General features: G+C 31.7%; 2 protein-coding genes across 2 annotated transcripts; both read right to left on the bottom strand.

Annotated features, from left to right (window-relative positions):
* Nucleotides 1-38: 38 nt before the first annotated feature.
* LOC125812311 (uncharacterized) lies at nucleotides 39-1,511 on the bottom strand. Its single transcript, XM_049491823.1, has one exon. The coding sequence runs from the start codon at nucleotides 1,385-1,387 to the stop codon at nucleotides 188-190; it is 1,200 nt and encodes a 399-aa protein (XP_049347780.1). The 5' UTR covers nucleotides 1,388-1,511; the 3' UTR covers nucleotides 39-187.
* A 38,368-nt stretch (nucleotides 1,512-39,879) lies between these two features.
* LOC125812323 (peroxisomal fatty acid beta-oxidation multifunctional protein MFP2-like) lies at nucleotides 39,880-53,603 on the bottom strand. Its single transcript, XM_049491837.1, has 17 exons — nucleotides 53,501-53,603; nucleotides 43,966-44,037; nucleotides 43,833-43,898; nucleotides 43,686-43,742; nucleotides 43,363-43,430; nucleotides 43,194-43,275; nucleotides 42,680-42,735; nucleotides 42,276-42,581; nucleotides 42,099-42,185; nucleotides 41,834-42,008; nucleotides 41,634-41,755; nucleotides 41,384-41,550; nucleotides 41,061-41,315; nucleotides 40,729-40,850; nucleotides 40,524-40,645; nucleotides 40,282-40,430; nucleotides 39,880-40,126 (listed from the first exon to the last, which is right to left on the bottom strand). Exons 1-17 carry the CDS (start codon nucleotides 53,595-53,597, stop codon nucleotides 39,880-39,882), a joined length of 2,250 nt encoding a protein of 749 aa, XP_049347794.1. The 5' UTR covers nucleotides 53,598-53,603.
* Nucleotides 53,604-72,089: the final 18,486 nt, after the last annotated feature.

Below are 72,089 nucleotides of genomic sequence, written 5' to 3'. Positions count from 1 at the left end.
TCAACATCAACCTCAATAGCAGGAGAAAAAAGGGGTAGTTTACCAAAAGAGATAAGCATGGATCACACTTGACAAATAAACAGAGTTTTCAAACAAGAACAATGTAAAATTTCTATAGTAGTATCAGTAGCTAATTGAACTTAGTAAATAAAAGTAGTAGAATAGAGGAAAAGAGAGCCCTTTTGTTTTAGCCTCTGGCAGTCAGCAAAGAAGGAATAGCTGCCAAATTAGGAGTAGTAGCATTCTTATTTGATGCACCTCTTTTCCCATTTGATGATGATGATGTCTTACTGAAAGCTCTCATTGGACTTGCAAATGCCCATCCCCAAGAACTTCTGTTCCTTCCATGTACAAGCTGCTGTTGTTGTTGTTGTCCCACAGGAGCTATGCTGGATTTCCCATTCATATTTTCCTCAGATGAAACCCAATGAGATGAAGATGATGAAGATGATGATGAAGAAGTTATCATAAAACCACTGAATAGTCCACCACATCTAACTCTTTCTTTGATACAATCTTGCCCTGCCCCTGCTGCTCCTGCTGCACCACTGTTTCTGTGATGAATTTTAGACTTGTTGTTGCCTTCTCTTTGAGACTCAACTCTTCTCAAAGTACAATCTCCAAAACCAGTTGAGATTCTTTCAAAGAAATCACCTGAAAAGCTTCTGCTTCCACAGCCAACAGATCTAGATCTAGATACTTTTCTATCAACTGCAGGACTACTCTCATTTTCATTCTCTTCCACCACAACAAACTCTTCTTCTTTCTTCTTTGACCTCATAGAACCATTCCCAACTGAAGGAAAAGTCATGTTTCTTTCAGTTTTCTTGGAATGCTGCTGCTTAGAAGAAGATGAGTAGTAGAGAAATGACCAGAACCTTCTCCTGTGAGGAGTATTATTGTCTTCTTCTTCTTCATTCAAGAAATGCATACCATTTCTAGGAATTGTTGTAGACTTGCTTCTCTTCATAGTAGCAATAACACTACCATTACTATTACCACCATCTTTTTTCTTCTTGTTATAATGGCTACTCAAGAGAAAAGGCATTCTTGATTTCCTCATTTTCCCATAGTGATTATTACAAACATTTGCTTGGTTGTTGTTGTTGGTTTGGTTGGTTTGGAGTGATGGTAGTGTTGAGGTAGTAGTAGCAGTAGTAGTAGTGGAAGTGGTAGGTACAGCAAAATGATCAGATCTAAAAGAAGGAGTAGAAGAAGAGGAAGAAGAAGGGAAAATGGCAGAAGGAAAAGAGGAAGAAACAAGTTTTCCAAGCTTTTCTTGAAGGCAAAAAGCACAGATCCCACCTGGGGTATTGTTCTTGTAAGGATGATTTGTACATATCATATTACCATCACCCATGTCTTCTTCAATCCCTTCCATCACCATTGCAGCTTAACTAACTCTGTTTCTGCTCTGTTATTTACTATACATTACTTGTCTTGTTCTTGCTGAAAACAACTGCTACTAGAGCCTCCTTAATAACTTGAAGAAAGGATTAAAAAAGAGAAGAAGTAGGCAAAAATGGTCAAATGGTGGTGTAAATGAAAGCAATACAGAAAATAGAAGAGAAGTTATGGCATTGAATGAAGGAAGAAATGGTAGTCCCCAGGAGCACGTGCCAACCTGACTAACTGATATAATTAAAACTGATCAAACAAGACAAGAGAAACCCCTACGACCTATTACATGTACGTATAAAAATAATAATTTTATATATGTTTCAACGTATTATACCATTTGGATTCATATCCTAGCCATCAACTACTGAGCTATCGTTTCGCCTTAAATTTTCAAATATTCGTGGCAAATCATATTGGAGTGAAGTTTTTGGTCAAGTTTCATCATGTGTTCTCCAAATTTTCTCATCTTTTATGGAGACTAATGGAGAAATATAGAAAAAGAAAAAAGAACTTATGTATGGTGTTCATTAACTTTGAGAAGGTTTACGATAAAGTCCAGTCCTCTAGAGATGCTTTGAATCCAAAGATATATTGATGGCTTACATTAGGGTGATTAAGAATATGTATGATGGAGTTAATATTAGGTTGAGAACAATACGGGAGATTCGAAGCACTTTCCAATCGAGATGGGGTCGCATTAGAGATTAGCACTTAGTCAATTTCTATTCACCTAGGCGATGGATGAATTCATGCCACATATTCATGGTAGGTGTGTTGGTGTATGTTATTTGCAGACAATATTATTTGATTGAGAAAACTTGCATTAGAATTAACAATAGGTTGGGAGCGTGAAGATAGACTCGGAAGCCTAAAGAATTCAAGTTAAGTAAGACTAAGGGCCCGTTTGGCCATGCGATACGGTATCATGATATGGAATAATGAGATGAAATTGAAGGTTTGTTTGGACATGCAATATGAAAATTTTGTGTTGTAAATTTCTCATAAACATAAAAATCTCATAAGTTGTAAAACTATTAAAATAGCCCCAATTGTTTATTCAATCTTATCAAATAAACAAAAAATTATAAAATCTCATAATAAATTATTACAAAGTTATTTGTTTTCCACTTAAGTAATTGTTTCATCTAACTTTAATTTAATAAAAAAAATTGAACATAAATTGTAGTATACTAGTCTTTAGTATAATCCTCCCATATAGTACGGACAATTTTCTCACGTTAAACTTGCATTTCTCGATCATGTGACCGAGAAGACGTACCAACATTGTTACTTTGAGCCATTTGTTGGTCAATATCCTCTGCAACTATATCTTCATATTCATAGACCATAAATATTTCATCACTACTTTGGTATTCTCGCAAATAATTATGTAACACTGCACAAACTATGACAATTTTCACTTGTGTATCAATATCATAATGGTTCATGCCTTGTTTCAGTATTCTAAATCTATTTTTCCAAGCTCCAAAAGTCCGTTCAATCACATTGCGCAAAGATGAATGCCTATAATTAAATAGTTCTTTGGCATTTTGAGGCTCTCTTTCACTTCCTCGGTAATCTTGCAAATGATAGCGTAGTCCTTTGTATGGAGCTAAAAATCCTTTTGTGTTTCGGAAACCAGCATCAACAACATAATATTTATCTACCAAAAAACATTTTATAAAGAATTACTAAAAGTATATGTGACGTAAATGAGACAGCTTTGTGTAAATAAATAATATTTATTCTAAGGATGTAATTTAAAGTTACCATGTGGTGGAAATGGAAATTGTGACGTTGGTTCAACAAGTGCATTCTCAAGTACTTTACTATCATGTGCAGTATCCAGAGGCGTATCCAGGAATTCGTCAAGATGGGTGCATGAATACAAAAAAAATGCATCTTAAGTATAAATTTGATAAGTTTGACTTTTAGGTTCTTAATATGAACCATTAAATTTTTAAAAATTATAGGTCCAAAATATATAATACTATTAATGTTAAATTTTAATATACACATTTGATTTAATTATATAAAAATCTTATAGTGCAAAGTTTTTTAGGAACTTCCAATGTAAGGCACTTGAAAATTTTGAAAGATTAAAGGAAAAAAAACAAAAGAAAAATTAGTTGAAACGTCAAAAGTATAACGATAACAACTTGGGGAGGTGTTACTCAAAATGACAAAATGGATATAAGACTTGAATTTTTATCCTTACTTAGAGAGATGCACTCAATCATTATTGTATTATTATATAATACTTTAAATGTGGGTTCACACATCTATATTTAAATATTTTAAAAAAATATAGCACTATTATATATGATCTAGAGAGGGGAGCATGGGTTCACGTGAACCCACGGCATCCCATCTAAATACGCCCCTGGCAGTACCTTCCCAACCAGCAGCAACAAAGGTAAATCGCATATCAAAATCACAAGCACATAAGACATTTTGTGATGTTCTTCCTTTGCGATTACGATATGCTTGTTGCATTGCTTTAGGAACCTCCCCTTCTATATATGCTCCATCAATCGCACCAACACAATCCTACCAAATAAAAAATACATCAATATTAGTTTAGTGAACATAAAATAAATTGGAAGCATTATAAAATGCACTTCATAAAAATAATGTTTGTAAGAGTAATAAAAATAGTGCTTCCAAGACAATGCAAAGTCATAAAATAAATATTATCTCTTTAAACAAAGTTGATAGGAAATATGTAACTAAATACTAATAACTTACACATAAAATATAAATGTGCACTTATTAAGGCCATAAAATAAATTTATTAATGTGATTGAAATTTTACCTTAAATTTTACAATCGTGAGGTGTGAGTTAAAGTGACTATATGTTGGTGAGAATAATAAATTTTATGTCGGTTAGAATAATAAATTTTAAAAAGTAATGATGTGATTATAAATTTTATTTACATATGAAACAAATGGTTAGTAGATATAAATGTGGGGTTGTTTTAACAAAATATAAACTCATGGATCAATTATTGTATTAAAATATCTCAAATCATGATATGGAATTACCATATAATTCCATATCATGGTTTTTGGAGAATATGGTATCACCTCTCATGATATGGAATCATGAGATGGAATCAACGTAAAATCGCATGTCCAAACGTTGATTCTATCTCACGATACCATATCGTGATATGGTAACGCATGGCCAGACGCCTACTAAAACAAAGTATTTGAAATGTAAATTCAGTTATATGACACATGAGGCAGGTGTGAAAGTGAGGCTTAATATGAAAATTATTTTCAAGAGAGAAAGATTTGAATATCTTGGGTCTTTGATCCAAAGAAAATGATAAGTTTAATGATAATATTGTACATCGTATTTATGCAATATAAATGAAGTGGAGGCTTGTATGTGGAGTCTTGTGTGATAATAATGTATCACCAAAATTTAAAGGCAAATTCTACAAAGTGGTGCTTAGACTAGTGTTATATGTGGAATAGTGTTAGTCAGTTAAGAATTTCTATGTTTTAAATATGCAAGTGGCGGAAATAAGGATGTCGAAATGAATGTGTGGACATACTAACTAGCAACAATAGAATTGGGAATGAGAATATTCGAGACAAAATGTGAGTGGCCTCTATTGTAGACAAGATGAGAAAAAGGAAACTAAGGTGGTTTGGACATGTGAAAAGAAGAACTGCAAATCTTGAGTAAGGAGGTGTGAGATACTGATTATAGTGGAGATAAGGAGTAACAGATGTAGGCCGAAGAAGTACTGAGGAGACACGATTAAATAAGATATGACGTATCTTCAACTCATTATGAACATGACATTGGATAAGAATGTGTGAAGGTTACGAATAAAGGCAAATGTTAGTAGGTAGTCGAGTGTTGTCTTAGTACTACCCTATCCATGTAGTCTATGGCTTGGTGATAGCCTAGAGAATAGTGTATATTGTAGTATTAACCTATTCATGTACTTTTTAAAATTTTAAGTATATGTTATTTACTATGTTTAGGTGATCGAACATTGTTGATGCTACAATATCATGCATATATGCTCCACATTGATTTTCTATTTAGTCGTAATGTTTTTCTTCACTCTCATTTTTTTCTTTCCACTACTATTTTGATTTGCTTTCCTTAAATTAACGGTCTTTGGAGAATAGTCGTTTTATCAATACAAAATAGAAATAAAATAAGTATTCATTCTACCCTTTATAAACTCTACCACTTTGTGAGATTCCACAAAATATGTTCTTATTATTGTAAATATCGACATATACAAACAGACTAATAATAGAAATTATTACTTCTATGTGATAGTATAAAAATTATTTTAATAAAAAAAATGTTTGTAGTTATTTATAAGTTATTTCAATGCTTTAATAGTTAATACTATTTCATTGATGTATATTACTTAGACGCATATACGGAGTATATAAGAAGAGTGTGTATTCTACTAAGAGATTAATTACTATCCGTGGACAAGAAATTTACATTGACAATTTACTTTTAGAAATACTTATTTCTATTAATTTAATTATTATTATTTTCTCATTGAATGATTAATGATACTTCTTCTTTCTTTTCTTTTTATTTGTTAAAACATATTTTACAGATCTAAAATTTATTTTTTGAAATAACGGTCAAATATTTTGATACTGTCAATTTTGAGTATTATTTAAATTGGAATACATATGGTGGTATATGGATCAAAAATTATCTTTAGCTAATTTTTTTTGCTAATTGAATAAACTAAGAATAGAAAACTTAGTCTAAAGTAATGAAAGCACCTATTCAAATACTTTTTCATATTGTCAAGAAGACTTAATAAGTTTTGAATAATCTTTTATAAGATTAAGCAGTCTAGATTCTAAAAAATGAGTAACAAGTTATCAGTGATGATTGTCTCAAATTGCTTCAATGGTGTTAATGGAGAATAAGGGTGAAAATGATGAGGACGAAGAAAACGGTGAAAGAATCCTTCTTATTTTTGACAAGTCAAATAAGAATTATGAACAAACTCCTATGATTAATTTAGAGTCCAAGTTACCATATAATACTTATTTTGCTATTTTTATTTAAATATTGATAACATGTGAATATATTAGAAGAAAATAAGTATTTCTAAAAATGAGTTGATAGTGTAATTTTCTTGTCTGTTGTGAGTGGATAGTAGTTAATTTCTTTTACTAATCCCTTTGTTTTTATTTGTTTGTTTTACTTTTTTTCTTTATTTTTTTTAAATTGCTTTTCTTTTTCAACAATTTCTTAATTCTAAATATTCACATGATATGTCTAAAGTCATAATATTGAAAAGTTTTTTTTATATATTCTAACGCTTTTTAGTTTCAAATCATAAAACTCAAAAGTTTTTATTTTCTTGTGTTTCATTTCAAATCATAATCAGATAAATAATTTGAAACAAATGAAATATTAGTAATCATTAAACTATAATTTTAAGTCACAGATGGATTTTGTGATGGTTAATTCTGTCAACTTCAACAGTGTCTTTAAAGGTATTTTTTGGGGCTAGTTTTAGAACGGGGCACATTATATATGTTATGTGGCGAAAAAGAAAGACGTTAATTCATAGGACGTAAAAGTGTACACTTCAAGTGTTAAATTTTATTTTTTATTATTTTAAAAGTATTTTTATTTATATATCACCTTTTTATCATTCCCTTAATATAATGATTTTATACTTTATGGTGTCATACTTTCATGTTGTACTGTTTTTTTTATCTGAAATATACAAAATAAAAAAAGTAATTCTTATCGAAGATGACACTAAGGACCTGTTTGGAAAGTCACCCCTAGTAGCTAGATTTGATGTAATTTAGTGTAATTACATTTATGGCCTAATTGGTTGACCATGTAATTATTTGGTTAGCAGGTAATTGGGTATAATAATTACATTTTCCGATTCTCATGGAGGGTTCTGAATTGTTGGTAATTACATGGTGTAACTACAAGTTTATTACCTTTTAGTTTTTTATTTTTTTTATTTTTTTGTTCTAATTTATTTTTATTTCTATATTTTATATTCTTTTTTATTTTTATTATTTTAAAATTTTCTAAAAATATATTTTATTATTTATATTTTATTTCTTTCTCATTCTCAACATTTCTTTCATGTGATTTCATGCAATTTTCGTATTTTTTTATTTTTTATATCATGTTTATTTTTTTTATTAGCATAATTTTGTTAGTATTCTAATTTTTAAATTAAAGTAAACTTCATTGTTGAGTAAGGTTATAAACTCACGTTTTCCTTTTCTTTTAAATCATACTTATGTATGTTATTTTGAAATTTGACATAAGACTATTATGTTAATTTTTTTTGAATTTAGAACTTATGTTATATTTTCAGTTTCATTTGTTTTAGTAGTACTGACTTGAGACTTCACATTGCAAGCCATTTATTTTTTAGTTAGACTTGATAGATTATCTTTTTGTCAAATATTTTAAAATTTTATGAGATTTTTATTTATAATATTAATCTTTTTGTCAAACATGCATTTCATGATGGTCATAGAAATCTTGTACTTTTACACTCTGTTTGGATCATTGTTACCCATTATTTCATAATGTATTGTACTCTATTGTACTGTATGGTAGATACAATGTTTGGCTAGACTGTGTTGTTTGTTGTTGTTTAATAACATTTTAATTGTTTGGTTTGATTGTATCATACTGTATTGTAATTTATAAATTTACTGAAATATCCTTAATTATTCTAGGGTAGGAGGTTTGACTAAAATTAAATAATATAAGGTAAATGGTAAAATAGTATTTTGAAATATTATGTAAAGATATAATTGGAAAAAGAAATTAAGTAACAATGGGAACACACCAAATCGGTTGTTCCATAAAATAGGGTTTTTTATTGTTACGTAACAACTAAATTTAACAATACAATACATTTTAAGTAACAATCAAAACAAACATTGTATTTATAGTAACGATACAATACAATACAATGGGTAACAATGATCCAAACAAAGTGTTATTTTATGATTAATTCAATTGAAATATGCTAATTTGAAAAATATAAATCAAATATTTTTTTTGTAATATTAGTGAAGAACATATGTTTATTAATTAATATATTTTCAAAAACAATACATATCTTAAATATTTAATTTAATATCATTTATAAAGTTTTTTATTTGTCTAATGTAAATTTTAAATAATTAACTTTTATTTTTAAAATTTAATATAATCTTGTGATTGCAATTGTGCATCCAAACAGAATATGTATAAATACACTGTAACACTGTGGTAAACAGACAAGTCAGTGTAATTACTAAGTTGCTAGTAATTACACCAATTTCAATTATCATGTGGCTGTTCAAACAAATCATAAATATTTTTTAAATAATCATGCCTAAAATTGACAGAATAAAAATGTCACGACCAAAAAAATGGGTGTGATGACACTCGTTTTATCCCACCAAGACAAGTCAACCTAAAACCCAAAATAATAGGAAGGAAATATGAAAGATAAACTATCAATAATATAAATACAGATAACTTAGTCAATCTTATAATCACCCTAAAACTTGTTATCACATGTACAAGTCTCTAATGTATTACAACTGAATTTGAAAAGAAAATACAAGTCTCGAATGTCATTGTTTCTAAAGTAGAACAAGAACCTAGTAAAGGAGCAAGAGGACATGCTGAGATGACAAACAACTACCTCTCAAGTCTCTATAGTAAAGCCTCAGATGAAATAAAGGAGAAGTGTAATCACGAAGATCCGAACTCATAACTTATACAAGTGTAAAAGCAAAGCGTGAGTACCAAACAACATGGTACTCAGCAAGCAAACTACTAAACACAAGTTAAAACATATAGAATACAAGTACTCGTTTCATCCCAATCGAACCTCCACAAACTACAACTTGCATAGAGATCAACCTAACCTAACAGTTCATAACTCACATAGCAAATAGCACAATCATAACATTTCAACGAATATAGGTCATCAACAAGGTACTAAATCCATCAATCACAAGTTTCACAACAACATTCACAAGTTCACAACTAGAAATGATATGAAATGCAATGAAATGTCACGTAAAGTGATGTATGTCCGTCCTATGATACACATCCACTGAGACTCAGTTCGAAATTCATGGGGAACTTATCAGTCCATGTATTTGTCATGGAGCGGTTAGCCCGACCCCTTAGTATAGAAAATTCCACGGAGTGTGTGGCCCGACCCCTCAATATAGAACACGTCGGAATTATTTTATGTCGACATTCTCATCTCAATAAATCTTGTCACACTGTTTCAGAACCAATGCAAAAGGCATGGTAAGACAACTTATGAGAATATGATGTAATCCATATCAACACACAATCCATATCAATATATTCATGTTACACATCAATAACAAATCAATACAACTATTCAAGTCACTCACACATATCACACGTTAATATATCATCAAGTTGTCTTTGTTTTATTGCCCCTTCATCATAAAATAAGTTATCAAATACGAGCAAGATAAATCCCATCTCTGAATGTCATTATTCCCCAGCACACATAATAAGGAAAGACAAGATTCCATAAACTTCACAAAGGTTAAGAAATTCACTTGCCTCAATCAATCAAACAATCACTCAGGGACTTGAGATTTCCTATTTCTTTGAGTCTCCAATTCAACACGATCTAATCAAACAAGTAATCACAATAAGATTTTGAAACTACCAACACTCATATCAAGCAATTTGAAAAATAGGATCAAATCAACCCAAAATTTTGACTCCAAAAATGAAGGGCATATCTAGAAATCAATATGAAAATGTGTTAACCAAAAAAATTAAAATCCAACGGTGAAAACCATTTCAAAAACTGAGTTGAAATCATCATTTAAGAAAAACTTAGGGTTCTTGAAAAAACCCCAAACTTTGAAACTTAAATCCTTATTCTTGATGTTAAAAATCATAATTGGTGAATGAAAATTGAAGACATGGGTTCATAAACACTTATTCAAGTGTTTCACCTTGAAAAACTTTCTTAAAATTACCACACAAGAGTTCTCAAAGCTAAAAAATGAAAAATGGGGAAAAAACTCTGAATTTTGAAAATTAAAACATAGTCAGGTGCCATGCTTTTGCGAATGCGACGATCAACGCTTGACCTCAGCGCGATTGCAATTTCTAGCCCCATGAATGAAGAGGTTCGCTAGAATGACCATTCGTGAATGCGAAGGTCTCTGGACATGCCTCCCGCGATTGAGGTCAGGGTTACGCGAACGTGAATGCTCAACTTCATTACCCTTCGCGAATGCGAGAAAGGTATCGCGAATGCAATAAAGAGTGAATAAGAGGGAATAGAGGCATCAGTCTTAACTCTTAATGTTCGAGAATCAATTGTACATGAATAGACTTTTCATTGGGCCTTTATAGGATGAAGCGAGAGTAGGACAAGTAAACTCAACGTTCTAGATTCAATGGAACCATTGAAACACGAATCCGGGTTCTCCTTGATTCGAAACTTGTGAAAATCGCAATAAACTAACTTAAAGCTCATAAAGACCAAACTGACTTCGGGACCTTTGAAAATCAAACCAATACCTCTCCCACGCCTAAAATCATCCCCCAAATTCAATGTCGGAAATTCGATCCGAGCATCCAAACTCCGAATGTTGACCAACGTCAACTCAAAGACCAAAATCACCCAAACTTCCACCTTAAGATCTCAAATCCACAAAACAACTCTGAATCTGAAACTGACGAGCTCCTAGACCAAATTCCATATTTCGGTGCTGATAAACTGATAGAATTTCATTTCGAGACTCAAAACTTTGATTGACACCAAGAACCACTTTTAACCAACTTAAGTCTTCCAAAACTAAAAACTTCCAAGAATCTCAAACTTTTACTAAACTTTCAAAACCAACTTCATAAACCAATCAAAAATAACTTGGGGCAACTATCAAAAGGGATAAAATAATAATTTTATAAAAGTTTCCAAAAATAAACTTCCGATCTTTACAAAAGATTTCACAACACCATGTTTCTAAGATAACTTTATCATTTGTCATTGCTCTTACACTTATCATATTATATCCTTCTGCTTCTTTGAAATATATAAACAATAATCACTTCAAATATTAATCAAGAGTGAGAAACAGTAGTAGATGCGGAGATAGAGATAATGATTTCATTTTAACGATCTCATCTTTGCTATTATTATTTTTTATGTTGTTACCTTTTTCAAATAGTAATTATAATATTTTTCTTATATTATTGATGATTTATTTATAAAATTATTGATATTTTACTTTTGCTTATTATTTAGTAATAAAATTATAAATTAAATATACATAAAATGAATATTATATAGATCTATGAGTCTAACCTCGTATTTAGGGACTTACTTCTCCTTCATGCTACATAAAATGTTTCATCTCCCATTTTAAATCACTGACTTCAACCTTACTCTAATACTAAAAACTAATACGAGGACTTACGTGTCCTTCATTCTGCATAAAATGTTTCGTCTCCCGTTTTAAAACAGTGACTTCAACCTTACTCCAATACTAAAAATTAGCCGTTCTTCTTAGAAGTATGTGCTTGTCTTGTTTTCATTTATATCTTGAGCACCTACTGTATCACAGGAGTATGCTTGAAAAATCTTTTTGGTCAGAATTTGATCAGAATGGTAAAATAACATATTTCATACTATTTTATTTTACATGTTTGAATATTTTTATCTTTTTAATTTTAATACATTTTAATTAAAAAAATCAGTTTATTTTAAAATAAAAAAGATATTAGACTTTTTAATTTTCTGGTCATTTAGCATTACCCGAAGTATGCAAGTAGATACTAGTTTTAATCACACTTAATTAGCATATGTTCTATGATAATCAAGTGTGTTAACTTCAACATTACTCCAATCCTAAAAAGATTGCCGTTACTCTTTGTACTGTAATGGTATGTAAGGAAAGAGAATAAGTTTTTAGAAACTGCATTTTTATAAAAATAAGTGAATTTCTTACTTATTTTTTAGAATTTAATATGTAAATAAACAAACATATATTATCTCAAAATATTTATAATTTTATGTGATCTAGTAAACCTCCTTAAAAATACTTAATAAAGGAATAAGTTTATTGTAACTATCCTTTGAATATATTATTAAATTTATTTGAGATATAATTATAATTATTAATAAGAATAAATTTGAGAAATAAGTGATAAATTATATCTTGATTTTATAAAATAGACAATACAAGTGGATGTCTATTTTAATATTGGACAAATAAAAGTGAATATCTATTTTAATATAATGGACAAATAAAAATAAACGAAAAGGTAATAGTTAAATTTTCCGATTACACTTCAATTTTTTGCTAATTATGTTCAAACTTCAAAGTGATTATCTTCTCCAAATATGAAATAGTATTGTATCAAAAACTATAATTTTGTGAATTAAAGAAGAATGTATATCAATTTGATCAGAAAAATAAAGCAAGTCATAACTCATTAATCTAAGGGAAAAAAGACAAATATATTTCCGAATTATCACAAATGGTATGGTAATACCCTCTGTTATATTTTAGGATTGTATATACTCTTACCGTTATTCTTTTGAGTTGTGTATACCTTTAAAACTAACGGTCGGACATGTTGCTTCATCTCAATAATTTACCCGATTTTATTATTTTTTTTACCCAAAATTACAAAAACCCACCCATTTTTCATAATTTACCCACCCATGACCCAAATTAAAACACCATGACATTTAAAATTAAAATAAAAAACAAAGAGCCCTCATCCATTAAAACATAGCCCAAAACCTTTTAAATCAAATAAAAGACAAAATTATTCTTCAATATATTTCATTTGAAGCTCTTTCTCAAATCTCATTAAAACAAAGACACAGATTGAAAAACAAGAGACCCATTTTAATTTGTTGTTGAATGGGTAGGAAACACTACCACTATTGATAGACAAAACTTCAAGTTTAAAAGTGAGTCTTCAATAGAAATCAAAAATTTCGAATTTAATTTGATTTATTGTTGTTAAAAGGGGTTGGAAATACTATCACCATTGAAGGAGAAAGCTTCAAGAAAAGTAAGTTTGCAATCAAATAAGAAAATTTGAACTTAAATTGATTAGTTGTTGTTGAAACGGGTTAAAAATACTACCACCATTGACGAATAAAGCTTCAAGCTTTAAATTGGGTTTGCAATTGAATCAAAAAATTTGAGCTTAAATTTATTTGTTGTGGGTCGGGTGAATTGAACCAAGTGCACCATATTTTTGTGGTTGTTGTTGGAAAGTTTTTTATTTTAATTTTGCACAGAATTGAAAATATTCTTACAATCTATTTGTGTTGTTGAAATAGGTTGATTAATTGTTGTCTGAAAATTTAAGGAGGATGCATTGAGTTTATTCTAGATAAAGTTTCTTTTATTTCTCTTTTTTTTTTTTTTTGGATAAGCAATGAATCAATGATATTTTCTTAAAAAAATATGAAGGGTTATTTGGCTGTGGGTCGGGTGGATCTTTTAATTTTAGGTAAATAAACAAATAAAATCGAGTAAATGGTTGAAATGAAGTCGCGTGTCCGTCCGTTAATTTCAAGGGTATACACAACTCAAAAGAGTAACGGTAAAAATATATACAATCCTAAAGTATAACAAAGGATATTAACATACCATTTATAATAATTTGAGGATATATTTATCTTTTTCCACTTAATTTAATATCGTATAGAGAAATAGAGAAAGAAAAGAAAGTACAATACTAGAGTAGTTAATTGAACAAATAAGAGAAAAAAATAATAATAATATTTTATTGATATAAAGTAAATAAAGAATTCCAACATTTTACTGAATCACTGACACAACAGGTCAAGGCAATAGTAAAATGGAACTACATAGTACATACTGTGAAGGACGTCTATCGTCAGAGGTGAAAGCATAATTAAGGCATTAATTAATTATTCTTCGTTCCTTTTTATATGTCATTTGTATTATAAATAATTGGTACATAATATTTATCATTTTATAAAATTAATACATAAATTACAATATACTTCCTATTTTACCTTTATAAGTTATTAGTCCTGAAGATATATATTTGACTAACACATAAAAACTAAATGAATAATTCAGGTTCATTGGTCAATTAATTAAACAAAATAAATAATTTTATATTCATCGATTGAAAAGTTGACTTAAAGAAAAAATAAATAAGGATAAAATGATAAACTTACCTAATTTCTTTATGCACATGAAATCAAAAGGAAAAATCTTTTTAGCCAAAAAATTTGATCAGAATTTGATCAAAATGATATTTTATCTATGTTATTTTATCTTTTTAAATATTTTTATTCTTTTAACTAAAAATGAAAAAAAATCAGTTTATTTTAAAATTAGAAAAATATTATAGCTTTTATAATTTTCTGACCATTTAAGATTCCAAATAAAAATGATGACATATAAATAAAACCAAAAAGAGTAATTAATTAATTTGTGTGTGCGCACACATTTATTATGAGTATACTTATTAGGTTACAAATTTATATGTGCAGACCTCCATATATACAGCTTTTAACTGAAAAAGAAAGAGAGAAGAATCTCAGACCTGTCAAATTGTTTCTCCAAAGTCCCAAGAAATACTGAATAATGCAGCTCTAGCTGTATGCCAAAAGGACACAAGTTTGAACTATATACCCATATAAAATCATCATTCCAAATCAATTTTAAAATATAATTTAAAATTATAAATTATATTTTACTTTTTATGTAAAAAATTTCACGTAAAAATTTGTATTTTGTAAAAAAATAATACTATTATTTTAAATGTTACGAAATATATATATTATTCAGCATGAAGAGAGTGTTTGTATCATATGAAAAAATTATATTAAAAAATAATTAATTACTATTATTGTTGTCTAGTAGTAGATTTTTATTAACTTAAGTGTGTTAAAAAATTTGTAATCGCAAGTATTTATTCATAAAATAAATATAAAGATATGCAGTTGCGGATATTTTAACATCTTGTTTATGAATTGTGATGTGTTCATTTGGTAGGATGATTCTTAGGAGAAAGAGAAAAGACATAAAGACACCATTGAAATTGTTGTAGATTTTCAGAAAGATACCTTAATTTTGCAATCGTCCTATTACTTCACTAAACAATTTGAACATGTATTATTATATCATTTTTCGTCCAGCTGACATAGAGAGTGGTGTGCACACTATCAAAGAGAGTAAGCAACCTAAATGAACCAATATAATTTTATTTTCACAAGTACTTTATTATAAAATATACTTTCTTATTTTTCTTATTATTTTAGCTTTTTTTCCTTTTTATTTTTTCTCTTTCTTTCTTCTTTCTTCTTCAAAAAATCATTGTCATCTCCATTGAAACTTCTCATTTTCAATGTCACCATTTTTATCACAACTTCACCTTCCTTTTTTTACTACTATTAGTTTTACTCTCTTTAATTTTAAAACTTTAACTAAATATTTTCTTACATTTTGAACAATTTGATAATCCCATTAGATTTCAAGATGATTAGGAAGTATCACATAGTTTTTTTTTATCCGATTTCAATTAAGTTCTTTCAATTTTCAGAGAATTCATTGATTCTTTTAAAATTATCATTTACCATTAGATTTCAAGATGATTAGGAAGTATCACATAGTTTTTTTTTATCCGATTTCAATTAAGTTCTTTCAATTTTCGGGGAATTCATTGATTCTTTTAAAATTATCATTTCTAATTTTGAAGTTATATGAAAAGGAGTAGTTGATGATATCTTTAAAAAATTAAATTTTCCTAGAAAAATAATTAATTTTGTTATCAATAATTCAATAAAGTTTAAAAATAGTATGAATTCTATAAAGGAGTAGTATGCATTCTATAAAGAATTTGACCTGAGAAGAAGAAGAAAAAGAAAAGAAAAAAAATGGGAGTGTGGTTCAACTTGACGTGATGGGTGGGGTGAGGGTGGGAGGTGAAGAAAAAGAAAGAAAATGGAGGGATTGATCACTTGAAAGTGGGAGGTGGAAGATGAAGTGAAATTTAATATAAATCAAAATTAAAATAAGTCAAAAAGTAAGAGAGTGTAACATCTCACAATTTGAAATATTAGAAAGAAGCTAAGAATCGGAAATAGTCATTTTGGAAATAATGAAAATTTAGAAATTTGTTTAAGTTAGGAAAAGTTGAGTTTTGACCAACTTCAAACGGCCACAACTTTAGCTCAGGATGATTTAGAGGTATTTTCAGATATGGTAGAAAAGATCTTGGAATGATCTTTCCAACGCCGCTGAGTTTGCGCAATTCCGAGTTCGTATGAGTGAGTTATGTCCTTTGGAAATTGGGCTGTTGGAATTAAGAAAGTCTAAATCCGGATTTTTGAAGGGTAGTTAGGTCTTTTCCTTACCCAACTTAATTAATTCATTTTTAGGAGTTTAATTGGGGTAAATTCAGATTTCAGTCAGTTTTAGAAAAATGAATTTCACGCTAGGGCTTGGAGAAAGGAGAAAAGAGGGGAAAGGAGAAGAACGTTAAAAATTCGCTTAAGATTCGTCAAGATTAGCTTGTGGATTTCGTCAGGGGTGATCCCTACAAGGTATGTGAGATCACATAGGGTTGAGTTAGTTCACCCACGCGCAAATCATGATTTATTTCAGCGAATTTAAGTTCTTGCAAGCTTAGAAATTGAGTTCTAGATGGGTTTGTTAAAGTTCTATCAAATTATTGATTTGTTGAAATCATTGAGGAGTTATTTGATTCGAATCCGTAAATTTAGGTTTGATTTTGATTAGAATCTGATGTACTTTGAACATATAATCGATTCCAAGTGTTTGGGGGAAAGAACTCATGAAGTTTAGAGGGTTTAGAGCTGGAAAACTAAGAAGAAATTTCATCAGACAAATCTGGGCAGTGATGGCGCGTCACGAAGCTGGTCTCCAGTTTAGGGAAAAGTCGTTTTGCGTCGTGGAGCGGTCACAGACCGTTCTTGTAACACCCCAAAAATGCTAACAAGAGTCACATGCCAATAAACCATTGCTTAATTATTACAATATATTTAATTCTCATTTTGGAAACTTGAAACAATGTTATATTTGCAACCTTGCTTAAAATAATTGTCATCGTAATTTAATGTATTGTATAGGGGTATTTGCGTAATGTTTTAATTAGAAATATGTATAACTTTAAAAGGAGGTATATATATATATATGTGTGTGTGTATAAGTATGCATTTGGGCAGCACACAAGTATTTGAGCAGCCAACTTTTATGGACAGTTGTGTATATGATAAACACCTCTTGTGTTACTATATTTTGACACCTCCTCTTAGGAAATTCGTCTCACCTGAAGTATAAGTCCCTTAGAAAATTATCTAACATGTTGTTCTTCAAGATCACAAGAGAAAATCTTGGTCCTTTTGGCTGGAAATTGAGTTACACTCTTCTCTTTGGTAAGTGGTAAAACCTGTTTTTGAGCTGGGTAGCATTTAGTAGATTAAGCATATCTCGTTCTATATAACTTTGTTTACTGTGAATAAATATGTCTTGGAAAGATAATTCGTATATGTACAACTCTTATGTTTATGTTAAACTCTAATTTAGTTGTTATGGATTCGAAATATGGGATGCATCATAGGACAAGTTGTGAAGTTTGAAATCCTGTATGGACAACTGTTAGTGTTTTGAATATATCTTTTTATCCAAAATACATTTTGTAGTGATTCTTGGTTGTTTGCAACCTTAAGAGAGGTACCTACATCTTTCATGAAGAGTATACAGTCCAATTTTGCCGTTTACCATTTCAAATCTTAGTTGCGACATGATGCACTAGGATGGCCACAATTTACTGTTTGGGAGCATAGTGGTATTTGTACAGGCTAGGCTTACTTGTGATGATAACCCTATTTTACGTCATCATTATTGAGCTGCTAGAAAGTAAATAAGTTATTGAATTCATTTTTTTAAGGTTGTATATCCTCATGTACAAGTTGAAGACTTTGATACGCTGCTAGGTCTACGGTTTGACTCGTGGAGTTTTGTTGGACTGTTTTTGTGCTAAAGAACTGAGGTTTGTGTATAAACTTATACTTGTACTCTTTTTACATGCTGGTATATCTAAAAGTTATCTTGGTACCTTGGTTACCTTTTGTCACTTTGCATTGTCGTATTGGTATTCATTAATACATTAAAGACGCTTATGTAACTCGCTCACTTGTACGGATTGTTTGATCACTTAGCATTCTTGTTGGGACCTTGTCCTTCTTGTGGCTGTGACTTTGTCACTCTTGGCATGCCTCTTGGTTCGAATCATTTGCCATCTTGACTCTGGATTTTTAGTTCGTCTTAAGAATGGAAGTTGTCCATTTTAAGTACGAACTAGGAAGCCATTTTTTAATATGGTTCTTGGTTCTCTTGATTATTGGGTTTTGACGCTTCTTGATACCTGCTCGTACTTGGTGTGACGACATGATGTATATATTGGGTGAGCCTTGTTATTAAATCTCTTGAAAATTATGCTATGAGCATTCTTGACATTTGGACCTTTATATATTGAACTTGATACTCCTTGTATATTGTTTACTTGATTTACTGATTTTGTTTCGATCGTGCTGTCCTTGACTTGAGAATGATAACTTGATGAATTTAAGGGCTCTAAACCTATAATTTGTACACCACGAAGCTATTTTGTTCGCGATGATGCTTGAAGCTGCCTCAAAAGTTGTTTTCAAAACCAAAAAGTAAATATCCCTCTGTGTCGCGGACCCACCCTTAAATATTGATTTTTGATCTTTCCTCATGTTTAGCTATTTAAAATCATTCCTAAACATCATGAGATCTTTCCAATCACAAATCACAATCCTTGAATCCATAATTCAATTCAAGCACCAGTTAAGAGTCAAGTCAAGAGCGGTTAAGATCAAAGTCAAGAGAAGTTCTTAGAGTTTTCAAAAGTCTTTTACAAATATCTTTAACTTTGTTTTAAGACTTAAAGTTCAAGTTGAGTAAAGTTTAAAGAGTAAAGTTGAAGTTCATTTCTTCAAAGGTATATGGGGACTATGTATTTCCAAAGGGTTTAAAATGTTTTCACATTTAAACAAGAAAGGAAACCTCGATTTCCAAAGGGCCTTCGGGCTAGTTTTCAGAAAAGTGTAATCGTTTTCTAAATGAAGAAAGAGGGGAAACTTTGATTTCCAAGATGACCTTTGAGCTAAGTTTTTGAGCACTAATCTCAAATCACAGAAGAAGTATGTTTTAAACATAAGTGCTAATATTATATTATTTTTGGGAGTAGTATTGAGTACCGATATGGGGGATAGTTCAGACAACTCACAGCCCCCCATAAACTATGTAGCCACCATGGGTAGAAAAAGGTCATAATTTTTAGATGCTTCATTTAGTGTCTTTTTAGCATAGACTAATGGATCCATTTAGTAGTTCAGGTTCTATACCCTCGGCAAGCTATAGGACGGCCTTAGCAGCGTGAGGCAAAACGTTGTATCATCACAATAGCTCTTAAGTAATGGTTGCTGGTTAGAGAAACTCCCACAGAAATAATTGTATTCTTATATACACAGTTTATTTGTATTTTTACATACATTTCAGAGTTATATGTATCTTTGCATACACACAGAGTTGACATCATGTTTTAAACAACTTTTCTTTATATTGCACTTGTTTTAAACTGCTTTATATTGAAATGAGTTCAGTTATGTTGAGTTGAGTTAGGCCAGGTAAGCTCTTCAGATTTCTTTCAAGCCTATATTGTGTTTAGCATTCCAACTCGCATACTCGTACATTTGATCTATTGATGTCAGTTGGCCTGCATCTTATTATGATGCAGTCACAGGTAACTAGGATTGGCATCCAGAGCATCGTTGATCTAGTGAGCACTCCAGAGTCAGTTGGTGAGCCTCCTTGCATTTCGGAGGACTCCTTTTATGGTTTTTAGTTTTATTATTAGTTCATTAGGATATCGTGCACCTATCTCGACATCCATATCAGTTGTTTAGAGGCTTCAGAGACAGACAATCAATTAGTTAAATTCATTTGTCACCACTTTATTATGGGCTTATGTTTTTGAGACTTCAGGTTGTCATTTTGGTAAAAGTTGAATGTTAACTTTCAAACATTCTAAGTTTTGATCATTATATGTAACGACTCGGAAAATGATAGGTTAAGCAAGAGCCTATGACTTTGTGTTGACTTTATAATGAGGTTCTATGAGGGGTTTTTATGTAATTTCGTTTTAATTGTTTATTATGTGGGGTTGATTTTAAATGGTTTTGGGTCTTAAAACATTCCTTTAACTCATTATTTTCCCAAATCAAATCCCAAGTTCTTTCTCTCTCTATATCTGTCTCTAACTCAAGGAAGAAGAAGAAGAAGAAGTGGGAGCTAGGGTTGTGGATGCAAAACGTTTTCTTCATCAAATTTCTTGGGGAATCTTAGTAAAGGTATGAGAGTTCTTTATCTAGGGCAAGCTATCATCCTAGAGCCAATTTCAAATGGTTTTCAACTTTTCCAAAGTTTGTGAAAAAGCCTAATTTCTACTCAAACTCAAGGGTTCTTGCATGAAACGATTTCAAATGATAAGTTATAATATTATTGATGTTTATTTGATGTTTTAAGATGAAAAACTCCACGAATCCTTGTATTCTACAAAACCCTAAAATGTGTTTATGAAGTGGGTCTATTTCTATAAATTCAAAGTTGATGGAATTATGTGTAAAATGAATTGTATTGATATCTCTTGTGTTGTTTAATGTTTATTCATGATTAATTGTTGATAATGGGTGAATTAAGGGTGGTAAGCCTTATGGGTGAAGTATTGGTGATTGCTTGGATTTTTGGTGATTTTGGCTATGGCTTTGAATTATGGTAAGAAAGCTTGAACTCTCTTTATTGAATTGATTGTTGTTGGTAGATTGAATCCACCTTTGGTGGAAGTGTTATATCTTGTTCTTGTGTGGTATTATTGTGAATTGTAGCCATGAAGGCATTGGGGAAGTTGTTGCATAATGTTGGAATATTGTATTATTGTGAATTGAGGCCATGAAGGGCATTATATGAGTGTTATTGTATTGTTATATTATTATATATAAATGAGGCTATATGTAAAGTCCTATATGAAGCTATATGTAAAGTTTTATGTGAAGCTATATGTGTGAAGATATGATGTGAATAAGTTTATGTGATCCTGTGATGATCCTATGTAAAGTGGATAGCATTGTGATATAAAGTATGATTTTTCTCATGATGTATATATGAAATGATGTTGGATTATGAAGTATCCTTAGATGATAGTGTTGTGACTTGGTTGGTAGACTAAAGTGTCTCTCCTTGTTACTTAAAGTTTTGAATGCATGAATGTGTGAAGTGGGTTACAACTAAGAAATGGTGCCCTTTCTATAAATGCTAAAAGAGGAAATTCTAGGCCAAGACTTGAATCAGCAAAACTAAGAAATGGTGCCTTTTCATAAGTCTAGCTTTCCGAAGTAAATGTATAACCTTGAAGGATGGGCCTTATGGCGAAGTTCCCTTCTTGAGTGAGATGATAGACTTAGAGATGGATGGAGCCGAAACGGCATGATAATCCTTATCTAAGAAAGTCAAATGAGCTATCCTTATGAACCTAGATTGGCCATGACTAAGAAATGGGGCCTTTCTTGGGAAGAGGTACTATGAGTTGGTTAAACTAGAAAAGGAACCATCTCTAAGTACATATGTGATTGAATACTCTATGGGAAACAAGGCTAGCACCGAGTGGATGTGGTTAAGAAGGTGGCCTAGTTGAGTATGAGATTAGGCACAATAAACTTTCTTGGACATCTCCTAAACCATGTGCCTACATGGGTTGCTTACTAGTTCTACCTTTGGCAAGTAGAACAACCTCCACGGAGTAGGATAGACTCCGGATTCCATACCTAGCTAGTATGGTCTATGTCGGTTATGCCTATTCCCATCATGTGGGATGAGCACTCTAGTTATTGGATAGGTTCTACAACGTGTAGGTAGTAGTATGGGATGCTATCTACACATGGCACGAGTAGGCTTTGAATATATTAAAGTGAGTTCCCTAAGTCTAACGACTATTATATGAAAGTCCCCTTATGTGCTTAAATGTCTCCTAAATGGTTTCTTAAAGAATGTTGGCCTATTGATGTTATGTTGTAAAGGAAATGTCCTTATCTAAGGTAATCTTAAAGAACTCTTAAGTGTGCTTGAAGAGGTTGTATGGGCGGTCATTTCTTGTCTTACTCAAGTGTGTCTTAAGGTTATATTAGGTAGGTAGAGGTCCTATGGTAATGAAATGACATGTGTTCCTTTAAAGTTAAGCATGGATTGTATATGAATATATGTTGAGTATGTATACGGTTGGCTATGGTTTTATATGTGAACATTGACTTGTATTATGTCTCTTATACTTGTGAAGTGAAGGTTTTATCAAAATGATATGAAAACATACATTTCTTGTAAGTGTCTGTTGTGCATATTTTCTTGCATGGTCTCCATACTTAGTACTTAATTGTGCTAACCCCTTTCTTTCCCTTTTTGACTAAAGTGTAGGGATTTGGAGATGGTGACATGTCATGGCTACTTGATATGTTTCTAAGTGTTGAAGATGAAGACTTGGTGAGTCCTCATAGATTCTAGGACAATACCCTACATGTCCTTTTTTTTGTGTCTTTCTAGTATTTGCTTAGGTTTTGTATGGGCTTAATCTCAATGTTGTATTCAAAGTATTAGATGGTTTGAGATATAAGTGTATAAAGTCTAGAAGCCTTCCGCTTACTATTTTAATGAAATGTCTTCCTTGTAAAGAAAGTTTTTAATTCATTATGGTTTTTAGTTTTATGCGATGAATGAATGCTAAGAGACTTGTATTAGACCTCCGAGAAGTCGAGTACGTCGGTTACGACTAGGGGGTGCTCTCGGGTCGTGACATTATAAATATGCACATAGTATTCCGCTGAGTAAGTAAGCCAAGCTAAGGGTTCGCTTGGAGCCAACAATAGTTCTCGAGGTGTAGGCTCGGAGAGTGACATACTTGGTATCAGAGCACAGAATTCAAGAATTCTAGAGAGTGTATGAAGCCGTGTCTGTAGGGTCCTAGTTATTGGGGTGAGGCGCACCACATCTATAATTAGGAGGTTGCAACATTTAGGAAAATTTCTCACTTATTTCACACCCATTTCGTGCTTTAGAGTTGATCAACTTCAGGGTGCCACATGTTTCTCTAAGATAGATCTCAGATCAGGCTACCATCAGTTTAGAGTAAGGGAATGTGATATTCCGAAGACAACATTCAAGACCCGTAATGGACATTATGAGTTTTTGGTCATGTCTTTTGGCTTGACTAATGCACCAGCAGCGTTCATGGACCTTATGAATAGAGTCTTCAAACCTTAATTAGATATGTTTGTTATCGTCTTCATTGATGACATACTAATCTATTTAAGGAATGGAGAAGATCATGTTAGTCATCTCAGAATAGTACTTCAACCTTTGAAAGATAAAGAAGTTATATGCTAAGTTCTCTAAATGTTAGTTTTGGCTGGAGTTTGTGGTATTCTTAGGCCACATCATGTCTGGAGTGGGAATTAAATTTGATACCCAGAAGATTGAGGCATAGCAGAATTGGCCCAGACCCACATCTCCAGTTGATATTAGGAGTTTTTTGGGTTTGGTTGGCTATTATAGAAGGTTTGTAAAGAGGTTCTCATCCATTTCGTCCCCTTTGACCAAGTTAACTTAGAAAACAATAAAGTTTTAATGGTCTGAAGCTTGTGAGAAAAGCTTACAGGAATTGAAAAAGAGGTTGACTACTGCCTCAGTATTGACTTTACCAGAAGGTACACAAGGCTTTTTGGTGTATTGTGATGCACCTAGAGTTGGTTTGGGTTGTGTATTAATGCAGAATGACAAAGTTATAGATTATGCCTCCAGACAGTTGAAAGTTCATAAGAAGAACAACCCAACCCATGATTTAGAATTGGCTACTGTAGTATTTGCTTTGAAAATATGGCGTCATTACCTTTATGGTGTTCATATGGATGTGTTCACCGAACACAAGAGCTTTCAGTATGTGTTTACTCAAAAAGAGTTTAATCTCAAACAGATGAGGTGGTTAGAATTACTCAAGGATTATGACATGAGTATTCTTTACCACCTAGGTAAGGCTAACGTTGTTGCTGATGCCTTAAGCAGGTTGTCTATAGGTAGTACCTGAGAAAGAAAATAGAGAGTTAGCAAAATATGTGCATAGACTTGCACGCCTAGGTGTCAGACTTATGGATTCCACAGAAAGAGGAGTAGTGGTGATGAATGGGGCTGAATCATCATTAGTGTCAGAAGTAAAAGGCAAGCAAGACCAAGACCCTATTTTGCTTTAATGCAAGGCAACTGTTCATAAGCAAAAAGTAATGGCTTTTGAACAAGGGGGAGATGGTGTATTGAGGTATCAAGGCAGGTTACGTGTACCAATGGTGGATGGGCTCCAAGAGAGGATCATGGAGAAGCTCATAGCTCCAGATATTCCATTCATTCGAGTTCCACAAAGATGTATCATGATTTGAAGAAGGGCATTGCAGAATTTGTTGCTAGGTGCCCAAATTACCAACAAGTTAAAGTAGAGCACCAAAGGCCCAGTGGTTTGGCTCAGAATATCAAACTTCCAGAATGGAAGTGGGAGATGATAAATATGGACATCATCACAGGTTTACCAAGGTCTCGCAGGCGGTATGATTCTATTTGGGTAATTGTCGACAGAATGACAAAATTAGCCCACTTTTTACTGGTAAGGACCACCCATTCAGCAGAGGATTATGCCAGGTTATATATTCAGGAGGTGGTAAGACTTCATAGAGTCCCTGTTTTGATTATATCATATAGAGGTGCTCAATTTACTGCATAGTTTTGGAAGTCATTCTAGAAAGGCTTGGGTTCAAAAGTAAACTTAAGTACTACCTTTCATCCTCAGACAGATGGTCAAGCAGAGCACACTATTTAGACCTTTGAGGATATGTTGAGGGCCTGTATGATTGATTTCAAAGGTAATTGGGATGATCACCTACCCCTTATTGAAATTGCATACAATAATAGTTAACACTCTAGCATCCAAATGGTTCCATACGAAGCTCTTTATGGGAGAAGATGCAGATCTCCTATTAAATGGTTTGAAGTTGGTGAAGTAGGGTTAATAGGACCAGATCTAGTTCATCAAGCTATGGAGAAGGTAAGAGTGATTCAAGAGAGGTTGAAAACGACGCAGAGTCGTCAGAAATCCAATAATGATGTTAGAAGAAGAGCGTTAGAGTTCGAAGTAGATGATTGGGTATATCTTAAAGTTTCACCTATGAAGGGTGTTATGAGGTTTGGTAAGAAGGGGAAACTTAGTCCCTGGTATATTGGACCTTATCGAATATCCAAGAGGATTGACAATGTAGCTTATGAGTTGGAGATACCACAAGAGTTAGCCGCGATTCATTCGATATTTCACATCTCCATGTTGAAGAAATGTATGGGAGATCCTTTATTGATCATACCAACTAAAAATATTGGGATCAAGGATAACTTATCTTATGAGGAGATTCTTGTTCAGATTCTAGATCGCCAAGTTCGCAAGTTGAGAACAAAAGAGGTAGCATCAGTCAAAGTCCTTTGGAGGAATTAATTCGTTGAGAAAGCTACTTGGGAAGCTTAAGAGGACATGAAGAAGAGATATCCACATCTCTTTTGAGTCCGGATAAAATGCAGACCAAGGTACTAATTCTCTTCTTAGTACTCTTTAAATCATGACTGAGCATGTTGTTTGTTGCATTTGCTTGTTTGGTGTTTGAACCTGATGTTACCACCCTTAGCTTAGTAAGAGTATTCTCAGTCGAGGACGAATGTTTCCAAGGGGGAGATATTGTAACATCTTGCAATTTGAAATAGCTAGGAAGAAGCTAAGAAATGTAAATAGTCATTTTTGGAAATAATGAAAATCTGAAAATTTGTTAAGTTAGGAAAAGTTGAGTTTTCACCAACTTGAAATGGCCATAACTTCTAGCTCAGGATGAGTTAGAGGTACTTTCAGATATGGTAGAAAATATCTTGGAATAATCTTTCCAACGCCCTAAGTTTGCGCAATTCCGAGTTCGTATGAGTGAGTTATCCCCTTTGGAAATTGGGCTGTTGGAATTAGGAAAGTCCAAATCTGAATTTTTTAAAGGTAGTTTGGTCTTTTCCTTACCCAACTTAATTAATTCATTTGTAGGAGTTTAAGTGGGGTAAAGTCAGATTTCAGTCAGTTTTTAAAAAGTGAATTTCACACTAGGGCTTGGAGAAAAGAGAAAAGAGATGAACGTTTAAGATTCATTCAAGATTCGTCGAGATTAGCTTGTGGATTTCGTCGGGGGTGATCCCTACAAGGTATGTGAGATCACATAGCGTTGGGTTAGTTCACTCACGCACCAATCATGATTTATTTCAGTGAATTTAAGTTCTTGAAAGCTTAGAAATTGAGTTCTTGATGGGTTTGTTGAAGTTCTATTAAATTCTTGATTCGTTGAAATCGTTGAGGAGTTGTTTGATTCGAATCCGTGAATCTAGGTTTGATTTTGATTAGAATCTGATGTACTTTGAACATATAATCGATTCTAAGTGTTTGGGGAAAGAACCCATGGAGTTTAAAGGGTTTAGAGCTTGTAAACGAAGAAGAAGTTTCGTCGGACAAATCTGGGTAGTGATGGCGCGTCGCGGAGCTAGTCCCCAGTTTTTGGAAAAGTCATTTCGCGTTGCAGAGCGGTCACGGACCGTTCTGCCTCAAAAGTTGTTTTCGAAACCAAAAAGTAAATATCCCTCTGTGTCGCGGACCCACCCTTAAATATTGATTTTTGATTTTCCTCATGTTTAGCTATTTAAAATCATTCCAAAACATCATGAGATCTTTCCAATCACAAATTACAATCCTTGAATCCATAATTCAATTCAAGCACCAGTTAAGAGTCAAGTCAAGAGCGGTTAAGATCAAAGTCAAGAGAAGTTCTTAGAGTTTTCAAAAGTCTTTTACAAATATCTTTAACTTTGTTTTAAGACTTAAAGTTCAAGTTGAGTAAAGTTTAAAGAGTAAAGTTGAAGTTCATTTCTTCAAAGGTATATGGGGACTATGTATTTCCAAAGGGTTTAAAATGTTTTCACATTTAAACAAGAAAGGAAACCTCGATTTCCAAAGGGCCTTCGGGCTAGTTTTCAGAAAAGAGTAATCGCTTTTTAAATGAAGAAAGAGGGAAAACTTTGATTTCCAAGATAGCCTTTGAGCTAAGTTTTTGAGCACTAATCTCAAATCACAGAAGAAGTATGTTTTAAACATAAGTGCTAATATTATATTATTTTTGGGAGTAGTATTGAGTACCGATATGGGGGATAGTTCAGACAACTCACAGCCCCCCCATAAACCATGTAGCCACCATGGGTAGAAAAGGGTCATACTTTTTAAATGATTCATTTAGTGCTTTTTAGCATAGACTAGTGGATCCACTTAGTAGTTCATGTTCTATACCCTCGGCAAGTATAAGACTGCCCTAGCAGCGTGAGGCAAAACGTTGTATCATCACAATAGTTCTTAAGTGATGGTTGTCGGTTAGAGAAACTCCCACATAAGTAATTGTATTCTTATATACACAATTTATTTGTATTTTTACATACATTTCAGAGTTATATGTATCTTTGCATACACACAGAGTTGACATTATGTTTTAAACAACTTTTCTTTATATTGCATTTGTTTTAAACTGCTTTATATTGAAATGAGTTCAGTTATGTTGAGTTGAGCTGGGCTAGGTACTCTTCAGATTTCTTTCAAGCCTATGTTGTGTTTAGCATTCCAACTCGCATATTCGTACATTCAATGTACTGATGCCAATTGGCCTGCATCTTATTATGATGCAGACACAGGTAACTAGGATCGGCATCCAGCGCATCGTTGATCCAGTGAGCACTCCAAAGTCAATTGGTGAGCCTCCTTGCATTCCAGATGACTCCTTTTATTGCTTTCAATTTTATTATTAGTTCATTAGGATGTCGTGGGCCTATCTCGACATCCATCTCAGTTGTTTAGAGGCTTCATAGACAGACAGTCAGTTAATTAAATTCATTTGTCACCACTTTATTATTGGCTTATGTTTTTGAGACTTAAGGTTGCCATTTTGGCTAAGTTGAATGTTGACTTTTAAACATTCTAAGTTTTGATCATTATAAATATGCATATAGTCTTCCCCTGAGTAAGTAAGTCAGGCCAAGGGTTCGCTTGGGGTCAACAATGGTTCTTGAGTGCCAGCCACGTCCGGGGTGTAGGCTCGGGGCGTGACAGAGAGAGAGAAAGAAAAAAAAGATAAAGAAAAAAACTTAAAATGAAAAAAAATATATTTTTAATTATATTAACACGTGTCATGTAATGATTGGTGTGTGAACACATTTGCTTCTTAAAATCTGGGGCTGATCGAAAAATGATATAATAATATCTGTTCAAAATTGTTTAGTGGGGTAATAGGACGATTGCAAAGTTAAGGTGTCTTTTTGAAAATTTGGAACAACTTCAATGGTGACTTTATATCTTTTCGTTTGGGAAAAATAATATTTTAGCTTTAATTTGTGAGATTTTCATGTTAATTAAAAAAAAATATAACTCACAAAATGCAAATTGCGCGCATGTCTAAAGTCCATACAAATTTCTAACTTTATACCAATTTGGTTTCATTTCATATTTTTAAATCATGATTTTATTATATAGCATATGCAAACGATCCCTTTTCTTCTGATCAAATGGATTGCCATTGACTATTACTCCAAATTGTTGAAGTACAATTTTTAAGCTTGGAGGAATCCTATGATTTACATGCTGGAATAATAATAAAGGGATTATTGTACAACGCATACGACATGGTTTATATTATATAGAATTATATAATACGTACGTGGAATCTTATGTACATATGGATTATCTAGTTTAAAGACATTTTATCTTTAAATAGTTTCATCTATGCACGTATTCTTTCTTAATTTTTGTTATAATAATGCACGTATTTATTTAGTATAAGACGCACCAAGCAATGCATTAGTTAGTGGTTACTACAATATTTTATGCTTATTTGAGGAATCGCTTTTTATATTGTTTTACCAAAAATTGCATTATTTTATGTGCTCGGAAAATCCTAAAAAAACGATTTCACTGTTAAATAAAATAGTACGAATTGTAAAAGCGTAAGAGCTATATAGAATCACCTTTGACCGGCCTCACATCTTCCCATCCTCTACTTAGTTGTCTCAATTACATCGATTCTGAACTACGTGGAGCTACCAATGGCTTGACAAAAGGTTTAATAAAATGGGTTCAAACTGTCGGTGAATAGTTTTGCATTCTTTTGTTGACTTCAATTAATTCTTTGGTCATGGGAAAAAAATTAATGTTCTGAATGGCACACTATTTTAACTTATTTGAGATTCTATTTGTAAATTGTAATAGTCATATTTTGATTTATATAAATATATATTAGAGGGTCATGGCTCGTTTTGAGCATGATCTTAACATTTTATATTTTGAAATGGTGAATGCTTTCAACAAAATATATAGATACATTAACTTGAAATTGCATAAATATATGCTAATAGATTGATGTTTAAACTGGCCGGTCAACGCATTCATCAGTAATATATACTACACCAAAAAAAGAATTAAATAATAATAATAATATAAATATTTATAATCAACACTTTATATAAATACTATTAAATATTTTTATAATTTTGAGTATTGAATATAATGATATTAACCCAATATATTTATAGTAGTGATAGGACATCTGCCTATCGAAAACAAAATAATCCCCAGATAAAGAAAATAAGGTAAATTATTTCATTTTATTGAACATACTACTAAAACATATCACCATATCTTTCATGGTCTTATGGCAAAGCTCAAGAGTGTGGAAACAGCAAATCCATTTGAAGGTCGATCTAAAATAGTTTTACAATAACACAGTTTACTTCATTCTTCACAATGACATAATTAATAGTGATAGATGTATTTATTTGAATCATTAATACAGTCTCGGGAAACTCTTCCATTTAATTAAGTACTCGAGGATTTCTAATATGTCCTAGAGGAAAAAATCTTATATATATTCATAGTTATATTATTGATGTAAATAAGTTTCATCAACTTTGTTGCGGTGTGAAGAATTAAATTCCCCCTAAACGATTATTGATAAATTGGTAATTTACCTACTTATCTGATCTTCAAACTCTCGCTTTATTGTATACTTTCCTGAAGAAAGAGTGCATTTGCGATGTTTTCTTTTTTTTGATCTATAAGACTTCATATATTAATAATAATTAGGAGGGGCAATGTATCGGTGCATCCGCCGTGGCGTGATGTCCGTTTTGGTTAAGTTGGGTCATATCCCGAGTCCCGACCCTGGAAAATGCTAGGAATATTGTTTGTTAATCTATTATACATAGTTCCTATAGAGTGTCTGGTTCGACTTCCTTTTGGGCATACACTGGAGGAACTAATAAAATATTCATAGATTGCATCACCAAGTATATTTGGTGCAGTTCATAAAAATTGGGGGCAATATAATCCTTACGTATACAAGGGTTATCCTATCCAACTTTCGGATAATGACTATAACAGAGAGTTTCTCTTATTTGTATTAACAACTACGTCTTTATTTGGTCACAAGTTTTGATGTGGTGATCCATCCCACCTGATCGGGTCGGGTTTTGGATTGAACATGGGGATGTGCATTTTGTTTTGTCTCTTGTAAGTTGTAACCAATAATGATATGAATGCATGGTGAAGCTTTAAGAGCAGAAAACAGAAATTTCTAACTTGCGCCGGGTGCGTGCTAATTGGTTTGTCACTTCTCCACGTTACACGCCTACATCAATGGATCCTTCTTCCTACTTCCAAGGATTTCTGTCTTTTCTACTTTTTATTATTTTAATTTCATTTTTTCTTCTTTAATTAATTTAGTAAGTACACATTCCGTCCCAACAATATTTAACTATTATATTAAATATAGTTGTCCAACAATATTTGTTCAATTAAAATAATCAATACATAGCTTTTTTTATGTCTATTTTATCCTTATTATTAAATATTATGTAGTATCATATAACACACTTTTCAAAGCATTAAATTTAATAAAGTCAAAAGATAATATTGTAATACTATTACCCTATTACTATTTTTTATTTCTTAAAATGTGTATCAAGTCAATAGTGGACAATTATTAATAGACATATAGAATAATTTTGGATTTGACTCCCCTCCATTACCCTTTCCCTCCATTTCGTCAAGTACACATTTAGATGAAAGACATGTGTACTATTTAATTGTTAAATGTCAAGATTATGTTGCATTAACTAGGAGAATAGTTAAGAAATAAGTTTTGAACAAATAATTTCATAACTTTGGTAACAAAAATATTCCACCAAATCTTAGAACCGTTTGATTTCATTTTATATTTCTATATTCAAATATTAATATTGTACATTATTTAATCGCTTCCTATGCTAGCAAATTTATTCTTGAAATATTAGGTTGAGAAATTTAAAAAATAAAAGGAAGAATTATCATTGATGATAGAAATCATATGGAGTAATAAAAATGGGAAGTAAAAAATGCATAATTAGAATTACAAATGTGAAAGTATCAAAAAAAATTCTTTTTAAGAAATAAAATAAAAGAAAACATCAATTTAAAGGCAAAATATTTTGTAAGACTAGTGTTAGGCTAAATAAACTAAACGTTGTTATCCATTTTAATAATTAAATATAAAATAAAATTAATGATATAAATATATGGATAACAAAATTGAGAAGAATTAATTATTCTTACTAAATTTGGAGAGATTTTTTTCCAAAACTTATTCACTTAACTATGGTTATGATACTAATTAATGCAATATAATCTTGACCTTTAACAATTAAATAGTACACATATCTCTCATCTAGATGTGTACTTGACGAAATGGAGGAAAAGGATAATGGAGGGGAGCCAAATCCAATAATTTTATTTCACCCAAGGACTTTATAGAAGTAGTACGTGCACTTGCAACATATCGTCTATGTTTCAAAAATGATTATTTTCACATTTTATATTTTCTAACCACAATAATAAATGGGAAAAAAAAAATTGGCCAGAATTTGATCAAAATGGTAAAATAATATCTTTCACATTGTTATTTTATTTTTTTGAACACTTTTACTTATTTAACTTTAATACCTTTTAATTAAAAAATGAAAAAAATATCAGTTTATTTTAAAATAAAAAAATATTCTAGACTTTTTAAAATTCTGACCAAATTTTCTGACCATTTACATTACACATAATAAATCTAGTAAAATTACAAGTGGAGAGTGAAGAAGATAATATATACACAAATCATATCATTATATTATCTAATAGAGGAAGAAATATTATTTTCGAAAGATGTTCGGCTCAAACACAACAAATTTAAGCACAAAAAAGTAGGAGACAATTAAAAAATATAGCAAGTAACAAAGAAACATGCAAAGTCTACCAGAAGGGTGCAAAAAACAACAACAAAGTAGTGTACAATATCCGAAGCACATTCAATAAAAAACATACTATAATAAATTATTGAAAATAATAATTAATATCAGAAACTACAATAATACAATTTGTACAAGGATGAACATCAATCACCAAACACTACCTACTAATTTTTTACTCTAGCTAATACATGTCCTTCACTTATATATAAGGTGAAATCCTCGATAACCTAAAGGTGCTTCATATCATGTCTTATCATTTTTCCCCAATACTTTTTTGACTTACCTCTACCTCTTATTATACCATCTATAACCAATCTCGCACCTCATATACATCTCCTTTTCAGATGTCATAACTACTATCTCAACCTCACTTCTAATCTTATCTTGTCCACCTTGCACGGAGGCCTCTTTCACATAAAAACAATTTTTTCAATGCTAATAATTGAATTTTAAATTTAATTATCAGGCACATTTATAAGGTTTATGTCGAAAGTCATATATTAAAGTCTACCTCTATCCCTATTTGTATTTGATCCACAGTAATTACTGGAAATTTATGTGAGAATCAATATTTTTTGTTCAAGTTTTATCTATATATTAAAAAATGACTTAATATTAGTAAATATCTAACTATAAAGTCTATTATTCCCTTTGTCCCTAATTACTTGTTCACTTTTTCTTTTATAGTTGTCCCTAATTACTTCTCCATTTTGACAAATTAAGAAAGGACAATTTTTTTTTTATCTATTATACCCTCAATTAATTACTTTGAAAAAGGTAGAACTTTTTGAAAATCTTAAATTTTTAATTCATCCACTTCATAATTAATAGGGGTAAAATGGTAAGTTCACTATGTCAATTATTGTTTTCTTAATAGGTGTGTCAATTCAAAAGTGGATAAGTAATATAATTAGGGACAGAGGGAGTATTATAATTAGTTACAAAAATTCATAAATTTTAAATTGTAATTCGGTCTGTCATGATAAAGATAAATTTACAAGCATCTTTAAGACCGATAAAGTAATTAAACATATGTAATGCAAGTCTCACTTCATGTTGCGGTAACTACTAGCCAAATTACCAACTATTTGTGGTCTAGTGGTGAGACTGTTTCACCCTTAATTAGAGGCGACCCTTCATGAGTATGGATAAAATCTTATTGGGAGCGCTATAGGAAAAGTGTGAATTACATCTGAATTTTCCTAAGGATTAGCATGAAACTCCGCAAGTAACTTATTTTCCTGCAAATTTTCATACTAATTCTAGGAAAATCCCCATATAATTCACCATTTTCTTGTAGTGCGCCACCCTCGAATGAGTCCAGTAGTGTCGATCCAAATTTAATCAAAACACCAATACAAACTCTAAATACCGAATGAAAAATCAAATAAAATATTAGTCAAAGTACTAAAGCATATGCGCTTGCTTAATTACTGTCTTTGACTAGCTAGAATGATGTTCTCTGAGCATATTTAGTAAAGCCAATAAAGAAAAAGAAGACACAGAGAAAGAAATAATGGAAGAGAAAAGAAAATTCTTTAATTTGTTGGTATGCATGCATGGAATTATTCCTTCTTGTTTAGTTGGAATCTTATGCACACGTGAAATACAGTAGTCCATGGATGAGTTTTATTTGTCACTATATAGGAAGATGCTTTGCATCTTAATTGTTAATTAACAACGACAATTTCTTAATTAATAAACTATATATCTTCATAACATGATTTCAATACTGAATACTTCCATCAAAATAAAATTTATTTTAATCTAAATAAAATCATTATTGTATTGTATATTTACCTCTTCAGATTTTACTTATGAAATTTTACTACAGTTATATTTGTACGGTACACTTTGCTCAAAAATTAACAATCAGTATCTAACAAATTAAACTGTCCTTTCTTCTTTTGATGAAATTCCTCCTTTAATAATTTGCTTTGGTCTATTAATATTAACCTCTATCAAGCTTTTGACTTATAATTAACACATTCCTCTCTTGTAGTATATAACAAATATTACATATATCTCCCTTCTAATTTAATCATAGGTGTAATAAAATTATTTTACAATTTGGAATTGACAAGTTTATCCCTTCTACGTGAACTTCGAGTTTCTTTTTTGTTCCTTTTCCTAGAAAGTGAAAATTAAAGCAAAAGCACAAAATTAATTAACAAAATAGATGCTAAGATGAAAGTCACCCAACATTAGTACAATGTTACATTGGTCGCCTTTTTTTAGTTTCATATAGTTTAAGTTTTGTTAACGTACAAGTTGATGGTTTGCTACTTCAATTATGTTATTATCCTTCAGGGGTCATTTGGTTGGGAGTATTATGAGAAATAATCTATGTATTATGTATGATATTATTTAATATTATGTTTTATAAGAATTTAAGTCTATGTATAATTAATCTATGGATTAGTTATACTCCCTACATGGTATTAGAAGATGTATTACTAATACATTCCATCTGGAGATATTAGTAATACATAAGATGTAATATCATGGGATAAGTCTATATGAAGACAAAAATATCCCTCAAATCATTTTAATCATTTTATTTTTTTTCTTGATTTTACGTTTTATATATGTACTAGTAAATTCATTTAAATAAATTATCTTACAAATTATTTAGAGAGAGTTGTTTTTTATTAATTAAAAAGGTAAATGTGTGTGTGTGGAGTTTCTAATTATTTGTATTTTGAATAATTTATAAAATTGTATACATATTAAAACTATAACTTGCACTTTTTATGTGTAAATGTAGATGGTTTGCTCAATTTTACTCATGTTTACCATCTTTTCGATTTTAAAAGTAGATAGTTTATCTTTTTAAAATTGAAAATTGACATTTTGTGAGTGATCAATTTATTAAGATGACAATTATTTATCCTCAAATAATTCAAGTGAAAAAATAACAAACATGACAACAAACTTGTTCTTCTCCTAACTAGTTAAAAGGTCATGACAAATAATATTGTCCGATAATTATCTACATTGACCGAATTACATAATAATAATTAAAGGGTATAATTGAAAAAAAAAGTTGTTTATAGAGTTTTAATCTAAACACAAGATGAGGTGGGAAACAATGAACCAAACAATTGATAAAAATAAATTTTGCATTACTAATCCACACACTACTAATCCATGCATTACTAATCCATGTGTTACTAATCTTTGTGCTATTAATCTTTGTACCAAACGAGCCCTTAGTGTAAGATTTGACTCCACTCAATATATCATGCCCATCAACAGACCCACTACAGCTGTACTGTTGAAGTCAACCAAAAATATTTAGTCAGGTGTTTTCAATATGAGTGCACCCGAAAATGGGTCAGCCCTCATCCACTTGAGATGCAACCTTACCCCCTCGTAACTTGTTTTACCGTACTCCAAACCCCCACACGTCAGAAGAATGGACTAACCACATTGATTGAATTGTTTTCCTCATCTAAGTTCTTGATAGAATTAAGAAATTCACCTATCATGGTTGTCAATCATCATTGTATATTTTGAGTTCAGATTTATAACCTATTGTCCTTATATTATTATATCATTTTTCTTATTTTTGAGCCAAAAATTTGAGATTTCCTAGTTTATACGATTTTTTTTTTAAAAAAAAATGTTTATAATACTAATTGAACAAAAAGAATATATTAGTAAGGGTTAGATTAGTCACCTTCTTCTGGAATGAATTTTTAGTTTATTTAAAAATCATCTGATTATAAGTTTTTTTAGTGTTTTTTTATTCTTTTCTTTGTAAAAGTAATAATAAAACATAACTTTATCTTCAACTCCAAATATTTGAAATCAAAGGTGAAACGTCTACTTTGTAATGTGGTTTTATTTTCAGTTTAGAGAACAATTTTTCATAAAATTTAAAGTCAATTTTTTAAAAAAATTCTGATTCAATGGCTCATTATAAATTAAACAATTTCCCGCTTGTATTCCTTTTATCCATGCAATTAAGTAATATTAAATATCTTTTTTCGTATGTTAAATATTTGCTGCATTTTAATTTGTTTGTTCTATTTTTTTCTTAATTCATTTTTAAAAAGTTTTATTTTTCTTTTGACATTTTTTTTATTTCGACTTTCTACATGACATTTTAAATATTTATAAGATTAAATAATATTTGATATATTCTACCTATTTTTAGTTTAAAATCATAATATTTAAGAAAAAATCATTAATTTTTTAAACTTCGTGTCAAATTGAAGCAAAGATCGAAGAAGTATGCGATTGAAGTAGGAGAAACTACCTAATTATACAAACGTTCCTATCATATTTACTAATTCTCCGTACAGTTTGAAATAATTACATTTTATCTCACTATTTAATAATTTCATACCATATTTCAAGTCAGATACACCTAAATACATGTTTTTTTGCTACCAGATACAATGAAATAGGGAGAGAATCAAGCGAGGTTTGTCGTCTATGTATCCAGATACATGTGAATCACACTATATATATGTATCTGGAATATCATATACACAAGCATGATATAAGAGTGGTGAGTGATATGGAAGGAAGACGAGCTGAGCAAGATTTATCTATGTATCCCAATACATGCAAATCCACTTTGATACTATGTATTCGAAACAAATTGCACCTAGTTTTGACATGATCATATACTCTGAGATACATATATCTAAATGTATTTGAATGCACCAAATGTTTGGTGTGAAGGATAATACCAAATCTACCTGGGATTAAATTATAGTACCACTTAATTTGTTGTTTGGTTGGCAAGTCCGGGATAACTTATCTCGGGATTAATAATTAGTACTGAGATAAGTTATCCCTTCCCTTGGGTGGTATAGTAATCCCGGGATAAAATAAGTAAATGACAAAAATATCTCTTTAAAATCCTTTTTTATACATCACTTTTTATATTTATGAAGGACATTTTTGTAAACAAATAAATTGTTCTTAAAATCTATTATTTTGAATACAACAAACCAAACATTCAATAAAAAAAATCTTATCATAACTTATCCCATCATAACTAATTTAATCATAACTTGAATTCTAATCAAACGACTTCTATTGCAAACTAGCGTGTATCTAAATCATTAGCTCCTAAAGATAGGATTTATGTAAATTAGCCATTAAAGAATGCAAAAGCAATCTCGTGAAGCCCATGATAAGCTGACCGAATGACAGGCCTACTGTCGGCCCAAAGACCTGACATCTGAGGTTTGCATGTTAACATGGGCCCTTAGCCCAGTGGTCTGCAGGTGCCATAATTTTCTAATTTTAACGGTTAGATTCGTTGTTTTTTAAGGAAAAGAAAATACTTTACTATTCACCATTTTTATTGAAAAAAATTACTCTCTCTTAGTTTGTTCTGTTGTAAATCTATTTTATATATTATTATGAACGTATGTTTATTTTTTAAGAAAAAATAGAATTAGTTACTTTGAGAATAACATAATGTTTTTCTTATAAATAAAGAGGGTTTTATTTTTTTTCTTTTTATCTCTTAATTAAAAATAATACTCTATGTCTCTCCTTTCTACCTTTTCTCTATAATAATCACTATTTCATATGTTTGGAGGATGTTTGTGTTGAAGGCATAAAATTTAAAATTTTCTTTGTTTTTGTTTGTTGTTTTTTGACACTTGATTCACGTTATTTGTGTCTAAATTCAAAATTTAAATTATTTGAAATTGATTGATACAAATTACAATTATTGGGTTTGAAGAACTTGAAGAGAATTTGAATTTGAGTTTCATAGTTATTGGACATTTTGCTTAGTAATCTGAAATTTGAGTAAATTTTAAGAAGATTTGAAGAGTATTAAAAATTTAACATGTACAAGTTAGTTGAAAATTTGAGATGTATAAGGTAACAAACTTCTAATATTTTTGCTTGAAGTTGTAACAAATTATGTCATATTTTCTCCTTTCACTTTTACTTTATTTATTTTGAATTTTACCCACCTTTTAATTCATATTTAGTATTAGGTCTTGAAAAATATTTTGAGGAATAAATAATTAATGTTAAAAATAAAATATGAAAAAATAATTGTATTTTATTAGTATGTTAAAAGTGAAAAATAAAAATAAAAATAAAAATTTATTTCTAAAACGATGGACAAGTAAAAGTAAATAGAGGGAGTAGTCTATATTCATTCCTTCTCCATAATACATAATTGATTAGTTTTATAAAACCATCCAAGAGATAACAGTAAACAAACAACATAGTTCTGAAATGAAATAACTCAAAAACTAGCTGATCTTTATAGGCGTGACTTTGCAAGATCCATCGTTCCACTCTGCAATGACCACAAATAAATTTAGCATCCTCATAATATAACAACAACTAGGGGTGTACATAGATCGGTTCGATTTAGTTTTTCACTAAAAAATAATTAAATCAATTATGTCGATTTATTAACTTTATAAACCAAATCCAGCCTATATAAAAAAACAGTTTCCCTGATTTTGGTTTTAGTAGATTCTTTTGATTTTTTCAATTTTTCGATCTTCTTATAATTTTTACTCAAATGTGTGATAGGCTAGAACTTAAAACGATAAATGATTAAGAGTCTTCAAAAAGACTTAAAATTTCACATGAATATAAAATACTTTCTATATGTTAGATTTATAAGATTAAAGGTTGCAATCAAACTAAATACAAAATAAAATATTTTAAAAAAATGACAAGCCTAAATTTAAAATAATATATCTATATATTGAAAGCTATAAACTAATTTAAGATATATTAACAAATCAAGAGTGGTCGTTTTTTTGTTCCAACACCAAATCAACCAAATCAAATCACAAGTTGTTTTTTCTTTTTCAATTTAACTTGATTCATCGGTTCAATTTGACTTAACGATTTGACTTGTAACCCACTAATAACAACCATGTATAAAAAATTAACTTATGTAACAGTTACAATATATGTATTACTAATTTTTTTGGATGGCTTGATAATATAAAATATTGTGTGCAGAGTACTGTACTCCAATTTAGAAAAACAACATAATTAATTATACTCACCAGAGGAATCCCCCTAGCAGCTTTTTCAGCAAGGTAGTCACAAGGCTTGAAATTTTTTCCATAAATTGTTGCCCACTCATCCAATCTTGAACAAATGTATTTGGATCCAACAGTATCTGCCCAGTATATGATCCCTCCCCTGCCCAACAAGTTTCAAACCAGTATATATATATTTTTCTCATTATTCTAGTCATGATCATACTTTTTCGAGGATTGTCCAAACTTTATAAGGAGATCACCAATTTCACTTTTTTTTTTTCATTCTTTAACAATTTAATCTGAAAAACTACATACCTGTAAGGGGGAAAGCCTATGCCCATGACAGAAGCAATGTCAAGATCAGAAGCTTTGACAACAATGCCTTCAGCAAGTAATCTACATGCTTCATTAACTAAAGGGAAAAATATCATTTCGAGCATGTCCTTCTCCGAGAGCTTCGCCAACTGAGACAAGTACAAAAAGCAATTTACGAGTAATTAAGAGCGTAACAGAATAATACAACATGATTTCAATTACTAAGGATCAGTATGAGAAACCTTTGGATCAATGCTGACACCAGAAATTTCTCTTGCCTTCTCAATGTATCTCTTAATGTCTGGATCAGGCTTGGCTTTGCGTCTTTCATCGTATAAGTAGAAACCTTTTTGAGTTGTTTCACCTACAACAAGTGTGTCAATGTCCATTCAAAAGTGTCAATCATTTGCAATACCCCTAACACCTCAAAATAGAGAATAATTATACCTAATCTTTTATCTTGTTGCATTAGTGGAATAAGCATTGACTTGTAAATTCTCCCGGGCATACTCGATACAAATTGAGCTTCACTAGCCATTGCAACATTGAAACCAACAAGATCAAGTAACCTGCATGTAGGAAATCAAATAAATCCGATCATTGTTAGTTATGCGAACAAAATTCTACATTGAAAGTTGATAAAGAAAAGAATCTACAGATAATTAAGTACAAGCACATCATGTTTGAGTATATATGTCTTTGGACTGGTTTAGCCGAACAATCATTTCAACATAGGCACCGCACATCTATTTAACCAATGAAGTTGCTAGACACTTTACCTGAAAGGACCCATAGCCATTCCAAATTTAGTAAATGCGCTATCTATGCAGTATACGTCTGCTCCATGTTCGACAAGCAAAAGAGCAGCTTGGGTGAAAGGAAAGAGCATCCTATTGACAGCAAAACCAGTGCAGTTCCTTACTACTACTGGAGTTTTCTTTATCTTCTTTCCAACATCGAGTAAGTCTACAATTACTTGTGGAGATGTATTTTGGGTGTGAACAATTTCAAGAAGTGGCCTCACATGAGCAGGACTGCACCAGATTACAAGTATCAACAAACAGAACAAATGAGGAACATACAAAATTCTAACATGCATCACCTGAAAAAATGAGCTCCAATAATACGATCAGCATATTTGCTCTTCTCATCAACAATCAAATTCAAATCAATTGTAGAGGTATTACTAGCAAGTATACAATGTGGAGGGCAGTACTTCTCTAAATCCGTAAATATTTGCTTCTTTAAAGATAAGTCCTCTGTAACAGCCTAGTACAAATTATTAGCAAGACATTATAAGATAATCAATCAGTCAGCAAACTAGAATATCTATACGAGAATATAGCTGATACCTCAATAATCATGTCAATAGCTCTGAAGCTCTCATAATCAAGAGTACCAATGAGTAGGGAGAGAGCTTTTTCAAAATTCCCTTGACTCAATTTTCCCTTATTGACGCGGCTTTGCAAATTTGCTGGGTGATTAATGCATTAGTCATATTATCAAGAGTAAGTTAAAGTAATTGCGCAAAACAATATAATGATCACCTTACCTTTTATTCTGTCAATCCCAGCCTCTAGGACTTTATCATTAACTTCTTTCAGGATCACATGATAATTGTTAAGGAGAAATGCAGTTGCAATTCCAGAACCCATTAATCCACCTCCGAGAACTCCAACCCTTTTAACGTGTCGTGGCACTAACCCCAAATCAGTCACCCCTGGAACCTGTTAGTGTTAAGACAGAAAACCAACATCTTTATCACTGTTCTACGAAAACATGAAAATTTCTGCCTAACATAATTTAACTCAACTCACCCTCATGGTTCCACGTTGGGCAAAGAAAATGTGGACTAAGGCCTTGCAAGGGCCTGAACGTATAAGAACTTCGAATGTTTCATACTCCTGAAACAGAAGAGTGTATGATCATTATATTTGTGACAACGTATTTATTTCTTAGGAAGAAAAAGTAGAGGAAGAGATCCAGCATTGAACCTTAATAAGTCCAGCACGTGGACCGGACACTATACCCTCTTCAACAACATCAACGAATGCTAAGGGATGATGGAGATTTGGAGCTATTCTAAGGGCTTGAGCTCTTGCAAACTTTAGTATTTCCTTTGCCTCACCAAGAGACTCCATCTTGTCAGTTCTGTAAAGACTGGCAATATTCCAAGGTCTTTTATGCTCCCAAATATCAAGTGACCATTTACAAGCAGTATCCAATAATTGGCTCGATGAAACTATAGCATCAACAAGGCCAAGGTCAAGAGCTTCCTCCCCTTTAACAAGTTTTGCTGTCTACATAGACAATGTGAGTGGAAAAAGGGTGTAAGAGACTAAATTTCCATGATGTGATCGCTGTCTACGCTGAAATATAAAGGTGATTTGCATCTTACTAGCATCATTTCTAGGGATTTAGCAAGTCCCACAAGACGTGGAAGCCTCTGAGTTCCTGAAATATAACATTACAAGTTCACCACAAAATCAGATTAATTAAAAAAAAGAGTTTTAACTTCTTTACACTGTACATGCTCGTTCGTTATTAACTTAATAACATATGCATTAGCTTATCCTTGTACATATGAGCAATTTGCAGCTCCATTATCAGATAGTGCATTGAGAATCCGAACACAATCAGGACATGGAAGAGCAGAAATTAGACTCTATGCTTCAACAAACTGCCTTTTTCTTGTTAATTGAAACCATGAGTTCAATTGTTTCAGATATGATATCATATTTAATAAAAATAGCAGCTTTTAGATGTGATCTATGTCTATAATTCGACAGACAAGATGATTTTAGCTCTTCAGGGAGAACTTTATTTTCTGAAGGCCTTTTGTTTTCGATACATGCTACAGAGGACTAGTGTCCTGATTAAGAAGTTAAACATTAAACAAAAAGCTTGCATACCTCCAAATCCAGGAATTATACCAAGGTGAAGTTCTGGCAATCCAAGTTTCGCATTTGGAGTGGAAATTCGAGCATGACAACACTAATGATTGAAGCAACATAAACAATTAGCAAAATGCATTCATGTCAACAACAAAGAAATTAGGATAGTAGTTTAACATGTACCTACCATTGCAATTTCAAGTCCTCCACCCAAAGCATGACCATCAATAGCCGCTACTAAAGGTTTTTTCGAAACTAACATCATTAAATCAACATTTCAATTAGCTGCATTCAACTTTGCGCGTAGTTTAGTGTAGAAGGATCTCTGAGTTGGAATAAAAATAGCCTACAAGTACATAGGGGCGGATCTAGGGGGACAGGAGGGTGTTCACCCCTAAACAACATGCAAAAGGTTAGCTCAGTGGTCCAATACATTCAAAATGCATACCTCAAACTACATTCGATATCGAGTTTAATTTCTAGGGAAAAGATAAAAATGTAAAGGCATACCTTCCACAGTGTCAGTGAGTATATCCAGAGATATATAACCAGGGTTTGGTTGTGCCACTGTGACATATAATATAATTGGCAGACATAATTAACTAAATTAGCTAAGGAAAATATGCAGCAATATCAGTAGATGCTAAAAATGTTTACCTTTTTCTTGTTGTAAGTCAACAAAGGAAGAGATATTAAAACCACCAGAGAACTTGCCATGACAACCTATCAAGATCAGATATTATATAAATATGTTGGAAATAAATATTGTGATTTCATCAAATTTAATTACCTGTCACAACAATTGCCTTCACATCATCTCTCCTAAAAGCTTCCTCAAATGCATCTTTCAAGCTGTACAAAACTAATTAAAAGAATGGTTTCAAAGTCTTGCAATAATATTTGAAGACTGTTTATCAAACTTGTCCAAGAAATATGAAATTTAAGTTTAAAAGACAGTTTTCACTTTTCACTAACAAAACTTCAAATGTACTGATAACTGTTTTCATGTCCAACACAATTTTAACTTGCAGACCAGACCCTTTTCCAACTTGACTTCAAATACCACTTTTTTCCAAACGCCTAAAAACCATTATGAGAAAGTTCATATTTTTGAAGAGTAACATCATCGCGAGTTGGATCAATTTTGGGCGGGTCATAATAATGGGTCAAAACTCAATCCAATTTAAATTTGTTTGGATCAAAACGGGTTAGCTAATAGATTATATAACAGAACAACACTCAATTTAATTAAGCTTAATTGTTTTATTTGTTCTTTTAAACTATTTTAGTACCTAATAAAATTATTTTTTTCTTTTATTATGGCTATAGCCTATATATATAGGGGTAACCATGGTATGGTATGATATGGTATTTGAAAGTTTCGATATTCAGTTTTAAAACATTATACTATTACCATAACAATTTAATTCGGTAAGATTCGATATATTGAAGTTTGATCATTTCGGTATTTTACGGTATGATAAATTGGTAACCATGATTTGTTCAACTTCGACCAATATATACTCGTACAATAGAGTTTTATGACTTTAACAATTAAAAAATGTCACAATTGTATCATATATACTAACATATTACACATGTAAAAATATATATGCAAAATAAAGTACAAACAATTCCTTTTGTTAATCGCTTACAATTCAAATACATTCAAAGTTTTAACTTCTGAACATTTAGTTTATAACTAGGTTGCATATTTTTTAGTATTTTAATAATATATATGTTATTTATGTAACTATATACTTCGGTATGGTATTCGGTATTTCGGTATGTTATATCTAAATACCAAATACCGTATTGAATATATAAAAAAAAATGTATATCATATACCACACCAAATACATAATATCAAAGTCACGGTACTAAAATTTTTGGTATAGTATGATATTTTTGGTATATACCATATCATGCTCACCACTACCTATATATAACATACCAAATTGAAAAAAAAAATTAAAATATTGGATAAGATTTCTCATGAGCCAATTTGAATTACATATTCACACAATTTTTAATGATTTGGGTTGAAATGAGTTGAGTGAATGAATGGACGGGTCAATAACCGCCCAAACTCAAATAGATTGGGTTTGATTTTGCCACCCCTATTAAAAGGTTAATAAATTATGAGAATTTATCTAACAAAATTATTGCACTTGATTTTTATCCATAAAATCACTCAACTAAATATTTTTATCTTTAAAAATTACTTAACTAAATTTCATGATTAAAATCTATCTATATATAAAAGGAGAGGAAAAAAACGACACGTGTCAGCACCACAATTATTCTTGAATTTTATTATTTTTAGTTATTTCAAATAATAAATTCAAATTCAATAACTTAATTGTCTTTAGTTAATTTAAATAATAAATTCCATTTTAATAAAATAAAAATTTTAACGGTTACCATTAAAAAATAAACAATTTAAACGGTTACCATTACAAAAAAATGAAAAAAACTTATTGTCAAAAAAAGATAAATTAAACGGTGGATTGGTTGAAATGGGGTAGTTTTTTTTTTCCTTCCTTTGTAATTTTTAAAAAAAATTCTAATATGTCTTATTATTATTAAAAGAAAGAAAATACTTCCAATTCAAAAAAAAAAAAAGGATATCACGTCCTTTAAAAAAAGAAATCTCAAAATTAGCCACAAAAATATCTAAATAATTAATTTCAAATTTAAATTTCAAATAATAACTAACCTTATCCCTAAAAAGAATCTCAACTTCCTAACCCACATCTTTGAAGAAAATTATTAATCTTAATAACATCATTCACATCTTTTTAAATCAAACTCTTCATAAACGAATCCAAACATTTGTAAAACAAATATTACATTCAAACAAAAAACAAATTACATTCACGTGAGATCAGAAAAGAAAATGAGGAAAAGTATAGTAGTGTATTGTGTGTATATATGTCATTTTTCTTAATTGTTTGATTTGAAATTATGTTGTTATAATTTACGGAGAAGGACCACCATGCTCTCCAATGCAACAAAGAAGAAGAAGAAATCAACGATAGATAAATGGAGGAATTCTTAAGAATTTCATATCAATGGATCATGTATGTCAATTACTAAACAAATTTGATTGGCATTCCTTACTTATGTTATTTTCATATTCTTTTAACGATTTCAATAAGTGTTTCATTTTGTAAGAATAAAATCAATATATATGAAAATGATGATGAATACATATCATCATAATTATCATATTCTTCGTTCACAAATTACATTTTTTTTAATTTATATGCAAAGTAGTATTCCTTAGCGTGATCATTTTGATTATTAGTATGATCATTTGACAATTGATTATTCTTTAGTTAAATCATTTTGGGTATTATTACGATTATTTAACATTTAATTTACTTGCACAATATCCTCCTCTCTTTTAAATAACTATACATACACATACACATATAGTAAGGTGCATTTATGATTTTGTTTAATTTAAAAAATAATTAAATTATCTAATTTTGAAAATAATTTTTTAAAAAGTATAACTAAAAAAACAGAAATGTGATCTAACTATTAAAAAAAAATGAAAATGATTTGTTACATTTTTTTCGTAAAAATGTAACAAAAATAAATAAGAAAAAGGTAGGAACATTTTAATTCAATTCTTAAGGATAATTCAATTCTTACTCATAAAATCTTTGATCATAAAGAAAGTCACAATATCTAAAAATCTCATATTATTAGTATAATAATTTTAATTTGTTAGTTGGATTTTTCCTTATTATCATATTATTCAGATTTTTTTGGTTAAAAGTATGCATTATTTTTATTTTTTGTAGTGCTTGAATTTTGGATGTTAAAGGCAATGATAGCAATGACAATAAATTAGATTTAAAAATGTCATAACAGAAAATTAAATAAAAAGGTAAAACAATTAATTAACAAAAAAAAAAAAAAGAAGAAGAAAACATTAATAATAAAAGAATAGTTAAAGATAATTTAAATAGTAAATTCCATTTTAAAACAAAATAACAAGTTAACGGTTACCATTAAAAAAAATGAAACAACTTATTGTAAAAAAAAAGAAGATAAATTAAACGGTGGATTAGTTGTAATGGGGTAGTTTTTTTTTTAAAAAAAAATAGGCGGAATGGTCTTGTGGACCCTTGTACTTGTATGTGTTTGTATTGTGAACCCTTCTATTTACTCATTTGTCATCTGAACCCCTGAACTCATCAAAACGCAATATTTTAAACACATTTTTTGACTTGGCATCCTATGTGGCAATTACTACTAAAGAGCGTGTGACACACACATATTAGGAGCGTGAGACCCTTGGAAAAGGGTCTGACAGTCACTGCTTTGTAAAGCCATCATCTTCCTATTTGCATCTAACACCATTGTTGGACAAAATTTGAGGTTTTCTTGGCCTCTTTTCCGATCTTTTTCCCAAAAATTTCTTCTCTATCGTTTCTTGTTATTATACGGCTCTCTTTTTCTATGAAAAACACCATGGAAGGCATAACACTACTACCTAAATATCTTACACTAACATTAGGCACAAAAATGCAAAATCCCCAAAGAATTTCAACAAAGTCAATGTAATTGATTAAAACCCCAAAACCAAACAAAGACACAAATAGAGATCAAATCCAAACTAAACAACAAATAAATTCGAAAATAAATTGGAAAACCTACCTAGATAAGTTGAAAATCAAACAAAAAAACTCAAATAATTTTTGACATTGACCCCTTGTTTCAGTTCCAAACCAAACCCAAACGTATTGCCTTCTTCTCGTCCTCCTCACCTTCACCGACCAAACTACCTTCGTTCTCATCATTTCCGACAAGCTTCAACCAACAACTATAAATGAGAACCAACAACAACAACAACAACAACAAAAATCCCAAACTAACTCCGCCAATAAGTTGCGACTTTCACAACGCCGCCAGTTGTGAACAACTAGAAACAATCAAACCACTCAATAGACCCCCACTTTTCCTTAGCACCATCGGTCACCACCAAAACCCTAATTCAACATAACCCAAAATCAAATTCGAACTCCATCGAGATTGTGAACAACCAAAAATCGTGCCAACATTTTTTACTTCAATGGAAAGAGTAGAAGAGGTTGGAAAAAGGAAAAGGGTAAGGAAGATAAGAAAAAGTTGAAATGAGATTGTGGGGATGGAGATGCAGATGGCAATGGCAAAGAGAAATAAAAATTGGAAAGAGAAAGTGTAGGTATATTAATCAAATATAATAAAAGGAAAAATGACATGGAGTGACCATATATACATGTGTCATTTTATAATCATACGTGTCATTTTATAATTATTTTTAAAATTACGTGGCAGGCGTTTGTGATACACACACAGTTGAGTGGTAAAAAACGTGTTTAAAATATTGCGTTTTGATGAGTTCAGGGGTTCAGATGACAAAGGAACAAGTAGAAGGGTTCACAATACAAACACATACAAGTACAAGGGTCCACCAGACCATTCCGCCAAAAAAATAAGCTTGGACCATTGGTCCCATTTTATTGAAAAAGAACGTCAGATGGACTCAAAAGGAGACCATGAAACAGAGAAAACAAACATCTATCTATATATAATTCTATCTATATATAATAGGAAAAGAAAAAAACGCCACATGTCAGCGTCACAATTTTTTAGAATTTTAAATAATAAATAATTAAATATTATATAACTGTTTAAAATATTTAAATACACACTTTTAAATAAAAATAGACACATGTCAGTAACTTATCCAAATAGTGACAAAGGTCAGCATTTTAAAAACAAATTTAATTAGTAAAAAAAACTGATTTTAAAAAAATATGCAGCAGTTACAAATTAGTTAATTTTTTTAAAAATATACGTATTTTATTTAATATGATCTTTTTAAATATAGTTACCACAATTAATATAACGCTTTTTAATTTTTCATTTTTAAAAGATAACTAATGCACATCTAACTAAAGTTTATGCTATTTTTGACTCTTATTTTTATCATAATTAAAATACCTATATTTATTGATTGACATCTATTTAATTATTTTAAAAAATAATAAAGAAGCCAATGAAAATAGTATTACTCCACTACATACTATTTTTTCATTCAAAATCAAAATATTTAGAGTAAATGAATTCAAATGAAAATAAAAAATACAATAAACTTAAAGATAATATAAATATAAAGTATATACTTATTAATATAAATTTCAAGATAATATGCATTATTTAAAATAGAAAGAAAAAAACCTGTCAATTAGAAAAAAGAAGATAAAACTTACGTCCTTAAAAAGGGTCAAAATAGCACACGTAACTAAAGTTTATGTTATTTTGGACTCTTATTTTTATCATAATTAAAATATCTATCTTTATTGATTGACATCTATTTAATTATTTTCAAAAATAATAAAGAAGCCAATGAAAATATAAACAAAAACTACACATTAATATGACTCCATTACATACTACTTTCTCATTCAAAATCAAAATATTTAGAGTAAATGTATTCAAATGAAAAATGAAAAATACAATAAACTTAAATATAACATAAATGTAAAGTATATACTTACTAATAAAAATATTTCAAGATAATATGCATTATTTAAAATAGAAAAAAAAACTGCCAATTAAAAAAAAAGGATAAAACTTACGTCCTTAAAAAAAGGTTAAAATCAGCCATGATCAACTACCTAAATTTAAAATTTAAAATTTAAATTTTTTTTAAAAAACTAACCTTATCCTTAAAAATCATCTAAACCTTATAAGGCACGTCTTTAAAAAAAAAAATACTACTCCTAACTTCATCATTTCTATTCTTAAAATCAACTATTCAAAATACGATTTCAAACATGTTTTAAGAAAAAATAACATCCAAACAAAAATAAGATTCAAACAAAAATATGATTGCACTCACTAAGATTGTAAAAGAAGAATTACTATCTGAATTGTTTGTGCTGCAATTATTTTTTACGATTGAAGGGATCACCTCTCCAATGCAAGGAGGAAGAAAAAGAAACTGGTGATAGAGAAATAGAGAACTTCAGAAGAATTTCATGTTAGTGAATCAAGTACATCATCTTTTAATATTTTAAGTGCATGAATTACTAATGTGATAATTGTATTGTTCATATGCTATTTTTAAAAAATAATCTAGCCATTTTCTATTCATCTTTAAAACAAATATTGAAATGATCCCTTTTATATGATTTATTAGTTCTTTTGGTATTTAAATTTAGGTTGAAGTTCCTAACTTATTTTGTTTTTGTATTAATAGTTTTGATGATTGCAATAACTATTTCGTTTTGTAAGTATAAAACAAATATGAATAGTGACGAAGATGGTGAAAAACTTGAGAAGATTCAGAAATGGAGATGTCGACATACCTTAGGTAATTATTTTCATTATATTTTTATTGTAACTTTAATTGTTTTTTTGGGAATAAATCTTATGATGTGTAACTTTATCATTTTTCATCCTTGATTATTTGGACAAGCACTATGATAGTGGTCAAAAGGCCAAAGTGTGAAGCAACAAAATCGACATGAAATTTGTTATTGAAGTCAATATTCTAATACAAGAATCTGGTAAGTTTATGTAGTTACCATTCTAATATATATATTTGTGCACATCTAATTTAATATTATTTTCTCATCATGGACAACATTCTTCCATTCAAATTTACTTATAAATAAAATAATGTTATAATTATATCCCCTTTAAAACGGATCATTAAGTAGCAATATAGTTAGAATTGCACTTTGCATCAAATTTATACGGAGAGTAAATTCTATATTTAAAACAATTGAAACTAACAAACATATAAAAAGATAACTACCTACACGTCACATTTTTTTTAAAAAAAAATCACACAAATTAAAATTTGACTTTTTCTCAAAATTGCTAAAATATTTTGTTAAAATGTTCTGATATAATATATTATATATCCTAATTGTTTATTGCAATATACAATTTAAAAATATATTAGACAAATTTGACAAATAATAATAATTATAATAAGTAGTGAAAAATGTAATCAAGAAAAGGAAATATTTTTTAAAATTATTCAGATCTAATCTCCTATCTATTTAATCATTTTTAAAATGATTAAGAAGCAAATGAAAAATACACAAAAAAAAATCAACAAAAACTTTACATTAATATGACTCCACTACGTACTACTTTCTCATTCAAAATCAAAACATTTAAAATATTATTAAAATTAATTTAAATTATAAAAATAAAACTACAAACACTATAATTTTTTGAAAAAGTACTGCGAATCTAATTTTTATTATTACTTTAATTTTTTTTTACCATTTTTTAAAATTCAAAATTTGAAAATAGTTAACTACATTATACTCTTCTTTAAAAAATGCTCTCAAATCTTAATTGATTATTGCAATATACAATTTAAAAATATGTTAGCCAAATTTGACTATATAAATAATAAGCATTGAAAAATGTAGAATATTAACTTTTACATTTGGTTTGAAAAATAAACACTTCTCTAAAAAAAAGAGAAAAAATAAAATAAAATGAAATATAAATCAACTAAAACTAAATTAATTTTAGAATATTAACTTATGAAAGTATTATTCAACTGTATAATTATATTGTATTAAACTATCGCGTATATATATATATATATATATATATATATATATATATATATATATAATTTTGTTAAATATCACATAATGGATATGTGACTTGAAGAAAAATTAAAAGACAAAATATAAAATTGTGAATAACATGCCTACATTTTGATATTCAAGTGATTAAAACGTTTTTTGTATGCTTAGTATTTTGATAGGACTTTTCTTAGTTATATTTTATTTAATTCTAACTATTAAATTTTCTTATATCTTTATTGTTTTAATTAACAATAGGATAATATGGATAGAGTGATAGTATCTATCATTTTAAATAAATTAAATAATGATAAAATATTATTATTTTCAAATTTAGATAATGAACTAAGCTTATATATTGATTTATTTACATAAATATTCTATTATAACACATCAAGATAATTAATGTTAACATTCTCAAATAAATTTTCAATATTATCTTTTAATAAGTTAATATTTTAAATTGTCAATAAATTAATATTTATGATTACATTTATCAATTAACCGCGCAACGCGCGGGCACGTATACTAGTAAATTTAATATGAGAAAATTAATTACTGTATTTTTATGCCATATACATATGGACCCCACAATTAAACAAAAAATTTAAAAATCATTACGCTTCTCCTTTTTTTATTTCTCCAAGAATTCTTACGGAAAAAAAAAAAAAAGGCTCTTTAGGAAGATTTTTAAATATTTTTCATGCCGAAATTCAATTGATTCCTGTTTTTGGTGTCATTAGAATGTCATTTTCTTGAAAGAGTTAATAATATTTTCCGACTTTCAATCAAATAATTCTCTTTACATTGAGGAACTATTTAAACTAAGGTTGGATTTAAGCTTAAACGCATTAAATTAGGAGGCGTGACTTTATTAAAGAATAATTCGGTTTACAAATTTTTTTATGTTAGCAATGTTCATAGAAAAGTTGCACTCCAAAGTGTGTGATGACATAAATATTCTTTCATTAATACAAGTGTCAGTAATTGGTTCCATCCCCCCCCCCCCCCCCAAGACAACTATAGCCTATTATTTGACACTTTCTTCTATTTGAAAAAATAAATTGTAAATATTTAATCTTCTAACGATACATAATTAGTTACACTTACCATTACTGTATTATGAATGATAATAAAAAAGCATAACAAAAACATTATATTATAGTAATACAAAACTTAGTACTGACTTTGTAGTATTACAACAATGATTAGACTTGAACATAGCACTTCAAAGGCCATGTACTTGAAATCTAGATCAATACATTTGGTTGGTAAAGAATCATGCCACTAAGAAGGAGAAGAAGCATTTTTTAATTAAATTTGATTATTCATAGGGTTCATAATTACATGACATATAAAATAATTATTTGTCATGTCAAATTCTTTTCAATAATAAATTAAGAAGAAGAAGCATAATGATTTTTTAAAAAAAAATTGTTTATGAAGTTCATGTTTATATGACATATAAAATAATTTATTTGTCAAAACAAATTTATTTTAATGATAAATTATGAAGGAGAAGAAAGAATCATAATTTTTTAAATTTTGTTCACCTATGGGCCAGGTCCATGTTTACATGGCATATAAAATAATTTATTTTATCATGTAAATTTACTTTAATGATAAATGTATCAAGTAGTTGTTGAAGATAAAATCTTAAATCTTTAAATCTTAGAGAGGATAGATTGTAATTAATTATCATACCATCTAAGGAAAGAGAATTAACAGGAGGGTTAATAATGGTGATGACAGCAACTCCATCAGCTCCAACATCAATAATAGCTCTACCGTTTGACTTCATTTTGCTATCAACGGTGTTAAGAGTGCTTTAAGAAAAAGTTAGTAAAACATTATATAAGTAGTTGAGAGAAACAAATTAACCTAACAAACAGTCAATCATAAGGAACATCACGTGCAATTCATGTTTAAAAAAATTGTTATGTTTGTTATGACATCCTCAATCTTTAGTTGCTTAATTTCCTCTCACTTTCCCGTTTTCAATACAAAATTTTGCCTTACTAATACGCTAATTGGGGATCATTTTGTTCGCATGATGCTAGTTAGGGGCGGATGAACCGCCTTAATCGAAAAATTATAATTGTATACCTAGGAACAAATTTGTATTTTATGTATTTAATGTTGAACCCCCTCAACACAAGGGACTTGCTTCAGTGGTTATAGGAACTCAAAAACTATTAGGTGCGCGAGTTTGAATCTGACTAGAAATATTTTTCAATGTTTTAACTTGAAATATGATACGACACTATTTAGCATGTTATGTTTTTTTCTTTTTTGAACCCCTTCAATAGTAATTTTGGCTTCGTCACGGGTCATTGTAGGATTTTAGTAATGAATAATAAGGAGGAATTGTTATATGGTGAATAATAGGAAATAAAAATGACAAAACTGGAAAAGCATATGCAAAAATAAAAAGTAATACATACAACTAGGAGGAAAAACTAAAACGTATTCATCTTAAAAATTAACAAATTCAAGCATAGTTAAACTATATACAAATAATCTTACTACTAATAATTCGTATTTAAGTCAACCAGGACTCAATCGTCATAGACACTAAGCAATTTAAACCGCATACATTTAATATGCTTTCTAAAGGATCAAGTGTAACCACTCCTCAAATGGTAGTGAAAAATAGGGTCCCAGTAAATGCATCTAACAAAGGTTATATTGATTGAAAATTTTACGAAAAATATCTTTTTTTGATTAAAATTTGAAGCGTGTTAGACACTATCCTTAAGGATATTTTACCCGATATATATAGATATATATGTATATTTCTCAAAATTCAACAAGCTCTTCTAGTAGAAATTAGGAGCCAAAAACTAAAAAAGATTTTATCAACAAAAAATCCAGCACTAGAATATATTTAAAAAATTATCATTTTTTCTATCTCATGAAAGTAAATCCAAAGAAGCTTATATAGGCAACCAGATGGACCAAAGGGTTCTAACGTTCTGAAAAGATCAAACGTCCCAATATCGAAGAGTAATATAAAGTCTCCAAGACTAATGAAGAATTGACTAAATGAATTGTGAATAAAGGCCTAATAATTAGGGTAATGACAATAAAGAATATGATCCAATTGGCCGAAATAAACGCTAGATTTAGGGTGTGTTTGGTGTGAAGGAAAATGTTTTCCATGGAAAATGTTTTCCTAGAAAATGTTTTCTTGGAAAACAAGTTGATTTTTGACTTATTTTCTCATGTTTGGTTGGTGAGTAGAAAATATTTTCCGAAAAAGATTTTTAGTGTTTGATTTATGAATGAAAAATGTTTTTGAAAAATTTCTTTTATTTTTACTAGAGTAGAAAATAATTGTTGAAATTGAAAATATTTTTTAAAAACAAACTTAATGTTTTTGGGGGGTGGGGGTGGGGGGGGGGGTCGAGGGTAGGGGAGAAAAATTGAAATTTTGAAGTTAAAAATATTTTTTAAAAACAAACTTAAATTTTTTTTTTGGGGGTTGGGGGGGTTGGTAGAGGTTGGGTGGGTGGGGGGTCGAGGGTAAGGGTGAAAAAATGAAATTTTGAAGTTGAAAATATTTTTTAAAAACAAACTTAAATTTTTTTTGGGGGGGCTTGGGGGGGGGGGGGTCGAGGGTAGGGGTGAAAAAAATGAAATTTTGAAGTCGAAAATATTTTTTAAAAACAAACTTAATTTTTTTTTTGGGGGGTTGGGGGGCTGGTAGGGCGGGCGAGGGGGGGGGGTCGAGGGTAGGGGTGAAAAAATGAAATTTTGAAGTCGAAAATATTTTTTAAAAACAAACTTAATTTTTTTTTTTGGGGAGTGGGGGGGTGGTAGGGGGTGGGTGGGGCTGGGTAGAGAGGTCAAGGGTAAGGGTGAAAAAATGAAATAATATTTTTTAAAAACAAACTTAAATTTTTTTCTTTTTGAAGGGGGTGGGGTGCTGATAGGGGGCTGGGGGGCGAGGGTAGGAGGTGGGGGTGTAAAAAAATAAAAAATTGAAATTAGAAATATCTTTTAAAAACAACTTTTAATATTTTTTTGGGAGGGGTGGTGGTAGGGGGTGGGGGTAGGGGTGAGGGTGGGGTAAAAATATTGAATTTAAAAACAAACTTTAAATTATTTTTTTTGGGGGGGCTGGTTTGAGGGTAGGGATCAAATAAATTGATTTTTTCAACAATTTTTTTTTAAATTAGAAGTTGAAAGAGAGTTTTGGAAAATGTTTTCCTTAAGTTTTGAAGGGAAGTCATTTTCCTTAAATTCGAGGAAAATGAGTTGATTTGGAAAACATTTTCCAAAACATTTAACCCAACCAAACATGAAAAAATTGGAAAACATTTTTCGGAAAATGTTTTCCTTCGTACCAAACACACCCTTAAAGGAAAATTAATAGTCACTCAATGCTATTCAATAAGAAATGAATCTAGATAATAATATGAATATTTTTTTTAGATACTAGAATTATTTTTCCAACAATACTATCGATTACCCTAATAGACATATTGCCTAATATTAATTATGTATTGAATTTTTTCCTTGCATGTTTAGGAAGCTCATAATTTCTACTGATTTAAAAAATTCGTTGTTCTAATATATTTAGAAAAGGATTACGTATTGTCTTTATAGGATTGAAAAACCTTTCTTTTTATATGTTTGAAACTATTTGGAATTTATGTATAGAGATTTTATCGGTGACAAATAAACGGATTAATCACATTTTGGAGGATTGAAAATGAAACGAATTGATCCACCCATATGAATATGAGTAAAAAAATGAATTGAGTAAAACGATCCAATTTAATCTCCCAAATAAAGCCAAAATTTTCAAGTCTTTAGCTAAGTTAATTGAAATCAACTTTAACAAAAAAAAATCTTACACAGAATGTGAACCCGAAAATGGGTTTCACAGCACCATACTTGTCACTTGTTAGTTTCTATCGAAAATAATAATAACGAGCAAAACAAAGTTGCAATAGTGTAAAAATATGTTAATATATTCCTATACATATTTACATGATAGTACTTTAAAACTTCAGTAAAAGTAGACATAATATAATGCAGATTAAAATCTTCTCAAAATAATCCAGTAAAAAGTAGATAAACACAAATTGATATATAAAATACTGATTACCTTATTGTTCATCTACTTTGGTCTCAACTTCCCAATGACTTATATACCCAAAAACCATATTAACCCAGTTGATACCCTCACATGGTCCCTAACACCTCATGGCTTTTTCTCTACAAGTTCTGCTTATAAACTTGTCATGGATAATCATAGTATAACCATATAGAACACTAAGGATTTCAATTAGATCTGGAATCTGAATTGTCCTAACAAAATTAAATATTTTATGTGGCTGTGTAATTATAATCGTCTACCTACCTGTCATTATCTTCATTCCATAGGTATTAATATTGAACCTCTTTGTGTCACATGTAGAAGGCCCAAAACATTACACATATTTTTTTACATTGCAGCAACGTCCATAGATATTGGGACAATTTAGGTATGTTGAATGAAATCAGGGAGATAGCTGATTCAAATGATGTTGATTGGCTTAATAGCTGCCGTAAAATAAAGAAAATAATTATAAACAACAAGCTAGACTGGAGTCTTGCTTTTCCCTTTTATATTTGGAATATATATATGGCTATCTAGAAACCAAAATTATCATAACAATACTAGAGATAATATCCCCATGTCCACTCCCTACGCGAGAACCATGGAATTTATATATTTAATTGGAAAGGACACAAGGGGAAAAGGTAATACAGAAGATAAGGATGTTGTTAGTTGGGATCCACCGAACTACGGATATAAATTAAATATAGATTGGTCCTTTAACCATAACACAAAAATAGGGGAGCACGGGGTGTTTTGTGTGACTCCGCTGGGAATTGGGTAGCTGGTTACAGTGCAAAAATTAATGTAAACTCATCAACCAGTGTTGAACTATCATCTCTATTATAAGGACTTTTTTTAGCTGAAAAATTGCAGGTTCAACACTTGGAGATAGCAACTGACTCACTCGAGGTAATTCAGTTTCTTCAAAATGAAAGAGATACTCATACAAATATTTTAAATGAATGCAGGGATTTGATTAATAGAATGGGGAAACCCCAGATCTTGTATGAGTCTCGAGGAAAAAATAAAGTACCAGATCTGCTAGCCAAAGAAGGCTAGAAGATGAAACTAGACAAACTTTTTGAAGAATGAAAAGTTCCCTCTTTGTTTGTTCGGAAGATACTAGAAGCAGAAAAAGTGGATAAGCCCCAATGTAATTTGGATTGTAACCCCATTAGGTGGCCAGATCTTTCGCACGCTAATAGTAATGCAACCACCTCTGTTTGTATTGATGCATAATATTTCGATATAATATCCCCTCTTTTAACTAAAATAGAAAAAACCATCCCAATGACTTTTGTATTAACAAAAATTAGCCTTTTGGTCGGTGCATTTCAGTTTCCTTTGTTAAAACTTTAGGTTGTCATCTTCTATTTTATCATAAATTTTTTTCGTTATTATTAATTTTTTATAAGAAGTTGTGTTATATTATTATGTTCATATATAATGTAATTTGTTTTCCTTTATCTTTGTTAAAACTTTATGTTATCATCTTCTATTTTATCATAATTTTTTTTGTTATTATTAATTTATTATAAGTAGTCGTGTTATATTATTATGTTCATATATAATGTAATTTGTTTTCCTTTATCTTATTGATTAGATTGTATTTTCGTGTATCAATACCAACATAACTTTAACTTTTGATATCAATGACAAAATTTTATTCACAGCATTTAATTCAATTCCTTAATTATTAGTGTGATGGTGAGTTATTATGTTTCTCTCTAAATACATTTTTTATCTTGAAAATTTTATGCTATTTTTCTTTTTAAAATATTGTACTTATTTATTTTTTTAAATCAAAGATGGGCTCTAAGCCCCTGTAGACAGTGAAGTTTTATTGATAAATCCATACTAAATTTGGATTAAATCTTAAATTCATGATACGTTGACCAAGTCAAATTATTGGTTAATAAAGTTGGATTAATATTTATGTCAGAATTATATGACTTAAATCAAGTCCAAATAACATTTGGGCCAGTCCATTAAATTGACAAGATGAGCCCAACTCATATTCTTCAGGCCTAGGGGTCAAAATTGCTTGGACCAAAATACCCCTAAAGTCCTAGCTCAAGCTTATATAAAGAGGTCTTCATAAGACCAAAATATATACACACATACATACACACAGAAATACATAGTTGCTCTTCATTGGTGATCTGCAAGTCTTCCGCATACAAAGAAGTCTTCGCTCCAAGTATTGAGCTGCAAGTATTCCGCCAAATCAAGAACATCTGTGGAGAGAAGAATCAGGGGATTACATATCTTTTTAAGAGATTTTATAAAGATTGTAACCTTCGCATTAATTCAAATACAAATATTATTGTTTGCTTGCTATTTTTCTTTTCCTGTTTACTGTATTTCAGGATTGAAACTTTAGACGCTTACAAATTGGCACGCCCAGTGGGACAATCTTTACCTCTCATCTCTTCTCTTCAAGACAACCAAAGTTCAAAAACACCGAGATGACTTTCAAGAAGATCAACTCGAAATCCACATCTGCATCCAAATCTGGATCTACATCCGTATCTGCATCTGGATCAAAATCTCCATCTGCATTGAAATCTGCATCGACATCGAAATCCGTATCTGCATCTGCAAACACTGATGGATCCAAGTTCTGCATCGATGTCGAAAACATCCTCGATGTTACTGCGGGAAGCATGGGACCTATCACAAGGAACCAAGCCAAATTGCTGGGACAACAAGCCTCACGAGTGCCGTCAGAATCTGCTACTGTCTTTGGTTTGTCTCCAAAACATGTGAAGTCTTCTACAAAAGCTGCAAAGGAAAACATTGTTGAAATGGTCGAGAGGGTTCTTGCCCAATTGAGCCCATCTACATATGAGAAGTCCTTCGCTTCGGCTGACAATGATGTTTTAAGCACGGGATCTACCCCGCGTAACATGTTTTCATCTCATGTTAAGGAAAATCAACGCTACTCTCCGCCACCTACTATGGTAATGCACGCAATGGTGACTAACGCTTCATCTGTAGAAGAACAACTTGTGAGCTTGACAAGAGCTATTGAAGGTTTGACCAAGTATGTTCAAGATCAAGATGCTCGAATTGTTAAGCTAACTGATAGGGTGGAGGGCATGATGGATGAAGAATCAAGTCACGCACCTGGAAAACGTCCGCAAGTCCAAGAGACAGTCGATCGCCCCACAAAACATGTTGAATATGCTAAAGAGATCCAAGTTTCTTCGGAAGGAACGATCCCGATCAACCAAATCAGGGAGTTCATCATGGGTACCATTAAAGACAAGTACGAGGTTGCTACAAAATCCTCCTTGACATATGCAAGGCTATACACTGCAAGGATTGATAGTTTGAAAATGCCTGCCGGTTATCAACCTCCAAAGTTTTAGCAGTTCGATGGTAAGGGAAGCCCAAAGCAACATGTGGCGCACTTCATTGAAACCTGCAACAATGCTGAAACATACGGCGATTACCTCGTCAAACAATTTGTTCGCTCCCTTAAGGGCAATGTTTTTTATTGGTACACGGACCTTGAGTCTGGTTCCATTGATAGTTGGGAACAAATGGAGCAAGAATTTCTCAACCGCTTCTATAGCACAAGACGTACTGTAAGCATGGTGGAACTTACAAACACACGTCAGCAAAATGAAGAACCAGTCTTTGACTTCATCAACCGATGGAGGCATGCAAGTTTAAACTATAAAGATAGACTTAGTGAAGCTTCAGGCATAGAGATGTGCATTCAAGGTATGCATTGGGGTCTCCGCTATATTTTGCAAGGCATAAAGCCTAAAACTTTTGAAGAGTTGGCCACTCGCGCTCATGATATGGAGTTGAGCATGTCGTCGGTTGGAACTGAAGCACCACCTGTCCACGAACTCCGCAAAGTCAAAGAAAGGCAAGAATTCAAGAAAGTGGGAAAATATTTGCCAAAGACTGAAAACAAAGAATCCATGAACGTCAATGCCTCTCATGTGAAATTCACCACAAGGGTGGGCAATACGCAGAGTGCAAAAGCAAATTCTTTTGAAGGAAGGACAAATCAAAAGCTCACCTTGAAGGAAATGCAGCGGAAGGACTACCCATTTCTTGACTCAGATGTTTCTGCAATCTTTGATGAACTCCTTGAGATGAAACTTTTCCAGTTACCAGAGATGAAATGACCAGATGAAGCAGGGAGGAGTGATGATCCAAAATACTGCAAATATCACCGGCTGGTTGGACACCCTATCGAGAAATGCTTCGTCTTCAAGGATAAAATCATGGACTTAGCTCGCGAAGGGAAGATTGAACTTGAAAATGAGAAATTGAGTTCAAACCAAGTCAGTGTCACTTCTGACTTACCCAATCCGGTCATGACCTGCAATTTTGTTGAAGGAAATATGGAGCAAGACATTCCAAACACCAATCAGACAAGAATGATTAAGTTTGGAGACTTCGAGCCCATTGAAGTAAATAATTTGTTATATCTTCCTATACTAAGTGATGTGGCCTCTGTAGGAGAGGGATCAACAAGACAAGATGAAGACCTAGTAGATGATTTTGATGATTGGGGTTGGACTCTTGTGACTCGCCGTAGACACAGAAAAGTGAGTTCGTATAAGGAGTCAACAAAGCAACACGTCAGGGAAAAGATGGTAAGGAGACCCAAAACCAAAACTTTGATCGTGCATTCAAAGAAGAAGGAAATAAAGGTGCACCACTACCAAGAGCTGCGGAGACCCGTTACATTAGGATAATATTTGCCAAATTGGTGTTACACCAAATTCACATACGATGACACAAAAGCTCTATGTTGTAATATCGATGAAAAGGAAGCGAAAGATAAAACTCTATCATGTCCATCACCAAAAGATGCTCCACAGTCATCTCTTAGAGTCGAAAATGCATGTATGGCCAAAATCACATTCTCTGACGATGATCTTCTGTTTGGTGACACATTTCATAATCGCCCTTTATTCATGGTTGGTTTTGCACGTGAGAAAAGGGTGAATAGAATCCTTGTCGATAGAGGATCTGGAATCAACATCCTTCCAATTCGCACAATGAAAGAACTTGGAATATCAACAACAGATCTTACTGATAGTCGCTTGATGATCCAAGGATTCAATCAAGGAGGACAAAGGTCCATAGGGACCGTCAAAATAGACCTTACCATCGGAGAGTTGCAATCAAGCGTGTGGTTACATGTAATTGATGCAAAGACTTCATCTAACATTTTGCTTGGTAGGCCGTGGGTACATGAGAACAAAGTAATCCCATCTACCTACCACCAATGTTTGAAGTATTATGAGGATGGAGTTGCAAAAAGGGTTATTGCGGATGATAATCCATTCACTGAAGCTGAAGCTCACTTTGCTGACGCAAAATTTTACTTGAAGAAATATTCCATAAAAGTCGATGCCATTGCATCCGGAGATGTCGGATTCCCTAACAATATGGCTAAGGTAGCGGTCGGTAAGGCAAAAGTCGCAAACAAGGAAGATTCAAAGCTTGGCAATCCAAACAAGATGCCTAACGTGATTGGTGCCTTTTCAAGTAAAAAGGTCACACCCATTCTTCGTTATGTCCCAAAGGCAAAGGAGGACAAAGGACACTCTCTCGAGTTGTAAGAAAATGCGCTGGAAGGGTTGACCCTACCTGTAAGGCGAATTGATACGGTGAAGTCATCCACAAAATTACTTGGGAAGTCTGTGGCTCCTAAGTCACTACTTCACGGAAAATTTGTGTCCCCTAAGTCACCCCTATATGAAGCACTCCCAATGAAGCGTACAGAAGAAGGTTTTGATCCTAATGCTTACAGGCTGCTAGCAAAAGCTAGATTCGATCCAAACGAACCGTCAAAATTGGGGAAGCTTCCATCAGAACCTACTATGAGGCAACAACGTGAAGGGTTGGGCTACAAACAACCTCCACCTATCCGCATCTCCATAAAAAGGGTAAGCAACAACTACATAACTGTGGAAGATGAGTCTACTAATTCTAACAAAAGGCCTTCTGTCTTTGACCGACTTGGAAGCTCAACGAAGAGGATTTCTGTATTTGAAAGGTTAGGTCCATTGAGGAAGAAAAACAAGGTTTGGAGAAATAGCAAGAGTATTCAAGCATCTGCTTTACCATAATCTCAAAATGCTCCTAAAGACTTTCAAAGTCTAATCCCTTCTAGAATGAGGCGGCAGACGAACATTGTGGTCTCATGTGGAGAAGTACTAAAGGCAAAGTCGCATGTTGTGGTCTACACCAAGCAACGTGATGAAGAGTTGGAGAATGTTTCATGGTGTTACCATATATCTTTCAACGATGGAGAACCTCAAGAAGATGAAGATGCTAAAGATGCGCCACCCGAACTTGAAGAAGGAGTAAAGGTGACAGTTGATGCATTGAAAGAAATCAACCTTGGAACTGATGATCATCCAAAACCCACTTATGTGAATGCTTCACTGGCGAGTGATGAAGAAAAGGCCTACGTTGACTTACTCAAAGAGTATAAAGATGTATTTGCCTGGAGTTACAAAGAAATGCCTGGATTAGACCCGAAAGTAGCAGTCCATCATCTTGCTGTGAAAAGCGATGCACGTCCCATCAAGCAAACTCAACGGCGTTTTAGGCCTGAATTGGTTCCCGTGATCGAAACTAAAGTTAACAAACTTATTGAGGCTGGCTTTATCCGTGAAGTTAAGTACCCCACATGGGTTTTAAGTATTGTCCCCGTGAGGAAGAAGAATGGGTAAATTTGAGTTTGCGTTGACTTTAGGGATCTCAATAATGCATGTCCCAAAGATGAATTTCCACTTCCTATCCCTGAGCTTATGATTGATGCCACTATTGGGTATGAGGCGATGTCTTTTATGGATGGTTCATCCGGCTACAATCAGATCCGCATGTCGCCAAAGGATGAAGAGTTGACTGCATTTCACACTCCTAAGGGCATTTATTGCTACAAAGTAATGTCTTTCGGTTTGAAGAACGCAGGAGCAACATACCAAATAGCTATAAAAACATCTTTGATAACATTCTTCACAAAAATGTTGAATGTTATGTTGATGATTTAGTAGTGAAATCAAGAAAAAAATGTGATCACTTGCAAGACTTGAGAATGGTGTTTGATCTACTATGAAGGTATCAACTTAGAATGAATCCTTTGAAATGTGCGTTTGGAGTTACCTCTGGAAAATTCCTTGGCTTCATTGTACGACATCGAGGAATAGAAATTGATCAAGTAAAAGTAGATGCAATTCTGAAGATGGTAGAGCCAAGAAACATTCATGAATTGAAGAGTCTGCAAGGGAAGCTAGCATATCTTAGGAGATTCATCTCAAATCTAGCAGGAAAGTGCCAACCATTGAGCCGCCTTATGAAAAAGGGCACTCTTTTCGAATGGGACCAAGCTTGTAGTAATGCCTTTGAGAGCATCAAGTCTTACTTGACAAAACCACCAGTTTTAGCAGCTTATGTTCCTGGAAAGCCATTAATACTTTACATATCAGCTCAAGAAAGATCAGTGGGAGCACTCTTAGCCCAAGAGAATGGCAAAGGGAAAGAAAATTCCCTTTACTACTTGAGTAGGATGATGACACCAAATGAGTTGAAGTACTCGCCAATCGAAAAGCTATGTTTGGCCTTAGTCTTCTCAATTCAGAAGATGAAACACTACTTTCAAGCTCACGTCGTCCGTCTTATTTCTAAAGTCAACCCCATAAAATTTGTGATGTCGAAACCTGTCCTCAATGATCGACTAGCAAGATGGTATCTCCAGTTTCAGCAATTTGAAATTGTGTATATTCCTCAAAAGGCTGTAACAGGGCAAACATTGGCAGACTTCTTAGCAGACCACCCGATACCTGATGATTGTGAACTCACTGATGAATTACCTGATGAAGATGCAATGGTTGTTGAAGTTCAACCGCCTTGGAAGATGTATTTTGATGGGGCCTCACATCGCGAAGGAGCTGGCGCTGGGGTAATATTTGTCACTTCTCGAGATGAGATCTTGCCGTATTTCTTCACCTTAACGCAATGTTGCTCCAATAATGTTCCAGAATATCAAGCCTTAATACTTGGGCTTGAAATGGCGGTTGATATGAAGCAATTGCAATTACAAGTTTTTGGAGACTCTGAATTAGTGATCAATCAATTGTTGGGTAGCTATGAAGTCAAAAAGCCAGAATTGCGTCTCTATCATGACTATGCACAACAATTGATTAGATGGCTCGGAGATGTGACTCTTCAACATGTTCCAAGAAAGGAGAATAAGAAAGCTTATGCTTTAGCCGCTTTGGCTTCAACTTTAACTCTGCCTGATCAAGCACAAATCACTATCTGCCAAAAATGGATAGTACCACCGGATGTGGATGAAGAAAGCAAATTTGAACATCTTGTAGCTGTCTCACAGGCTTAGATAGTCGATTGGAGACATGCTCTGATTGATTACTTGTGTTACAATATACTTCCAGAAGATTCAAAGAAAATGACTGAAATTCGTCGTCGTGCTCCTAGGTTTCTTTACTACAAAGATACTCTATATCGAAGATCATTCGAGGGAGTCCTCTTGCGTTGTTTGGGGGAAGAAGAAGCAATTCAAGCTATGCAAGAAGCATAATCTGGAGTTTGTGGATCACATCAATCTGGGCCCAAGTTACACTTTCATATAAAAAGAATGGGGTATTATTGGCCAACAATGGTAAAAGATTGCTTGGATTATGCTCGAAGATGTCAAGCATGCCAATTTCATGCAAACTTTATGCACCAACCTCTTGATGTATTACATCCGACTGTTGCATCTTGGCCATTTGATGCTTGGGGGCTAGACGTGGTTGGACCATTACCTAAATCTTCTGGTGGTCACTTGTACATCTTGGCTGCGACAAATTACTTCTCAAAATGGGCTGAGGCTGTAGCCCTCAAAGAAGTAAAGAAGGAAAATGTTGCAAACTTCATCAGGGTGAACATCATTTATCGTTTTGGCATTCCTAGTTATATACTAACAAATAATGGAAAGCCATTCACCAATAAATTGATGGATAAGATCTGCGACCTTTTTGGCTTCAAGCAGCGTAATTCAACAATGTATTATGCTGCTGCAAATGGACTAGCTGAAGCATTTAACAAGACCTTGTGCAACTTGTTAAGGAAGGTCGTCTCCAAATCTAAAAGGGATTGGCATGATAGAATGGAAGAAGCTCTTTGGGAATACCGAACGACTCATCGCACGCCGACTCAAGCAACTCCTTATTCTCTTGTTTTTGGAACTGAAGCAGTCCTTCCACTTGAACGACAAATACCATCATTGAGGCTTGCCATCCGAGAGGGACTTACTGAAGAAGAAAATGCTTGTCTGCGCCTTGAAGAGTTAGAATCTCTCGATGAGAAAAGGTTGGAAGCTCAACAAAGTCTTGAGTGCTATCAAGCTCGTCTTTCCCGTGCTTTCAATAAAAAGGTTCGCCTAAGGTCTTTCCAAGTCGGTGATCAAGTCCTTGCGGTAAGAAGACCAATTATCATATCTCATAAATCGAAAAGCAAGTTCACATCAAAATGGGACGGACCATATGTCATTCAAGAAGTCTATTCAAGCGGAGCTTACAAAATTGTGGATGCAGACGGCTTGCGGATTGGTCCCATCAATGGAAAATTCTTGAAGAAGTACTATCCTTGAAGCGGCGTCATACTCCTGGCCCGCAAGAGTATAAACTGTGTACGGCTCAACGAAAAAAAAAAAAAGTCATGTGAATATCATGCTAATTCTTTCAAATGAAAATTCAAGCACCTAGATTTTGAGCTGACTTTGAAGACAAATCTATATTAATCCGCAAATCCTATGGACGTGATTTTTATATGGATTGAAGATCTCGAAGTCATTTTTCCAAAAAAAAAAGGAAGCTCATTATTCCGGCTCGCCTACTCCACGTTATGAATTTTCTTCCACATGTGCGCAAAGCTGAAGAAAGCTGAAAATTCAAGCACGCGGATTTCGAGCTGACTTTGGAGACAAATCTGTATTAATCCGCAAATCCTATGGATGTGATTTTTATATGGGTTGAAGACCTCGAAGTCGTCTTTCCAAAAAAAAAGGAAGCTCATTATTCCGGCTCTCCTACTCCACGTTATGAATTTTCTTCCACATGTGCGCAAAGCTGAAAATTCAAGCACGCGGATTTCGAGCTGACTTTGGAGACAAATCTGTATTAATCCGTAAATCCTATGGACGTGATTTTTTATATGGATTGAAGACCTCGAAGTCGTCTTTCCAACAAAAAAAGAAGCTCAGTATTCCGGCTCTCCTACTCCACGTTATGAATTTTCTTCCACATGTGCGCAAAGCTGAAAATTCAAGCACGCAGATTTCGAGCTGACTTTGGAGACAAATCTGTATTAATCCGTAAATCCTATGGACGTGATTTTTATATGGATTGAAGATCTCGAAGTCATCTTTCCAACAAAAAAAAAGAAGCTCAATATTCCGGCTCCTCTACTCCACGTTATGAATTTTCTTCCACATGTGCGCAAAGCTGAAGAAAGCTGAAAATTCAAGCACCCAGATTTTGAGCTGACTTTGAAGATAAATCTGTATTAATCCGTAAATCCTATAGACGTGATTTTTATATGGATTGAAGATCTCGAAGTCGTCTTTCCAACAAAAAAAGAAGCTCATTATTACGGTGCTCCTACTCCATGCTATGAATTTTCTACCTCATATTCGCAAAGATGAAAAGTTAACGTTTTGCTGCTATCCTCATATAAACGCTAGCTTATGGAATCTTTTTTAATAAGGAAAGGGGGCTCGTGGAAAGAAACAATCAAAATTCAAGAGGAGAAAATTCTTATTGAAATATAAGTCACTATTTTATTGCTTCAAAAAAAAAAGAACCACTACACCATAATGAGCGAATTAGAAAATCCTAAGCAAATAAATAAAAAAATCTAACTACGGAAGAAGTTTGAAGTTTATGATTTCTTGGCGACTTTTCTCAACCGCCCCTTCTAGCTTGGCTAGTCTCTCAACTTCATCGTTAGACATCACATTATTTGCCTCAATGGTATAAATCTCGCCCTCCGTAATGGTGACATTCTCTTGACTTTTGGACAGCTTCTCCTGATATTTGTTAATGAGCGTGGTGACCTTCTTTTTCTTGGAAGTCAACGCTTTTAAGTCTTTTTCCACATCTGCTAGAGTTGCTTGAAGTTTTTCCATGGATCCATCCAACTTTTCATGTGCCAGCTTTGCATCATCGAGATAGGCGTTGCGCATCAGAGAGGGCCTTTTCATGTGATTCTCTAGTCATCTTTGATGATCTTAAAGTATCATACTGTACGTTGACCAAGTCAAATTATTGGTTAATAAAGTCGGATTAATATTTATGTCAGAATTATATGACTTAAATCAAGTCCAAATAACATTTGGGACAGTCCATTAAATTGACAAGATGAGCCCAACTCATATTCTTCAGGCCTAGGGGTCAAAATTGCTTGTACCAAAATACCCCTAAAGTCCTAGCTCAAGCTTATATAAAGAGGTCTTCATAAGACCAAAATATATACACACATACATACACACAGAAATACATAGTTGCTCTTCATTGGTGATTTGCAAGTCTTCCGCATACAAAGAAGTCTTCGCTCCAAGTATTGAGCCGCAAGTATTCCGCCAAATCAAGAACATCTGTGGAGAGAAGAATCAGGGGATTACATATCTTTTTAAGAGATTTTATAAAGATTGTAACCTTCGCATTAATTCAAATACAAATATTATTGTTTGCTTGCTATTTTTCTTTTCCTGTTTACTGTATTTCAGGATTGAAACTTTAGACGCTTACAACCCCTATTATTGAAAATCAATAACTATTTAAATTTACAAGGGTCTGGTCCAAAAGTGACACAACCCAAAATAAAGCAGAAAAACAATATTTTATTTTTTATATACATATATTACACGATATACACGTGCAAAATACATACACTTGACTACTTATATTAAAAGTGAAAAGATTCAACGTGCAAAATTGTATTACCATTTAACCACTACATCAAATTAAAATATTATTAAAAAACTAATTAATTAAATATTACATAGTACAATTTTATAATATTATTTATACATATATTACATGATATACGCGTGCAAAATACGTACACTCGACTACTTATATTAAAAGTGGAAAGGTTCACAGTGCAAAGTTGTATACCATTTAACCACTACACCAAATCAAAATATTATTAAAAAAAACTAATTAATTAAATATTACATAGTAAAATTTTATAATATTATTTATTTAAAAAGTAAAAAATATCTCATAATAGATTGGGTCTTTTCTGTTACTCATAACATCTCATAATAAATTAGTCTTTTTATCTAGGGAAAAGGGTCTGAAAAATACTTTAACTTTGACCGAAATTGTTGTTACGATACCAAACTTTATGGAGGACCTTTTACCCCCTGCACTATTTAATAGAGTATTTTAAAGGTATATATGCGCCCACGTGGACACGTTACTATTTATAATTATGCAATATTTATGATGTCCACGTGAGTATGGGGGTAAAAGGTCATTCATAAAGTTTGGTATTGTAACAACAATTTCGACCAAAGTTGAAGTATTTTTTAGACATTTTTCCCTTTTATCTACTACTCATAATATCTCACAATAAAGTTAGTCTTTTCTACTACTCCTAATATCTTATTATAAATAGGGAAAAGGGTCAAATATTCCCCTAAACTGTGCGAAAATGTCTAGATATATCCCCCGTTTGAAGTTTGGCTCATCTATGCCCTCGCCGTCCAACTTTTCGCGCATATATGCCCTTGTAGACGTTAGTTGCTTTGCTGGAAATAACCAACTCATTGTTCTTTTCTTTAAATAACAAATGGAATTGCCACATCCCTTTTAATAACAATGTGTCATTTATCTATATTAAAAAATGAATACACCTCTTTTAAATAGGATTTTCGACCCGTAAATCCTATCCGACCCAAATTTCCTTGGTAGATATTTCACATAAGCCGACAAATCATATTTGACCCAAAGCCTTTGGTCGATAACCCCCATCTCCAATCAAACATATCGCTTTCTCCTAAAAGAAAAACACCATTAAAGGCGAGCTTGGAGCTCTAATCATGAGCAAACAATAGAGCTCCAATGAGCTCACTGATTCACACAACCTCTGACAAACAGCCACCAAATAGCTCCGACCACCACAAGCTACAGAACACCACCCCCAAGGTAGCCGACAAAACACCAACCCACACACCACACTAGTCTGGCAAGACAGCCTACAAACGACCCCAAAACAACTATGTTTCAGATGTCAAATGTTATCTCATTTTAGATCTGGTCGGAGGAATTCAAACTCCAGCCACCTTGGGTCGGATATGATTTATGGGTTGGAATTTCTATTTAAAAGAGGTGTATTCAGTTTTTAAATATAAATAAATGTCACGTGGTAACTAAAAGGAGATGTGGCAATTTCATTTGTTATTTAAAGAAATTCAAAATGAGTTGGTTATTTTCAGCAAAGCAACTAACATCTACAAGGGCATATATGCTCAAAAAGTTGGACGACGAGGGCACAGATGAGCCAAACTTCAAACGGGGGTATATCTAGACATTTTCGCAAAGTTTAGGGACATATTTGACCACCCTTTTCCCTTATAAATAAGTCTTTTCTACTATATTTCATTTGGTTTAATGTCCACAGATTCTTGAGTCTTCTTCTCCATCATATTCAGTTTCAAATCCTTACCATCTCTGCCTTTTTTTCCCTACCTTTTTAATATTCACGTGTTTGAGTCGAAACAAGATTTTGTCATTTCTAACCTTATTTGAGGTGATTATGATGTGATTCAGTATATGTATCAATTTAGCTATAATTTTTCATGTTGATAGTTAATTTTAGGAAATAAATACTTTTATTATTATTTGTATTTATCTTTAAATCAAAGTATTGTATATGTCATTAAAGAAGCATTAAATTCGTAAGATTATCTAACCTCACCTTATAAGTTTACTTTTTTGTTGTATGCTTTGATTTATATTTTATAACACGAAGAAAGTCGAATAATATATGTATCATTTTTAAATTTTATCATTTTGTGATATAATTTCAAAAAAATATATTTAAGATAAACATGTAATTTACGTTCCAAAAAACTAGTATATATATACTAGAAGTGATAGCCCATGTGTAGCACTAGTCCAACATGAAGAACATTTATATGTTGGCTGTTGATTAACTGGAAGGAAGAAACTAATGGAGGAGGAGGAGGAGAAGAAGAAGAAGAAAATTGCAGAGAGAAAAACGTGAACTATATGATTTGGAGAAAATATCTTGCATTGCATTATCAGCTGAAGGTTGTTACATTTATACAAAATGAACAATGACTAACTAACTAACTGAATACAATTTATTTATAATAACTAATTACATTTCACTACTCGATCAATTGATAACTAATTAACATCAATTAATAACTAATTAACTTAACAAAGGCACATTGATGCATTTTCCAAGCTCCTTCACACACTCCCTCAAGCTAGGAGTTATGAAGATATTCTTCATGCCTAGCTTGGACATAATATGACTATGTAAATTTCTTTTAAGGGCCTTAGTGAACATTTGCAATTTATTATGTGGAAGACAAATATGCAGTAGCAATCAGTCCATCTTGTATTTTTTTCTCTAGTAAAGTGACAGTTAATATCTATGTATTTAGTTCTTTCATGAAAAATTGGATTGGCAGAAATTTGCAAGGTTGAATTGCTATCAGAAAACAAGGGAACTGGTATTGCTAAGTCCACTCCAAGTTCTTGAAACAATTCGGTCAACCAAACCATCTCTGCAACTGAAGATGCCATTGCTCTATACTCAGCTTCTGCTGAACTCCTAGAAATAGTCACATGTTTTTTCGACTTCCAAGATATAGGGGATGTACTATAATGCACTAGGTATCCTTTAATCGATCTTCTACTATTTGCACATGACCCCCAATCTGCATCACAAAACACTTTAATTGTGCTCATCTCTCTGATGACATTAATATCCCCAAACCTGGTAACTACTTGATATACTTTACCACTCTTAGTGATGCCTCCATATAAGTGGTCTTGGGTGAATACATGAACTAACTAAGACATTGGACTGCAAAAGCAATGTCTGATTTGGTAGTGGTTAAGTAGAATAGTCTCTCAATCAGTCTTTGATACT

The sequence above is a fragment of the Solanum verrucosum genome, unplaced genomic scaffold, assembly GCF_900185275.1.
Source record: "Solanum verrucosum unplaced genomic scaffold, falcon-dt-bn FXZP01000115.1, whole genome shotgun sequence".
Lineage (NCBI taxonomy): Eukaryota > Viridiplantae > Streptophyta > Magnoliopsida > Solanales > Solanaceae > Solanum > Solanum verrucosum.
This window is presented reverse-complemented; position numbering and strand designations above follow the sequence as displayed.

Excerpts from the sequence above, each read along its gene's own strand:
- LOC125812323 (XM_049491837.1), bottom strand. The coding sequence starts at position 53,597 with ATGAAGTCAAACGGTAGAGCTATTATTGATGTTGGAGCTGATGGAGTT. Across the intron at positions 43,899-43,965 it reads GAAGGCAATTGTTGTGACAG|GTTGTCATGGCAAGTTCTCT; the intron begins GTAATTAAATTT and ends TGATCTTGATAG. Across the intron at positions 40,431-40,523 it reads GTGTCAGCATTGATCCAAAG|TTGGCGAAGCTCTCGGAGAA; the intron begins GTTTCTCATACT and ends TACTTGTCTCAG.
- LOC125812311 (XM_049491823.1), bottom strand. The coding sequence starts at position 1,387 with ATGGTGATGGAAGGGATTGAAGAAGACATGGGTGATGGTAATATGATA.